Here is a 69,232-nt window from a genome sequence, read left to right on the forward strand (position 1 = left end):
GCTTGCTCGCTCGGGTGAGCAGCTCGACACCATCAAAGCCGAAGACCAGGACGAAACTCAGTTTCCTGCAAACGCTACCTAAAACGTGTGGTGTCGGCAGAGGGAGTCTGGGAGCTGGTTCGGCATTCGTCCCTGCAGAGCATACATACTTGTTTTCCAAAGTTTTATATGCAGGTTTTTGTTGTACCTTGTCTCCAGATCTTCCTTTTCACTGTTCTAACAATCCAAGGCTTTCATAGAAGCACTTGATCTTGTACAGAGTAACTTATTGGGGATAAACACTCGACTTTTGGCAGAAAATACTTTGGACTCTTCCCAAGGTCATTTGTATTCTGAGTTGATCATTGGTCCAGCGCGCAGACGAGCCTCCTCTGTCAGAAGCCAGCGCACAAGTGCCTTGGGGCAGTTCATTCCGGCCGGCCCTGGCCCCGGGCAGGGCGGGAGGCGCGTGGAGGCTTCTCCTGCATCTTCAGGGGTTCAGCAGGGGCAGCGTACGGAGCCAAGCCTGTACCTTATATCAGAGGTGTCCTGATCCACACAGCTCAGATAGGGCTCCTGGCCTGCTGGCCAGCCAACATTGGACAGTGACCCGACAGGTCCTGGCTTCCTGTCCCCTGCAGAAGTGAGCAGACATGGCCGCGAGTCCAAGGAGCTGTTGCAGTCTCTCTCCCTTCCTCAGAGAGCAACCGGCTTCTTTTTTTTTTAAAGTCCTTTCTATCTGTTGGATACAATAGTGCGCTTTGGGTGCACATTTTTTAGCAATAGTTGTGAGCTACTGAGATGGGCCAGCCCTCCTGACGCCCACACGGGCCTGTGGGCTCTGCTGGGACCTTGCCCTGTGCTGAGCCGGGGACCCTGCTCCCTCCCTCCAGAGACCTGCCCCAGCATGGTTGTACCTTTTATTCCCCTCCAGAACCAGTAATACAGTTTCCAGAAAATTTGACAGTCTGCAATGCCAAAAGGGTCAAAATCTGTATTTCACAGTTGTATAGAATAAAGGCTTTAGTTAAAATATTTCTGAGTGTAGTACACATTTATTTTTTTTTTTCATTTGTCATTTTCCTTCATAGCAGGTTACAGAGAAAAACTTCTCGTTTCAGGTTCACCCTGGAAATAATTCACATCAGTACCCATACTGTCTCCCATGGTTTATGGAGGACGGAGGACAAGAAGAGCCGCAGGCTGCAGTGAGGGCAGCTGTGCGTCAGCTGCAGGCCAGGCCGAGCCAAGGGACGTGGCCTCCCGTTCCACCCTGCGCTCCCGGGCAGTCCACAACACAGGGCTCAATATTGGCAGACATCTCAGCTGCTCGGATAGGCTGGACGAGGGCTGGCCACAGTGCCTGCAGCTTAGTGCTTGCTCATCTGGGCCCTCCAGCTCCGTGCAGTGTGGAACAGAATCCCCTATACCATGTACAGATGTGAGATGGTGCCAGGACGGTGACACGTTCAGTAGAGGCTAGACGACGGGACAGAGGCAGCTGTGGTGGGAATTAGCCTGGAACTGACCCACATGGGGAGGGGAGGGGAGGTGGGGCGAGCACAGCAGCGGGCTTTAGTGGGGTGGCACCACCCTTGTACAGCAACTGAGCAGAGCGGAACGGCCCCCTCAGCTGCCGAAGGCACTGGGGGCAGGAGCACCCCACACGGAAGGGCCCGTCCTCACTCTGGCTTTTGGTTCACTGTTGGGGTGGGGGCTCCAGAAAGGCCTACAGTCAGGTGACTGAGTTTCCTTGGGGTGAGCTTTAGTTTGCAACCCTGGCGTACCACTGGGCTTTGCTGCATGCCGTGTGTTCAGACACTGGGAACACTACAGGACACCAGATCTGTGGTGCGGCCCTGGGGAGGCACGGGGTTGTGTGGAGGGCCCAAGTCTCGAGCCCCCCAGGATAGGCGGGCATGGACAGTGCCGCTGCCCTGGTGGCCGGCACACCGCCAGCCTGAGCCAGCTGTGGCACTGTGGGTGTAAGGGAGAACACAGGTGGTCAGTGGTGGAGCTGCATGGCCAAGGTCCCGGCCCCACAGAGCCTTCTGGCTAACTTGACCCCAGCCCCTCCTGAGCTCTTGCCCTGTCTTCAAACTGGATCACGTCCAAACCCTGTGTCCCCCTGAGCAGCTGTGACCTGAGAGGACATCGCCAAAAGACACCCTCCCCCAGGGTCTACTCTGCCTCTCACCACCCACCAGAGCAGCCAAGAAGCCTTCATCCCGCAAAAACAGCTGGGGTGCCCTCGAACCCTCTGCTACCCTAAGACTGGCTTGAGAGCTCTCAAGGCCAGAACCACCGGGGTACCGGACGTGGGCCAGGTAGAGAGCCCCTGCCCGCAGAAGTCCCTGCAGCCCAGTCCCCTCGCACACGGCTGAGCCTCATCAGGGGCCTTGTGGTTCTGGCGCAGGGAGCGGGAGCTCGGCTGGCTCCTCCTCCGCCTGCGCTTCCAGCAGCTCAGCAGACAGCCCGTCTTCCGGGGAGGCTGCCGCGGTGAGGCTGTCGGGGAGAGTCAGCTGGGGCAGGTGATCCGGCTGGGCCTGGGCACCTGGGCTGTCCAGGAAGGAGACTTCAAACTCTGACCCGGACCACGTGGCCTCACCTGAAACACAAGGGCAGGGCTGAGGAGACCTGCAGGGCCCAGGGCCCGGTGCCCCCATCCCCACTGCCTCTCCGGGCTTTGATGGGGGTGAGGGGTGGGGTCAAGGATATGAATTCTTGGACAGGGCTGTGCTCTACCCAGCGGCCACATGGGCCACGGCTGAGGGATTCAGGGCAGCCTCCCGACCCACTGGGGCCTTGCCCAGAGGGCTTCAGGAGGCACCAGCCACTCACCGCCCCGCTCGTGAGAACTGCTGCTGGAGCCGACGTCCTCAGGCCCCGAGGTGGAGGTCAGCGCTGTGGGGGAGGGCATGCTGGGCCACGCGCTGCCATTGCTGCTGTCCAGGAGGGAGATGCCCGACACATCCAGGAAGCCTGGGGAGGGACATGACTCTCTGCCGACACAAAGCACCCAGGGCACCTCTGCCAGCCTGTGAGACTGTCATCCTCAGGCCCTGGCAACACTGCCTGTTGCTGGGGCAAGGGGCCTAGGGCTGGCATCAGGGTGGCACAGGGCAGTGAGCCCAGACCCTGCTGTCAGTGCCATGCCCCAAGCAGGCCGCCTCTTCTCTCGACTACACTCTCCGTCGGACAGCGGGCTGCATAATCTGCACTGTCTTGGTGCACTTGAGGGAATGTGCGGGCACTGCCGTGAGGCCCCTCCAGCAGCCCTCGGCCTCTTGTCCAGGGCCTGCCCAGTACCTGGGTCCATGACTCGCTGCACCGGAGGTGGGGGCTGAAGAGGAATCTCCACGGAGCATGGAAGGCCCCCGAAGTCTGCAGCACTGTGGCCCGGACTCCCTGGCCCAGGTAGCTGCCCCTCCAGGAAGGAGCCAGGCACCTGTAGCAGAGCCTAGGGGCCCCAGGAAGGAGGAGAGTGAGCGGCCGTCAGGACACACTGGCCCACCCCCTGGTCGGCACCCTCTGCCTGCAGGCAGTTAAGTCTCAGGAATCTGCCTTCCCTCCAGCAGCAATGTAGTCAGGACAGAGAAGCCTGGCCCGGCCTCCCCGGCGGCATCCACAGGTCAGAAGCATTCTCCCCATGCCCCAGGACCCAAACGGCCCCAGCACACTCCCCAAGCCAGCAGGGCCCGGCTCTGTGACCCACAGAAGGGAAGAACATCGCAGCATGCCCCGGGCTCAGACCTTAGCACCCAAGGGTACTGTCGGGGTCCACTCAGCAGCCAAGAAGATCTGGCCTGACCCCGTGGGGTGTAACTGGAGGAGATCCCCCGTGCTTGACCTGTGCCCAGGTGACCAGGGGCCAAGCCTCCACCCTCCCCTCTAGACCCCAGGGGCAGGAGGCCAAGGTGGCTTCGCTGCCACAGGAGGGCCACCTGCTCCCACTGTGTCCTGGAGGCAGGTGGCCGCCCAAGGTGCAAGGTCCACACAGACCGTCCTGGTGACAGGCCCCACCTACCTCGGTATAGTCACTCTGCCTGGAGTGCATCTCCAGCCCGGGAGAAGCAGGAGCGCCCTGGGGCACGGGTGGTGGGGCTCCGGGCGAAGAGGTGTCAGATGGCAGCGCATCCGGGAGCCGGGCGTCAGGTGGCAGCAGGGCATCAGGTGGCAGGGCACCGGGGGCCTTCTTGTGGCTCGGGGATTGGGTGGGGATCCGATGCAGATACCCATAGCCGATACCACACCCCAGACTGCCAAAGGCAGGAGACGGTCAACCTGGGGAAGCCCACAGCCACGGCCCCCACCATCACCACCCCCACCCACGGCCAGCAGTGAGGGGCAGGAGAGGGCGCTCCTGGCCCTGCAGCCTGAGCCCAGGCGCACCTGCCCTCTCCACCCCAGGCGGCGTTGGGGGTGACCGTCACCTCCCGGCAGGAGTCGGACTCGCAGTTGTAGACCATCAGCTTCAGGGGCTTCCCCTCATGGGACTCGACGAGGGAGAAGAAGTCTTCTGACTGTGGGGACATGGCGCCATGAGGCTCTCCGGCAGACACAGCCACCTCTCCGTGCCGCGAGGCGGGAGGGGCAGGGCTCACCTCCTGGAGGATCTGGTCCGATCCCACCACGTAGTCTGTGTAGGGGCACAGGCCCGCGAGTGCGGCTGGCGAGGATGGCTCCACGTCCTGGGGGCAATGGCAGTGAGGCGCGAGGAGGGCGGGCCCGGGCCTCTGTCCCCACAGCCTGCCAGCGGAGGCCAGCTCTGGCAGGGCACGGCGCGGCTTGGCACCGGGCCCTGTGATCTGACCCCGGGCTCAGCTCCAGGCTCCAGGTCCTGGCTGTAGCCACAAATCATTGGGCCTACCTCAGCCTCAGTTTCCCCACAACTAAAAGTAAGTTTCAAGGCATTGCTGAGAGGATCAAAGAAACACATGTAAAGAAAGAAAGCCACGCCTGGGCCGCAGGAAGTCCCCGCTGCGTCACAGGTACGGCTGGGGCTGCGGACCCAGGAGAAGGCTGGTGGGCTGGGCAGAGCACAGCCGCACACAGGACCACTTCACCCTGGCCCAGCTCCCAGTGTCCACCAGCAGCCCAGCTCTCCCGGGGAACCTCAGCTGGGCTCCCCAGAAGTCAGAGTGACGGAGGCGGCGAGAGCACACGTGAGCCTCTTCCAGCGCAGGGAACCCCCCTTCTGCCAAGCCGGGGAGCCTGGCCCCGCCGGTGAGCACGCATCAGGTGTTGGGGGGCTGAGAACAGACACCCCTGCGACAGCTCAGTCACCGGAGCTAACGAGCTACCAATATTGTCATAGAGCGATATACCAGAAAAACCACTGTGCATATGTTATGAGAGGGGCATTCTGACAGTGCCACCGCCCTTACAGACGATGCACCCCTCCCCCGCCCAGAGAAGCCAAGGTCAGAAAGAAGCAGGTGCACCCCCAGGTGGTGGTGAGCCGCCCTTGCAGGACACTGGGCGAGGCCAGGTCCCCGGCTGCGGCTGGCCTTGCCTCTGCTGCCCGCTGGCCCACCCGCCCGAGGTCGGCCCTCCCATGCGCCGGGCACTCACCAGCACATGCCACACGTGCTCGCTGGCCCTGCGGAAGCTGCAGAAGCGCACGCTGGCGCCCAGCAGGCCCTGGCCGCCCCACATGTTGCTGGGCACCACCTCCACCTCGCGCACCTTCATGGTCTTCATGTTAAACACCTCCAGCTTCACCGGCTTCTCCACGTTGGCCTTCAGCAGCGCCTTCAGCGTGTCGTTCTCCTTGTTCTGCAGGGGTAGCGATGACGCCAAGGCCAGGCCAGGGCCTGAGAAGGGGCCCCAGCAGCCCCTGCAGTGGGCGCGAGCTGGGGCAAAGGCTGGGCCGCTGCGTCCCCAGCCTGGCACCCCAAACCTTCCTTCTACAGCCTGCAGGGAACACGGCAAAGCGAGCCAGAGCCCAGAGCCTGCACACCCTCACGCCCCAACCAGCAGGCTCCTGAGGCCGTGGCCACCTCTTGGGATCCCACTGCCCCAGCCCGGCCCAGAAGAGAAGCATGGCAGGGCAGGCAGAAGGACACACACACGCAGGTGGGAGCTCACCAGCCGCGAGTGCCCGATGGTGATGATGAAGTCGAAGTAGGGCTCCAGGCCCGCCTGCTGGGCGGGGGAGTTCTCCTGCACCTGCAGCAAGGGTGGGGTCAGCCCTGCCAGCCGGCTCCTGGGCAGCCCCACCCTCGGTGCCAGGACCACGGCACTCCAGGGCCTCCAGGACAGCGCCTGGAGGGACCGCTTGGGCGGGCCCTGTCACCACACACGCCTTCCTCTGGCCCCCTTGCCCGGCACAAGCTTTCTTCCTGGAAGAATGGCTCTGGGCCTGGTCATGACCTGCAGGTGCTTCTGGAAGTGCCTTACAGCCCAGGGCCCACCTCTGGGGGGCTTTCGGTAGGCAGCATGGAGAGGCCGCCCAGGCCTGGGGGAGGCACTCCAGGGGGTGGGGTGGGGGGAGGGGGCAGCTGGAAAGCTGCTGGGGTTTACAAGAACGCTCAGATGCAGACAAGGGCACACCAGTCGTGCAGGGGAGGCAGGTAGGAAAGATGCCCAGAAAGAGAGTGGGGGGAGACGGCGTGGTCAGGTGCTGAGGCCCAGGCTCAGTCCAGCTGGCCATGAGCCCGCTGAGGTACGCTGGGAGGGAGAGCAGACCCCGGGGGCAAGCGGGGCCTGCAGAATGTCCCCAGCAGCCACGCAGGAGGCCTTTCTGAACCCTCCCCGAGCTCTCTGCTCAATGCTAGCCCCCAAAGCCAGGCCCTGTGGGCTGCAGCAGAAACCTATCCCAAGGCCCCTTTACAGAGCCCTGCTCGCACAATGTGTCCTTTGTCCCCAGGCCCTGGACCCAGGCCTTCAGCTCCGGACACCCGATAACCTCTAGTCAGGCACCAGGACTTCTGTGGCCTCCTGCCACCCACCAGCCCCTCCAGTGCTGGATTCCCCAAGCTGAAAGCGAGCTCTCGGAAAGCCCAGGGCCTGGCTCGCAGCCAGCTTGACACCTCCGGAAGCCACCGTGGTTTCCAGTGGACATGGGCCCAACACCAACGCCCCGCTAGCCTGGCAGGCGAGTGCAGGAGAACTCTGAGCCCTGCCTTCTATCCTTCTGGGGGTTTTTCAGACAGAGCACTTGCAAACCACCCCACCTGCCTCAGGCAAGCCCACAGCGCCCCCAGCAGCCTGAGCCCAGCATGCTGGACCTCCACCTCCACTCTCCTCCCGGGCGGCCCTGCCCTCGCCCGCTCTCCTCCCTGGGCCTTGGCATCGCTCACCAGGCTCCAGAGCTGAAATCGTCTATCCACTGCCCACTGTACCCCTTCCCTCCAGAACCCACCCACCGCCCCTCACCCAGCTGTCCCCAGGGCTCCCAATCACACCTCACCCCACAGTCCCACGACATCTGCTGCTTTTCACAAAACTCTACCTTATCCCTCCCCCACCCGGAGCCAAGCGGAATGAAGAGTGGCAGTGGCTGACAGGAAGCGCTGGCTGGCTGGGCACCCTGGGCGGCCACCCCGACTTAAAGGAGAAAGGCGACTCTGGCCCACAAAGCCAGCCAGTCTTCCCTAACCATCGCCCCATAGCATCTGCCTTCTGTTAGGCCCTCACTGTGTGCTGGGCTTGAGGGGGAGACTGGGGCTTGAACCATTCAACTGGGGTCTTCTATCTCAAAATTACACCACCGGCCCCTCTTTAAAATATATATAGTCCCGCCGGGCGTGGTGGCGCACGCTTGTAATCCCCGCGCTTGGGAGGCGGAGACAGGAGGATGGCGCAGGTTCCAAGCCAGCCGTGCTGGCGTAAGAGACCCTGTTTCAAAAATATAAAATAGGTCTGGGAGTGTAGCCCGGAGGTAGAAGGGCTTCCAGGAACCCCAGTACCACAAAAAAATAAAAATAAATAAATAAATAAATAAAATAAAATATATATAGTCTCAGCCAGGCGTGGTGGAGCAGGCTTGTAATACCAGTACTTGGGAGGCTGAGACAGGAGAATCACAAGTTCCAAGGTTCATGGACAGCTTCAGCTACTTGATGAGGCCCTCTGTAACTTAGACCCTGTTTCAAAATAACGAATAAAAAGTAGGGCTGGGGGTGTAGCTGAGAGGTAGCATTCCCCTGGGTTCCATCCCAAGTACCGCAAAAAGAAAAGAAAACAGCAGTTTCTCGCTAAATTTCTGAGCACCTCGCTCCATTAGTAAGGCTGGCCGCGAACCTGTGACCCCCCTGTCTCATCCTCCCAAGTACTGGGATCCCGGGCGTGTAGCACGCGCCTTGGCAGTCCTTCATTCACTTCTGTACGCCTGCTCAGGGCAGAGACACCTCCGTTGTGGCGCCCGGTGGAAACGCCAACGTTTAGAGAACGGGGCCTGTCTTTCCATTCTTAAAAACATATCTCATGTCACTCCTCCACAGCTCAGAACAACATTCCAGATCTTCAGGGCAGCAGAGGGTCTACCCAGAGGGCCGCCTCCAGCAGCCTCTCCAACCTGCTGGTGTTTCTGCAAACGCACAGGCTCCTCCCGCCTCCCGCGGCCTCTGTCCAGCCTCAGCCTGGAGACCTCTCCCTCCAGCATCTGCTCTGTCCGCGCCCAGGAGTTACTGGACCACGGGCCTTTCCTGGCAGCTTTCCACAATGGCTCCACCTCACCGCTCTTCGCCTCCTTTACCTGCTCCGCTTCCCTCCCTAGCAATTATGACCGCCTACTGTATATTTTCTCTCCAAACTGGAACAGGGACGCTGTCTACGCGGTTCACTCATCTACTTCCGGGGCCTGGAACCCTGCCAGCTACAGACCCTGTGCTCAAAAACATGTTTCTGTGACGGACGATCTCCCACGCTCTGGCCTCCTCGCCCCGGCCCTGTCCGTCGGGCCCCTCCTGGATCCACTCCCCAACACCCTAAATTCCCTTGCCTTCCACCAAGCCTGCCCCAAGACTCTCCTAGCTGGCTGTCCGCCTGATGTCCACCACGAGGAAGGCCATGCCCGGGCACAGCCCTGTCCACGCTGGGCACTCCCTGTCAGGAAAGCCTGTGCGATGGCTGCTAACCCCACTTCCCTCGACGCAGAGCGGCCCTGCCCGACGCCTGTCTGCACCGGCCTCCACGTCCACCTGCTCATCACACGCGGAAGGGGTGGCGGGCTCTTCCCCGCTGCCCTCCAGGGCCAGGGCCTGGGCCCCGTCGGCACCATTCCACCCCGACCCCCGCTCCGCGGCCGGGCCGAGGACCCCACTCGCCTCCCCGGTCCCGCAGCCGGCTCCCAGCCCCGGCCACCCGCGCGGCCACCGCGCCCGCCCAGCTGGCACCCGGGCGAGCAGGGCCCGATCGGGCCGCGGGCCCGGGCCCGGGGCGCGCCGCCAAGGTCGCCGGCGCCGCGGGCACTCACCCCGTGCAGGTGGAAGCCCTCGGCGCCGCCCGCGGGCTGCTCGGCGCTGGCGCCCAGGCCCATGGCGGCGGCTCGGCCCGCGCCGCGTCCACTGCCACGCGCGCCGCGCGGGAGCCGCGGACCCCGCGCTCGCTCGCGCTCTCGGCGCTCGGCTGCCCGGGCCTGGTCACGTGGGCCCGGCCACGCCCACTGCCGGCGCCGGCGGCTCCTAGCAACCGGCCGGCCGCCCGTATCCAGGGACGCGCGCGCCCGAAACTTCCGGCCACGAGAGAGAGGCGTGCCCGGGACCCTGAGCCGCGCCGCAGCGCCCGACCCCGACTCGGCGCCGCCAGCGCCGACATGAGCGGCGATGACTCCTCCCTCATGGTGCGTGGCCCGGCTGCCCTGCGACCCGGCTGCTGCTCCCCGCCGGCCTTCTCAGTCCCTAGCCGCCTCCCCAGGGTCCCGACCTGCCTTTCCGCGCGCTCCCTGGCGGGGGCACGGCCTCTGCGACCCTGTGCAGAGGGCCCCAGGGTAGCACCCTTTCACACCTGGCCGGTCCCCTTAGCGCCCCAAACCAGATGTTCTCGTCCCCATCGGTATCCTTTCCGCCTGACTGCCTATGCCTGTTCTGTGTCCCTCGCCTCGGTTGGCACACCACCATTTGATCTCCAGACCTAACTCCTCCCCTTGCCCTATTCATTTCCCTCTCCCGTCTGTCAGCTCAGCAGTGGCTCCAGGGTCCACCCACTTCTTGTTATCTCTTAGCCCAGGGGCACCACCATCTCTCTCCCCTAGACACCTGCAGATCTCCTTCCCGTCTGGTTTCTCTGCTTCAGCTGTCTTCAGTATCTGCTACCAGCACAAGCTGCAGGGGAGAGCAGGTTTTACAAAAACAAACATCTGTATACATTTCTCCCCTGCTTAAAATCATTCCAACTGCTTCGTGTATATTACCCTTAGGGCAGTGCCTGGATGCTTCCACGTGGTCCACAAGGCCTTTCCAATCCATCCACATCTGCACTCAGCCCCAACACCCACCAGCCTCCAGGGAAGTGAGACTTAGCTTTGAAATCCTGGCCCCTGATACCGCATGACCTTTGGCAAGCCATAGCCTCTATGGCTTCAGCCGTCTCAACTGTGAAACATAGACGGAGAGGCTTGTGCATTCGATAATGGACGACCTAAAGCCCTTGAGTACAGTTCCCAACAGGTGGTAAGCCCACAATAAATTTATATCAGTGTAAATTTCCTTATTATTGGTCCTCATTCTTTCTCTTATTCCCTTCCTGAGGCAAAATCAAATGGATTCTCCCAGGGCTGCAAAAACCCTGGACAAATCTCTTGGGAGAACTGGACAGAGGACAGGGAAGGGGGCTGGGACAGAGACGGAGCTGGGTCTATTGCTGCTGTGTCTTTCTCCACACAGGCTGGGATTATTTACTACAGCCAGGAAAAGTACTTCCGCCATGTGCAGCAGGCCGCAGCTGCAGGCCTGGAGAAATTCAACAATGACCCCGTATTGCAGTTCTTTAAGGCCTACGGAATCCTCCGGGAAGGTAAGGATTCAACAGTGCTGGCAGTCTGACCTGCGCACTCCCATCTAGAATGCTCTGGATGCCTCTCCGTAGCCTAGTTATATTCCCATGGAGACAGTCTCACACGGGCTGTAAGATTGGGATTCCCAGGTTAATCCACAGCAGCCTCTGTAAACCTGGTGTCCTGCCTCACGCTTGTAACCCCAGTACTTGGGAGGCTGAGACAGGAGGATTGCAGGTTCAAAGCCAGCCTCGGCAACGTGGCAAGGCTTTCAACAACCTAGTGAGACCTTGTTTCCAAATAAGAAATGAAAAATTGGGCTTGGAGGTAGAATGCTTCTAGGTTCAATCCTCACTACCAGAAAAGAAGAAGAAGAAGAAGAAGAAGAAGAAGAAGAAGAAGAAGAAGAAGAAGAAGAAGAAGAAGAAGGTGATGATGCCTATAGAACAAACCATAACCAGTTGGCCCTTGAAACTTTAGGGAGCTCACCATCCCTACTCTGTATTCCAGTTCCCTATCTATCTGCAAAACAGAGATAAATGTAATTGGTGGCTCTTTTTTTGTTGATGTTGTTGTGTGGTACAGGGGGAGGAACCCAGGAGCTTTTCTACCTCTGGGCTACACTCCCAGACCTATTTTATACTCTATTTGGAAACAGTCTCACTAAGTTGCTGAGAGCCTCACTAAGTAGCTGAGGCTGGCTTCGAACCTGTGCGGTCCTCCTGTCTCAGACTCCCAAGCGCGGGGATTACAAGCGTGCGCCACCACGCCTGGCTAATTGGTGGTTCTTGAGCAACTAGTCCAAGATCCTTCTTTAGAACTGACCCCCAGCCAGTAGGCCCACCTCTCACTTCCAGGACCTCTAGCCCCTGGTAGCCTGGACCACGGCGCCAGCAGCCTTTTGGGGAGGTTCAGTCTCCAGGGAACTGAAGCCAGTGAAGACCTCTCAGTTAGTCCTCAGATTCTGGTGAAGGCCCGTGGTGCCTCGCCATGGATCTGCCTGGATAGGGCTCCCGCGTGTCTGCCAGAGTTTCCTGCCCTTTGTGCCTGGAGCCTGATGGTGTAACCTTGTGGACTCTCTGCAGAGCGCATCCATGATGCCATCAGTGACCTGGAGAGCATCCGCAATCACCCAGACACGTCCCTGTGCTCCATCATGGCCCTCCTGTATGCTCACAAATGCTGTGAGACCCTCGGTGAGTGCACCCCGCTCAGCCCAGCAGGGAGAAAGCCCATGCCAGGAGGGCTGCTGTTGGGGACCTTGCAGCTGCTGCTGGCCAGTGCAGGCAGTGGGTGCCCTCCCCTGGGGGCCTCAGAGAAAACCCTGTGCTGGGGTCTCCCTTCAGTCCCCAAGAGTTGGGGAAGCACTCTTCTTTCCTTTCCCAAGATCGTATCAGAAAAATCAAGCCAATATAATAATCTTACTCCTAATCTCCACCTCCCTTTCCCCACCCAGCATGGGTGTGGGCCTGAGGCTGGGGTTTCAGGATTGGTCTGAATAAATATGTGTCTAACAGGAAGCCAGCCGGGCATGGCGGTGCATGCCTGGAATCCCAGTGCTTTGGGAGGCCGAGATAGGAGGATTGTATATTAGAGACCAGCCTGGACAACTTTGCAAGACCTTGTTTCAGAATTTTAAAAAATAAGCCGGGCGTGGTGGCGCACGCTTGTAATCCCCGCGCTTGGGAGGCAGAGACAGGAGGATCGCGCAGGTTCGAAGCCGGCCGCGCGCGCTGGCTTAGGAGACCCTGTTTCCAAATAAAAAAATGTAAAAATAGGTCTGGGCGTGTAGCCCCGAGGTAGAAGGGCTTCCAGGAACCCCAGTACCACCAAAAATAATAATAATAATAATAATAATAATAATAATAATAATAATAAAATAGGGCTGGGCGTGTAGCTCAGAGGTAGGACCTCCCTGGATTCAACCTCTAGTACACATAAAAATAAAACAGAAAAGATAAATTTTAAACAGCAAACCTGCATCCAGTTCTGGGCAGTTCTTGTGGCATTTCCTTTTTCTTTTTCTCTCTTTTTTTTTCTTTGTAATACTGGGGAGGTTGAACCCAGGAGCATTCTACCTCTCAGCTATACCCCCAGCCGTGTTTTAGGTTTTTGTTTTGTGTTTTGTGTTTTTGCGGTACTGAGGATGGAACCCAGGGGCATTCGACCTCCGAGCTACACCCCCAGCCCTAGTATTTATTCTTTATTTAGAAACAGGGTCTCACTGAGTTGCAGAGGGCCTCACTGAGTAGCTGAGGCTGTCCGTGAACCACCATCCTTCTGTCTCAGCCTCCTGAACGCTGGGATTACAAGCGTGCGCCACCATGCCTGACTCTTTTCTTTTTATTTGGAAACAGTTTCCCTAAATTGCTGAGGGTAGCCACAAACCTGTGACCCTCCCATCTCCACCTCCGAGGTTCCTGAGGTTACAGGCTTGCACCACCGCCATGCACGGCTCCCTGGAGCATTTTCGGGCAGGCATTGCTGGAGCAAAGTCCAGGGTTGTGGAGGGAGACCCAGCACATCAGGAGCTGCTGCGCCCCTGCGGGAGGAGGCAGGCCTCATCACAAAGCTCAGCCATCTGTCTTGGCCTTGCAGACCGAGAGGCGATTCAGGAGCTGGAGAGCAGCCTGAAGGAGACCCGTAGGGCAGCCCACCCCACTGCCCTGTACTACGCCGGCCTCTTCCTCTGGCTCATGGGCTACCACGACAAGGCCAGGGAGTACGTGGACCATCTGCTGAAGGCCTCCAGCAACAACAGAGAGGTACCTCCCACAAGCACTGCAAGGCCTGCAGCAGGGGCCTGGGCTGGGGAGGCCCCGGCAGGCAAGACCCCGTCCCTGGTACTGACACTGAGAAATCGGGAGATTTCCTGGTTCTTTTGAGAATCCTGGTGGGCTGGCCACACTGGGCCATCTGCGCCCCTCCATGAGGGGCTGAACGTGGCTCACACGTGCATCGTACCTCGTGTGCAGGAAGTCTGTGCAAACGGTGAGTGGGGAGCTTCCACTGAGCTGTGGTTTTCAGCAGGGTTGATGCCCATTTTCAAGGGTTCTTGGGAAGGGGATGAAAACCTCTTGCTCATCTTGTATAAAACAAAGACATACGGGACAGTGCACAAAGCGTAGATCGGTGGATCTGTGGGATTCACACTTCTTAGAGGAGCAGAGGATGCTGTCTGAAAGGGCCCCTTAAAAGAGAAAGAGAGGAAGACAGGTGTGGTGGCACATCCTTATAATCCCAGCATGCGGGAGGCTGAGACAGGAGGATCGTGGTTCAAGGACAGCCTCAGCTACTTAGGCCCTTTGCAACTCAATAAAACCCTGTTTCAAAATAAAAAATATAAAATAGGGCTGGGGGTGTTGCTCAGAGGTAGAATTCCCCTGGGTTCTATTTCCAGTACTGCAGAGAGAGAGAGAGGGGGCCCGGTGTGGTGGTGCACACCGAGTGTGGTGAGCCCTGTGGCCCATACTTGGGAGACTGAGACAGGACAATCGCAGTTTCGAGGCCAGCCTCAGCAACTTAGCAAAGCTGTCAGCAACTTAGTGAGACCCTGTTTCTGAATGAAAAATAAAATAGGGCTAAGGGCATAGCTTGGAGATAGAATGCCCCTGGGTTTAGTCCCCAACACCATAGAAGAATACCAGAGAGACAGAGAAAGAGAGGGAGAGGGAGAGAGAGAGGGAGAGAGAGAGAGAGAGAGGGAGGAGGCACTTGGCCAGGCCATGCAGGGATGCTTCAGGACAGGAGTCTTCAAGCCCCTCCATTCCCCTTCCCAGGCCTGAGTCCCAGCTGCCAGGAGAGGCTGGGCAGAGGTGGACTTGGAGCCAGCGAGTCCCACAAGCTCAGAATGGCTCCTGCTCACCCACCAGGGGCATCGCAGGCTTGGCTGCAGGGCCAGGCCCTGGCTAGGCTGAGGAGTGGAGCCAGCAAAGGGACCTGGCAAGAGGCGACAGAGCCATGGGGCCCCTCGGGGCCCGGGAGAGCCGGGAGCGCTAGGCAGTTAACCAGGTGAAGGGCTGGGTCTGTTTGGCAGTGCAGGCAGTGGCAGACCCAGCAGAGCGGGCGTCGGGGTGCAGGATGGCGAAGGGTGGTGGGACACAAGCAGGCAAGGCTGTGACGGCCCAAAGGACACTGTCCTGCCTCTTGTCCTCATCCCAGGGCTACGTGCTCAAAGGCTGGCTGGACCTCACCTCGGACAAGCCCCATGTTGTGAAGAAATCCATCAAATACCTGGAGCAAGGGATTCAGGACACCAGAGATGTGCTGGGGCTGATGGGAAAGGTGGGCAGAGGGCAGGGAAGGGCACCCTGCCTGGGCCCCGGAGCCAGAGACCACCCAGGTGACCCCAGGCCAGACCCTCAGTCTCCCGGGGCCTCGTCCAGTAGCTGGGGAAGGGGCAGAGGCCCAGAGAGGGTCAGTAACTGACCCAGGGTCGCGCAGCAGCTCGGCCACCCAGCTCGCTCCCTGCTCTGCTTTGGTCTCTGCACGCGTGTCCTCGTGGCGTGGCCTTGCAGGGCCTGTGCGCGTGGCCGCCCGCTGGCGCACTCCCTCACCTCTGCCCCCCGTCTCGCTGCCCCCTTCCTCCACATCCTCCTTCACTCACCCCATGTCACCTCTGTCTTCCCACCTGGGGAAGTCACTTGGTGGCCTGAGAGAAGAGGGGTACATATTGTATGTTTGTCTCTTTCTGACTTCAAACTTCTGTGTGTATGCTCAGTGCTGGGGATTGAACCCCGGGGGCATTCTACCTCCAAGCTATACCCCCAGCCTTATTTTATTTTTTATTTTGAAACAGGGCTTTGCTAGGTTGACGAGAGTCTTGCTACTTGCTGAGGCTGTCCTCGAACCTGCGATCCTCCTATCTCAGCCTCCTCCCAAGTACTGGGCTCACAGGCGTGGGCCACCGCGCCCAGCTAGTAAGATGTTTCTTTTACGGGAGTGTTGCGGTAGGTCTAAATTAAGCCAGCCTCTTGGAGTCCAACTCTACCTCTTTCAGAATCCTTGTCCTCGGGCCTCGGGACACCTCAGGAGAATCTAATCTGGTGGCTTCAGAGGCCATGATCCCAGCCCAGGCCTCCAGAGAAAAAAGTTCTCCCAGCCTTCCACGGAGGCAGGTGCCCGCACACTCAGAATCGTGGCCCGGCCTCTGTGAATAGATGCCATGGTGAAATCCAGGACACAGATTGAGGGATGAACTGTGGGCCTGGAAGGTGCCCCCATGCCTGCCAAGCTTCCCGAGCTCGGGCCCGCTGTCTCCGGGAGCCCCTGGCTTGCCCATCCATCCGGGATCCCAGGCACCCTGAAAACCCGTTGTCTCCCTGTGATGACTGCCTTCCCCGCCGCTCTGGGGGTGCTCCCGTGGCCCAGGGCCTGGGATGGAGTCAGGCTCCATCCTGTCTCACCGACTGGCGCTTCTCTCTGCCTCCCGACAGGCCACATACTACCTGACGCAGCAGAACTACTCGGGGGCCCTGGAGGTGGTAAGCCAGCTCACCGTGACCGCCGGGAGCTTCCTGCCGGCCTTGGCCCTGAAGATGAAGCTGTTCTTGGCCCAGCAGGACTGGGAGCAGGCCATAGAGACGGGGCACAGGTGAGGGCGGAGCTCGATCCGCAGGTTCCCGCCTCTCTAGGCCAAGGATACGGAGGTGGGAAAGTACATGGAGGCATGTAAGGCCCAGAGAGGAATCCAGAGCAGCAGCAGCCATGCTGGGAGGCAGGACAGGGGGGACTGGCATCAGCAAAGCGACATGCGGCCATCAAGACGCAGGCCAGGCTCTGTGCACAGTGAATAAGTCAGGTGTTCCAGACAGCGTTCTTACTGCTGTAAAGACTTGATCACGTTACAGAGGAAACATTTATTTTTTATGGTTTTGGGTTCAGTTTTTTTTTGTTTTTGGTGGTACTGGGGATGGAACCCATGGGCATTCTACCTCCAAGCTACACCCCCAGCCCTATTTTTTATTCTTTTCTTTCTTTTTTTTTGGTGGTATTGGGGTTCCTAGAAACCCTTCTACCTCAAGGCTACACTCCCAGACCTATTTTATACGTTTTATTTGGAAACAGGGTCTCTTAAGCCAGCACGGCTGGCTTCGAAACTGCACGATCCTCCTGTCTCTGCCTCCCAAGCGCGGGGATTACAAGCGTGCGCCACCATGCCCGGCTTCTAGTTTTTCTTCTTTATTTTTGAAAGAGGGTCTCACTGAATTCCAAAGGGCCTCACTAAGTAGTAGCTGAGGCTGTCCTCAAACCGAGATCCTCCCATCTCAGCCTCTGAAACGCTGGGATTTACAAGTGTGCGCCACCACGCCCGGCTCTCTTGGGTTCAGTTTAAGTGAGGCTGGGGACGGCAGGCCTCGAGGCATGGTGATGGGAGGCAGAGAAGGGGACAGCACCTGGGCTGTGCACCTCACATCATGGAGGCCAAGGCAAGAAGAGATCAAGGGAGAGGGAGAAGCCACAGATAATCCCCAGGGCCACACTCAGGGGCCACCTCGAGCCACACCCTCACAGTTTACCAGGGACCACCCAGGTGAATCCGTTTATCTACTGCTGGGATTACAACTGTCAAGATGGATTATATCACCTCCAACCTCTAGCTTCTAAGGTCTTCAGGCCATTCTGTGTTTAACCTTAACATCAGTAACAAGGGTGCAGGCGTGTCTTAGAAGAGATGTGGGGGAACCAGGGCAGCAAGAGCTTCAGGCGGAGCCGCTGCTCTGGGGCGCAGCAGGAAACCGGGACTCCGGACTGCCACCTTACTTAATTTTTAAAACTATGGGCACAACATGCTTCAATAAAATTTCATGGGAAGCAGGGCGTGGTGGTGCCGCTTGTAATCCCAGTACTTGGGAGGCCGAGACAGGAGGTTCGCAGCCAGCCTCCGCTACCTAGTGAGGCTCTCAGCAATTTAGTGAGATCCTGTTTCAAAATAAAGAATAAAAAATAGGACTGGGGAGCTGGGCGTGGTGGCGCACACTTGTAATCCCAGCGCTTGGGAGGCTGAGACAGGAGGATCGCACAGGTTCGAAGCCAGCCTCAGCTACTTAGTGAGGCTCTCAGCAACTTAGTGAGACCCTGTTTCCAAGTAAAGTATAAAATAGGTCTGGGAGTAAAGCCCGGAGGTAGAAAGCCCCTGGGTTCCATCCCCGGTACCACCAAAAAAAAAAAAAAAAAATAGGACTGGGGGTGTAGGTGTAGCTCAGAGGTAGAATACTCCTGGGTTCAATCCTCAGCAACACACACACACACACACACACACACACACACACACACACACACACTTCACGGGAAAAGGTCACTGGTGACTTAGAATTTTTTTATGGTATTAGAGATCGAACCCAGGGGCCACACCTAGCCCTTAAGTTGCTGAGGGCCTCACCGAGTAGCTGAGGCTGGCTATGAATGTGCACTTCTCCTGTCTCAGCCTCCTAAGTACTGGGATTACAAGCGTGTACCTTTTTTTTTTTTGGTGGGACTGGGGGTGCAACCAGGGGCTGTCTACCTCCTGGCTATACTCTCAGACCTATTTTACATTTTATTTGGAAACAGGGTCTCACTAAGTTAGGCTAAGAGCTCACTAAGTAGCTGAGGCTGGCTTCGAACCTGTGCCATCCTCCTGTCTCCGCCTCCCAAGCGCAGGGATTACAAGCGTGCGCCACCACGCCCGGCACCATTTCTTTTTATTTTGAAACAGGCTCTGGCTAGGTTGATGACAGTGTCTCTACTTCCTGAGACTGTCCTCAAATCAGCAAGCTACCACACCAAGCTGGGAAAAGATTTTTAATAGCAGGTGGGGTAGAACAGAAGCTTTAGAGCAGAGAGTTCAGGCATTCTGGAGACAGGGGGAAGCCAGACTTCCCGTGGAGGGTGACCTTGAAGCCTTGCAAATAGAAATGGAGATGGAAGAGAGATGAAAGGGGAGGGATGTGTCCTGGAGGGCCTCTGAGGACCAGCTTTCCCAGATAACTGAAGAGTGTCTCTTTAAGCTCCAGCACTTTATTTTTATCCCAGTAGTTCTGAAATGTAGGATCCTAATTTTCTTCCTAAAAAGAATTCCTGGACCATGGGTCATTGCTGTGAATCGCAGTTGGATTATGTATGTGGTAACCTCCAGCACAGTTCTGGGGGGTAAAAAAAATCCAGGAGAATCTCCCCTGCCCTGGGGTGGGTCTCCTCTGATGGTAACTGGGGAGGTGCTGCCAGTTAATCCCAGCGATGGCTCCCTGCCCTGCACGGGGGGTGCCACCGCAGGATGCCCGTGTGGGTCCTCGGCTCTCCCAGCGTAGACCTGGCAGGTGTCTTAGCTTTGCTTCAGAGCTTTGGAGCTTGATTTGGAAGCGTGATCAGGTGGGCCAACAGCCTACCTGATCGGGCTGAAGGCCAGACTGGGGGAGGGCCATGCATCTCCCTCCTCCAGGGAGACCAAGTTTGGTGTCAAAAGGTTGAGTCCTGTGCCCTGGCACCTGTGCCCTGCATGGTTCCCCAGTTAAGGGTGCTCACAGAACTCTCTTTGTCTTAAAATTCTTCTGCATCGGCCAGACATGGTGGCACATGCCTCTCATCACAGTGCTGGAAGGCTGAGACAGGAGGGTCACAGATTTGAGGACAGCCTCAGCAAACAGTGAGACTCTCATCAACCTAGTGAGACCCAGTTTAAAAATAAAAATAAAAATAGGGCTGGGGTGTAGCGAGAGGTAGAATGCCCCTGGTGCAAATTCCCAGTACCTAACATTCTTTCTTTTTCTTTCTTATTTTTCTTATCAATCTTAAAATAGTGTGTCTCTCATTAATCTTGTTAAAGAATCAAGTTTGAGATTTGTAGATCCTCTGTCGTATATCTTTGCTTTCCAATTTATTCTTTTCTGTTCCTAAGCTTATTATTTCTTGCCAACAACCTCCTTCAGTTACTCTGTTGTTACTAACTCCTGAGTTGGCTGCCTGGCTCGTCCTTCCCAATCTAACTTTAGAATACACAAGCATTGGGTCTGTGGCTGTCCCATTTTAGAAGTGTCTGTGCATTGGAGTGTTAGTATTTTCAGTATCGTTTTCTTCTAAGAAGTATTTTTTTTTCTCTTTTGTCTGTCTTTCTGTTTTTGTGATACTGGAAATTGGACCTAGAGGCATTCTTCCTCCAAGTTACACGTCCAGCTCTATTTTATTTTTGTTCAGAAACAGGATCTCACTAAGTTGATGGGAATCACTGCTTGCTGACGCTGTCCTCGAACCTATGATCCTCTTTGTCTCAGCCTCCCAAACACGGGGAGTATAGGTGTGTGCCACCACTCCTGGCTTCTGAGGGTTTTCCAATGTTTATTCTGAGTCTTCTTTGGCCCGCAAGTTATCTAAGAGTGTGTTGTTGTTGTTGTTGTTGTTGTTGTTTTAATTTCCAAATGTATGAGGTTTAGAATCATCAATGGCAGCCGGGCGTGGTGGCGCACGCTTATAATCCCCGCCCTTGGGAGGCTGAGACAGGAGGATCGCACAGGTTCAAAGCCAGCCTCAGCTACTTAGTGAGGCTCTCAGCAACTTAGTGAGACCCTGTTTCCAAATAAAATATAAAAAAGGTCTGGGAATATAGCCCAGAGGTAGAAAGCCCCTGGGTTCCACCCCCAGTACCACCAAAAAAAAAAAAAAAAAAAAAAAAAAAAGAATCATCAATGGCTAGAACTCATTGAGTGTGGGTTATGCCTAATTGTGTTGAAATTTTGTATAATTTGAATCACTCTTGATTAAGCAGAAGTTCATTCTCTGACCAAATTGGAAAATAGTTTTTTTTTTTTTTTTTTTTTTTTGGTACTGAGGATGGAACCCAGGGACCTTCTACCTCTGAGGCTACACTCCCAGACCTGTTTTATATCTTAGTCCTACTATATGTTGCTGAGAGCCTCACTAAGTAGCTGAGGCTGGCTTCAAACCTGTGCAGTCCTCCTGTCCCAGCCTCCCAAGCACTGGGATTACAAGTGTGGGAAAAGCTACATCTCCACAGTGACACATTACTGAAACCTTCCCACCTTAATCACAGGCTATGCCCCACCTCTAAACATGATACCACGGTCAACGCTGGTTAGTTGGGGATGACTAGGTTTCTGTAATATAGACACCCCAAAACACATATTTTAAATAGCACAAAAGGTGATTTCTCTTGGGTCAAAGTTTGGTTATGGTCCAGGGCCGGATAAAGTAACTCTTGGGGCCCAGGCCCCTTCCCTGTGGTTGCTCTGTACCCCAGGGTCCACTCTCCACCCAGCAGGCGGAGAAAGAGCAGAGAGGGGAGGGAGGGAGGGAGAGAGGCGGGTCGTGCTCATTCTCTGTCTCTGTCTCTGTCTCTGTCTCTGTCTCTCTCTCTCTCTCTCTCTCTCTCTCACACACACACACACACACACACACACACACACACACACCCCTAGGATTTTCACTGACATCCTGCGGTCTGGAACTTAGTCCAGGGCCACACCAAAGGGAAGAGCAGTCTTTGTTCTGGGTAGCCATGCTCCCGGCTGGTTTGGGGTCCTATTAGCAGAAGAAGGAACACTGGATATTACAAGTCGCCAGTACGCCATCCTAGACTTGTCTGTTAATACTGCCGGCTCCTGTGGCTTTCCTTCCTCCTTCAGAATCCTTGAAAAAGACGAAAGCAACATCGATGCCTGCCAGATTCTAGCTGTGCACGAGCTGGCAAGAGAAGGAAACGGGGCCACGGTACGTCGTTCCAAGACTCAGGCGGAGGAGCCTGGCGTGACCCCAGCCCCCACCCCAGCAGACAGGGACTCGGAGGCTGCCTCCCGGGATCGGCAGCCTTACCCCCATCCCCTGCTCCCAGGCTCCCTTGCCAAGGGCCCTGTCCTGGTTTGGTTCTTTGGGCAACACCACTCAAGAGACAGGCAGCCTCTGGGGGTGAGATTGACGCTGGCTCTCCCACCTGCTACCTGCGGGAGCCCGGACAGGTGTCCCCAACCTGGACAAGCCCCACCCACCTCGTTGGTAAAATGGACACGATTCTGCAGAGCTGTGGGGCTCTCAGAGAGACAGAGTGGGGTGAGAAGTGGTAAAGTGTGGATGGAACAGGGCCTGTTCTGTGCCAGTCCTTCTGTTGATGTTAACTGCTAGTAGAGGTCATGGTAAGTAAGTGTTTCAGAGTTTAGGAAGTGCTACTTTGGCAGGAATGGTTGGAATTGCTCAGGCAATGGAATGCTGCAAACTACACCAGGTAGCACCTGGCCCCAGGCTTGCTCCTAGACCTTGTATTTTTCCAAAGAAACCTAAAATAGTTCTCAGATGCAGTCAGGAATACCTGGGATTAGCCAGGCGTGGTGGTACATACCTGTACTCCCAGTACTAGGGAGGCTGAGACAGGAGGATAGCAGGTTTGAAACCAGCCTCAGCAATGTAGGGAGGCTGTTATCAAGTTAGGGAGGCCCTGTTTCCTAATAAAAAATAAAACAGAGCTAGGGGTGTATCTCAGAGGTAGAATGCTCCTGTGATCCATCCCCCAGTACCACACACACAAAAAACAAAACAAAACAAAACAAAAAAAACCCCTGGGATTATAACTGGAAACTCAATGCCCAGATGTGTCCTTGTTCTCAAAGAGTTTGTGCTTTAGCCCAAACATTGCCTTTTGACTAAACAACATGTTGCCTCGTGGAGAGTGTGGTAACGCAGGAGACTCTCAGGGGCCATGGAGGAAGAGGAAGCTTCTGCTTCCTGCTGCACAACTCTGAGAGTGGGTTTTGTGGGTGAATTACGATGGAGGGCCATCCGTACTTGGGAGGAGCACTTGGAAAGGGCTCCAGCACCGTCATCAGGAGGAACAAGAGATCCTGGGGCCTGGTCTCGGGCTCAGTCTCAGGGCAGAGTTAGCATCCAGAATCTCCTTCCCGCACTCAATCCCGGAGGTCTGCCCCTCCTCCCAGCCTGCTGTCCATTTCTAGTCTTTTCCATCCTTATTGGGCTCCATGAACACCTCAAATCCATCCCAAGGGCCCCTCCCTTTGTTTTTTTTCTCTTTTTTTTTTGGTACTAGGGATTGAACCCAGAGGCATTCTACCTCCAAACTACACTCCCACCCTGATTTTTTATTTCTTATTTGGAAACAGGGTCTCACTAGGTTCCTGAGGCTGTTGGTTAACCTGCAACCCTCGTCTCAGCCTCCCAAGTACTGGAATTACAGTGTGCTCCACCATGCCCAGCACCCACCCAAGGGGCTCTTTTGTGTGTGTGTGTGGTACTGGGGATGGAACCCGTGGGCTTTCTACCTCCAGGCTATACTCCCAGACCTATTTTATACTTTATTTGGAAACAAGGTCTCACTAAGTTGCCGAGAGCCTCACTAAGTAGCTGAGGCTGGCTTCGAACCTGTGCGATCCTCCTGTCTCAGCCTCACAAACGCAGGGATTACAAGCCTGCTCCACCACGGAATCTAGGGGCAGCCTACCTCCAAGCTACACTGCCAGCCTTATTTTTTCTTCTTTATTTAGAAACAGGGCCTCACTAAGTAGCTGAGGCTGTCCGCGAACCGCAGTCTCCCTGTCTCAGCCTCCCAAATGCTGGGATTACAAACGTGCGCCACCGCGCCCACGCGAGACTCTCTTTTGACACAGCTTTGCAACTGAGAACTAAGGACTCCCCGCTCCTGGACGGGGAGGGCCAGAGGGGTCAGTGATAGGACCCCATGATGTGGCTTTGGTGCCCCGGCTGCCGCCCAGGCGCCGTGCCCACCTTCCCGAGCCTTCTTCTCCTGTACGAGGGGTTTGGGTGGCGACATTGACTGACGAGCCGTTGTGAAGGGCCGCTGGAATGACTCGTGTCAGGGTGCAGCGCGGCTATAAGCTGGCCCTGCCTCTGCCTCCGTGGGCCCAGCAGGACAGAGGGCAGAGTCAGCTTCCGGGGAGGAGTGCTCCCTAGGGCTCCACCTGTAGGCCAGTTCTGATGCCTGGGCCAGCCCAGTCCAGCACATCTGGACCTCTTGGGGATGATGCCAGTGCATGGGAATTATCAAACTCCCCCAACCGACGTGAAGGTGCAGGCACGATGCAGAACCCCTGCCCATTCCGCTCTTACCATCGCCCTCCACACGCTTTGTGTTGTCACTGCAGGCTGCAGATCATGTGAGAAATCTGATCAAGGCGCTAGAGATGAGAGAGCCCCAGAATCCAGGCCTCCATCTTAAAAAAATCCTTGTGGTCAGCAGACTGGTAAGAAGGTCTTCTCCTGGACTGATTTGTTTATTCATTTATTCGATCCACTTATTTATTTGATTGGTTGATTTGTTTACTCATTTATTTGTGTATGTGTATGCAGTGCTAGGGATGGGACCCAAAGGCCTTCTACTTCTGGGCAACACCCCCAAACCTATTTCACTTTTTATTTGGAAGCAGGGCCTCACTAAGTTGCTGAGGGCCTCGCTAAATTGTCGAGGCTGGCCGCCAACCTGCGATCCTCCTGTCTCATCCTCCCCGGTACCAGGATTACAAGTTTGCGCCACCACCTCTGACTATCTCCCGGTTTTATAAAATAGTACCAAGCCAGGCATGGTGGCGCACGCTTGTAATCCCAGCATTTGGGAGGCTGAGAGAGGAGGTTGTGGTTTGCGGACAATGTCAGCTACTTAGTGAGACCCTCTGCAACTCAGTGAGACCCTGTTTCCAAATAATGAATAAAAAATGAGGCTGGGGATGTAGCTCAGAGGTAGAATGCCCCTGGGTTCCATCTCCAGTACCACAAAAAAAAAAAAAAAAAAAAGAGTTACTAGAAGGAATTGTAGGAAGGAGGACAGCTCTCGGGTCTCAGGGACCAGAACCCCCTTGTTAAATACTGCCCTTTCTCCCTCGAGTGTGCACTTCTCCCAGCCCAGCTGTCCATGTGTGGCAGGTTTGGGGGTGTAGCTTGGAGGTAGAATGGCCCTGAGTTCAATACCGAGTACCACAAATAATAAACTTTTTTTTTTTTTTTTTTTTTTAGTGGTACTGGGGGTGGAACCCAGGGGCTTTCTACCTCTGGGCTATACTCCCAGACCTATTTTATATTTTATTTGGAAACAGGGTCTCACTAAGTTTCTAACAGCCTCACTAAGTAGCTGAGGCTGGCTTCGAACCTGTGCGATCCTCCTGTCTCAGCCTCCCAAGCGTGGGGATTACAAGCGTGCGCCACCATGCCCGGCATAATAAACTTTTAATAAAAAATAAAATCGGGCTGGGGGTGTAGCTCAGAGAGAGAGCGCCCGTGAGTTCCATCCCTGCCACCATTTGTTGGTGATTCCTAGGACTCCTTTTCATGGCAGGACTGGGAACGGGTCCCCTGGAGGGCCAAGGGCTGGAGGCAGGTCCTGTAGAAGTAGGGGGGGGGGGGCAGACAGTTCCACTACCCCAGCTGCCTGAACACAGCGCACCTCGTGGGTCTACCCAGAGTGCCCCACTCTGACAGGGCCGAGGCCAGACTGCCCCGGCTGCCCATCCTCACATGCCGCGCCTTGCAGTGCGGGAGGAACCCAGCGATTCTCCGGCTGGTGAGCAGCTTCCTGGAGCGCGTCTTCATGGCCACGCCCTCCGGCGCCCATGTGGCCACAGAGCTGGGCTACCTCTTCATCCTGCAGAGCCATGTCAAGGACGCGTTTCTGTGGTACTCGGAGGCCATGAAAATGGACGAGAACAGCGTGGCTGCCTTGACAGGTCTCTGCCATCACAGGGCCCGGGTGGGGGGGCGGCGCTGGGAGCCAGGGAGGTGAGTCTAGAAGACAGTCAGGAGGGTCACGGTTCGCGGACAGCCTCAGCTACTTAGTGAGGCCCTCTGCAACTCAGTGAGACCCTGTTTCAAAATAAAGAATAACTGGGCATGGTGGCGCACGCTTGTAATCCCAGCATTCAGGAGGCTGAGACCAGAGGATTGTGGTTCACAGACAGCCTCAGCTACTTAGTGAGGCCCACTGCAACTCATTGAGACCCGGTTTCAAAATAAAGAATAAAAAATAGGGCAGAGGGTATAGCTCAGAGGTCAAATGCCCCTGGGTTCCATCCCCAGATCTGCAAAAATAAAATAAAATAAAGAATAAAAACTAGGGCTGGGGGTGGAGCTTGGAGGTTGAATGCCCCTGGGTTCCATCTCCAGTACCACACACACACAAAAAAAAACCCTTAGCATGCTCTATAGGTGTACACGCATATCCTGGGATTTGTGGTGCTGGGGACACAGGTCTCACACATGCTAGGCTAGTACCCTACTACCAAGCCCCTGGATACATGTTTGAGTTATGCATATAGATCAATAACATACATATTAAGAAACATGTGAAAGAACATCCCCTAGGTTGCTGGTTTGGGTTTTCACTAAAGAGATTGTTGGAGGCTGAGCACGAGATAGGGGTCTGTCCTTCCCCTTCCCTACGAGCACACACCACACACCGCTCTGGGGTCTGCGAAGGAATTGCCCTGTGCCCGCCCTCCCTCCCTCCCACTTTCTCCTCCACGCAGGGACCCCGCTTCCTTCCAGGCGGGCTGCTTATCCTCCTGTCCCACCAACAGGGATCATCTGGTGTCAGATCTTAAAAGGGCAGCTGGAGGAGGCCGAGCACCAGCTGGAGTTCCTGAAGGAGGTGCAGCAGTCTCTCGGGAAGTCCGAGGTCAGCGCTCCCAGGGCGCACGGATGCCCCAGGGTGGCGTCTCCCACTCTCCTCCCATCCCCGGGCGGCTTAGACCTCCACCTCACCCAGACACTCAGCCTCTCTCTCGTCTGCAGGAGCTGGTTTTCCTCCAGGCTCTTCTGGCATCCAAGAAGCCCAAGGGGGAGCAGGAGGCCACGGCGCTCCTGAAGGAGGCAGCAGAGCTGCACTTCTCGGGCATGCAGGGCCTGCCCCTGGGCCCCGAGTACTTTGAGCAGCTAGACCCTCTCTTCCTGGTCTGCATCGCCAAGGAGTACTTGCATTTCTGCCCCAAGCAGGTTAGGGGAGGGCCCATCTTCTGGGCAGGGTCTGGAGTACAGGTGTGGATGGAAGAGAGACCCTGCCTGTGGAGTTGCCCGGCCATTGTTTTTCCAACTTGAACGCACAGCGGGCAGATAACCTGGGAGCTTGTTCCAGGGCAGATACAGAGCAGGCAAGGCCCAAAGCCCCCATCCCTAGCAAGCTCCCCGCAATGCTGAGGCTGGGGACCACTGGAGGGGTAGGGCGCTGGCCACGCCCCAGCTGCATCCTAGATAGAGCTCAGCTTCCCCTTCTTAGAAGCCTTCTAAGAGCCCGGCGTGGCGCGCGCTTGTAATCCCAGCATTTGGAAGGCTGAGACCGGAGGATCGCGGTTCTCGGACAGCCTCAGCTACTTAGTGAGGCCCTCTGTGAGACCTGGTTTCAAAATAAAGAATAAAAAATAGGGCAGGGGCTGTAGCTCAGAAGTAGAATGCCCCTGGGTTCCAGACCCAGACCTGCAAAAAAAAAAAAAAAAAAAGCCTTCTAAGGACTACGCGAGTATACTGTTTATCCTGCCTTCCTAGCCAGACAGGATCCTTGTGGGCAAGGTTCATATTTTTACAAGTGTTAATGTGAGTCAGCCAACAAACACTGAATGCATTACCATGGGGCCAAACACCGTCCTAGGTCCTGGGGACACACGGTGAACAGACCCAAGGCCCGTCCTCTTAACACTCGGTGGCCGGGGGAATCGTAAGCAAGTGTGGAAGAAAGGACAGTTCCTTTGCCAAGAAGGAGTCTGAGAGCCCCAGGCCCCTCTGGGAAGGCGTGAGCCTGCAGCCAGCCCCTCCTGTCCCTGCAGCCCCGGTCACCTGGCCAGATTGTGTCTCCGCTTCTTAAACAAGTCGCTGTGATCTTGAATCCGGTAGTGAAGGCGGCACCGGCCATGATGGAGCCGCTGTATGTGATGACTCAGGTCAAGTATCTCTCAGGTGGGTCCCGGAGCCCGGCGGGTGTCTCCTCACATCGGCTCGTCGGCTCCCATACCTGGTGGAGCTCGTGCCCGGAGGTTGTGTCCACGGGCTCCCTGCCTGAGATGCTGCACACACGTACACGCACACACGCACGCACGCACGCACGCATGCCCTTCCGGCCTGCCCCCTCCTTCCAGCCTCCAGCCCCCCAGTAGCTTTCCTGACCACCCCACCATCAGGGCTCTCTCCCACCCAGGCGGTCTGTGGACTCCTTGCTTACTGCACACAGGCTGTAGTCACTGAGCTTCTGGGATACAGGAGTACTCAGATAGGCGTGCATTCTAGCAAGGGGAACTAGACCACAGCTAGGGCGGGCACTGTCCCTTAGCACGCGGGATGCTGTGGAGGCAAGTGAAGCGGGTGGGATACGGGTGGGACTTTGGAGAGGAGGCCCTGGGCCAGGCCAGGAGGCTTTCAGAGCCTGGGGCAGGAGAGCCATGCCCTGCTGGCTCCTCCTCGCAAGGCCCAGTTCCTGGGGAGAGAGGAGGCTTCATGGGTGCCCCGCTGCCCTCTCTGACATCCCCCGGTGCCCTTCCTCTGTACCTTCTCACCCCATCCGGTCCTATGACACCACCTGATGTGGGGTTCGCTGTGCTGAGTTCCCATCTCCTGCCTCGATCCTACCTATATTTATCAGGGTGCCAGCTTTACCCACAGCCCACAGTCCCCTGGGTTCAAGTCCAGGGCAGGAGACTCCCCTGGGGAGTGCCAGCAGCTGTCAGCAGGAGCCTCCAGGAGCTTAGGTTGCCATGGTGACAGTAGGGGGCTTGGGACCCAGAAGCAGGGTGTCCTTCCCACTCAGGGTCTCCAGGCAGGCCACAGAGAGGGAAGCCCCTACCAACCCTCAGCACCTCAGCCCTAGCCCCCACCAAGCCATGCACACCAGCCTGGCTGCCCCTTGGCCCCTAGTATCCTAACCCTGACCCTCCCTGTCCCGGCTCTGTGGGCCAGAGCTCAGCTCTGGAGCTGATGGGCTTGGACTTAAATACTTGGGTTTCACTTTGTCCCTGGAGCCCTAGGTCCTTCCTCTAAAAGACAAAGCTCAGAGCTTGTCTGGGGGTGTAGCTCATGGTAGAACGCCACGTTTGAGGGCTCCATCCCGGCACCACCAGAAATAACACCAAAAGGCAGTGATCACCACGCCAGCCTCTGCCCCTGCAGATACCAAAGCAGACTTTCTAGAGCGCATCGCACGTGTGCAGCGCAGAGCAGGTGCTTCCCAAGCCGCTGCTCTCAGGGCTGTTATTACTAGGTTTCACTCTGCTGCTATGTGTGGGAATTGAGATCCAGGCATCCTGAGCTCCCAGGTGGCGCTGTGAAGCCCCGTGGCCATCTTCCTGAGGGCCTTAGGGACAGGGAAGGTGTCGTGCCCAGGTTCGAGTACCCCAGCTTTTGTCTGGATCATAGCAAAACGGAGTGGTTTTCATTTCAGGAGGGGTCCTTGGTGAAGAGGTCCTGGTTATTTCCAGGAACTTGCAAGCGCAAAGGGCATCCTGCCTCCACCTCCGGGTCTCGGGCGTCCCTGAGGGTCCCTGCACATAGAGGTCTGTTTTTTGTGCCTAGGAGAGCTGGACAATGCCCAGAGCACCCTGCAGCGCTGCCTGGAGCTGGACCCCACCTGTACGGACGCGCACCTCCTCATGGCCCAGATCCACCTGGCTCAGGGCAACTTTGCCATGTGCTTCCACACCTTAGAGCTGGGTGTCAGCCACAACTTCCAGGTGGGCGGCCTTGGTGCCCTGTGCCCACTCAGCATCCCAGAACCACTAGCCACTGCCTCACCTGCCTCGAGCGGGAAGCCATAGTGGGGGCCGCCTGTGCCCCTCAGACCCCCACCCCGCAGCCAGGCGGGCATTGCAGTTCTCTGGCGCCCGCAGTGAGCTGGAACCCTGCGCTCTCCCCCCAGGTCCGAGACCACCCCCTCTACCACTTCATCAAGGCCAGGGCTCTCAACAAGTCTGGAGACTATCCAGAGGCTATAATGACCCTGAAAATGATCATGAAATTGCCAACTCTAAAAGCAGACGAAGGCAAGAAGCTCCGTGGGCCCTCCCTGCAGCCCAGTGAGCGGGTGTCCATCTTACTGGAGCTGGTGGATGCCCTCCGACTCAACGGGGAGCTGGTAAGAACCACCCTGCTGTCTTCTTCAAGACCAGGAGAGTTGGAGGTCCCGGGTGAGGCCAGGACCCAGGCTCTTTGGTCCTGCCTGATGTTTGCATGCTTGTGCTATTACCTGGGCCTTATTCAAATGGGAGTCTGGCCTTCCCCTGCCCCAAAGGCTTCATTGCCCCCCACCCGTGGTCCTCAAGATAAGTCCAGAGCCTTCTGGCTCCCACGTGATCTAGCCCCTGCCTACCTCGCTGTCCCCTCTGAGAATCTCAGGAAGGCAAGGGACACAGGACAAACCCACCTCCCACTGCTGTGCAGCTCCCACAGGCGCTGGTCACACCACAGTCTCCATGAGCTTGGAGTTTTGCAGTGATGCAGCCCCAGGGCCTTGGAGGGCCTGGCTGGGCAGAGGCAGCGAGCCCCTGGGTGCCCTCAGCTGGGTGTGGGAGCAACGGGAACACAGCCAGAAGCGCGGCCCAGGCGAGGGTGGACTCTGTACCCTCCGACCCCACTGGTCTCACCAGCTCTCGGGAGGTGGTCTGTCCAGCACCGTCCCCATTACCCACCAGTACTGGGTCCTCTGGCCTTCTGTGGTGACCCTGCTATGGAGGCATCTAGCCCAAGAGGCCTCTTCTCCCCACAGGCAAAAGTTGCTGGGTTGGGGGCATGGCTCAGTGGTAGACAGCTTGCCCAACATGTTGAGGCCCTGAGTTCAATCTCAGCACTGCAACAAATAAAATAAAAGCCTTCTAGGTATATATGAGAATGTAAAAGCATGTCTACATGCTTCTAGGCCAAAGGGCCCGAGAGAATTAAAAGTGCAGGTCTCTCCTCTCTGTCTCTCTCTCTGTCTCTCTCTCTGTACCAAAACCAGGGGACAGCCTCATCCTGGCCTTGCTCTGATGTATCAGCAAGCAATACATCAGATGCTGTGTCAGGAGCCGGGGTTAGAGAGCAGGCCAAGGCGGCTCCAGTCCTCGCAGAGCTGGGAGCAGAGGGAGGGAGCAGAGGGTGGGGTGAGCCGAGGCCTGAGGCTCCTCCCTTTTTAAAAATCTGATGCACTGAGTTGTGCCAAGGCCAGGGGAACCTAGGAGAATAAATGGAACAGAAAAACCATCAAAGACATAATAGAAGACAAGTTCCTTTATATGAACCAGCATAGTAGGCACTTCTCTTTTTCGTTTTTGTACTAGAGATTGAACCCAGGGGCATTCTACCTCCAAGATACATCCCCAGCTCTATTTTATTTTTATTTTGAAACCTGTAATCTCAGCTACTCAGCAGGCTGAGACAGGAGGAACACAAGTTTGAGGCCAGCCTGAACAACTTAGCAAGACTGTCTCATAAAAATAAAAAGGCCTGGGGATGTATAGCGGTGGTAAAGTACACCTGGGTTCAATCTCCAGTACCTCAAAAAAACAGATAAACAGTGGCTATGGACTAGCCACTGTTCAAAGGCATTTCTCCAGCCAGGCATGGTAGCGCATGCATGTAATAATACGGGAGGCCGTATTACATGGGGGTACTTGGGAGGCTGAGACAGGAAAATCGCAGCTTTGAAGCCAGCTCCAGCTGCTTAGGGAGGCCTTCTGCAACTTTAGTGAGACTCTGTTTCAAAATAAAGAATAAAAATTAGGGCTAAGGGTATAGCTTGGAGGTAGAATACCCTGGGTTCAATCCTCAGCACCACCACCAACAACGACAGGAAAAGACATTGGAATATTGGACACACATAGACGTCCCCAGTACCAAAAATAAAAGGCCTTTCTCCTCCCGAAGAGGCCAGTGCGAGCATGTCTTCCTCAGCTCGTGGTAGCGGGGCTGGTCCTGGCCGAGCCCGGCTCTGCCCCCATGTTCCACCCCTCTCTCCAGAGCCAGAGGCAGGAGGGGGGTGGTTTTTGTGTTGCCACGCTAGCTGTATCGGTGACACCAATTGGAGCGGGTGTGCGGTCCCCATGTTTCAGCACGAGGCCACCAAGGTCATGCAGGACGCCATCAACGAGTTCAGCGGCACCCCGGAGGAAATCCGTATCACCATCGCCAACGTGGACCTGGCGCTCAGCAAGGGCAACGTGGACATGGCGCTGACCATGCTGAGGGGCATCACGCCCAAGCAGCCCTGCTACATGGAAGCCAAGGAGAAGATGGCTAGTATCTACCTGCACAACCGCAAAGACACCCGCCTCTACGTGGGTTGCTACCGGTGAGCGGTGGCGGCGGCGGCGCCTTCTCCCAGGGAGCACAGGGGTGTTTCCTTTCAGTTGTATTTCTTCAGCCTGGGTTCTCTAGAAAGTGTCCTCAGAGGGCTTTCCACGGGGCAGTAAGCCCTGAGCGAGGATGGGTTCTAAGGACCCAGAACTGAATGGGCCCTTAGCTTTGCCCGCCTTCCCCGCACTGACCCCCTTGCATGGCTCACGTCCCAGTGGGAACCTGCGGGCCCCGCTCCCAGAGCGGACGCTAAAGGAGCCATGGGCACACACTCCCAGCCTGGCCCCTGGTCCTGCCCGCCTTGAGGAATCACATCCAGAATCTGGGGTATGCCAGTATGGGGTGGTTACCCATGGAGAGGTCTAGGCTAGCTGTCTCTGTGTGACTTAGTATTGGGACTTCAAAGGGACCTTCCCAGCCAGATGTGGTGGCGCACGCTTGTAACCCTAGATTTTGGGAGGCTGAGACAGGAGGATCACAGTTCGCAGCCAGCCTCAGCTACTTAGGCCCTTTGCAACTCAGTGGGACCCTGTTTCAAAATAAAGAAGAAAAAATAGGGCTGGGGGTGTCGCTTGGAGGTAGAGTGCCTCTGGGTTCCATCCCCAGTACGGCAAATAAGTAAATAAATAAATAAAAACAGGGCTGGGGTGTAGCTCAGAGGTAGAATGCCCCTGGGTTCCAAACCCAGTGCTGAAAAACAAAACCAAAACAATGGGACCTTCCCAGCGCCTTCTTCCTCTTTCTAGGCAATTTGTTACAGGTGGTAGAGGTTCTGGGAAGTGCCAGGAGATGGGGGCACCGAGCTGTGGGAAACCATAGAGGCTAGGGTGGCACGGTCAGACTGGAGTGTTAGAGAGATGCAGCCAGGTGTGGTGGCGCATGCCTGGAATCTTAGTACTCGGGAGGCTCAGACAGGAGGCTTGTGGGTTCACCACCAGCCTCAGGTACTTAGCGAGACCCGGTTTCCAAATAAAAAATAAGAAGGGCTGCGGGTGTGGCTCAGAGGTAGACCGCCCCTAGGTTCAATCTCCAGTACAAAAAAAAAAAAAAAGGAAGAAAGAAAGAAAGAAAAGAAAGCCTGGTGTGGGGCTGGGGTGCAGCTCAGCGGTGGAATGCTTGCCGAGCATGCACTAGTCTCTAGGTTCATGCCTAGAGCCAAAAAAAAAAAAAAAAGAAAAGAAAAAGCGGGTGAGGAGAGGTGTCTGAGGCGTGCACAGTGCAGTCTCGGTACCAGCTGGGTGCTGAGCGAGTGGACATCAGTGGAGGCCAGGGAAAGACAAGGGTGCATCCGGGCGCGCGACGGCTGCGCAGGCCTGAGAGGTAACTGTTGCAGGGGATTGGTTGGGGGGGGGGGTTGTGTGGTGTGAAATAATCCCCCACCACCACCAGACACACAGAGACAAACAGAAAAACCGTGGATTCTTGTCCTAAGCTAAGAATAAGTATTCATCGCTTGGACAGCTGCTGCAGATTTAAAGAAGTTTATTAAAAAGATAGAAATATAGAGATAGTTACAGCCCTGTGCCGGAGCGGGGCACAGGGGGGCAATTTGAATGAAAATGCCAACGAACTCCGGTTTACTGAGTTTTTATCCTGTCTAAGTCCAGCAGGTCCCTCTGATTTTTGGAGATCATGTTACCCCTTATCTCCAACCCCGGCTCTGCTTCTGGTATCTCTCCAGGCGAATTTATGGCCTAAAGGGGGAGACATCTCTGTCTCCAAACACAGGCTCAGATTTATGGCCTGAGGGGGAGGCACCTCTGTCTCCAGACACAGGCTTTTACCTTTCGTCTTCTCCCCCAAAATGTGTTAAATTGTTCTTAGGAATGCAAGGACATGTTAGCTAACCCTGGCTTTCTTAGTAAAGAAGATATATTTCAAGATTGGACATCTTTCCCAGGATTGATACATTAATACTTTTTAAACTCCCTTCCCAATACCAGTACAGTAACTTTCGCTTGTCCCTACAGAGAGCTCTGTGAACATCTGCCGGGCCCCCACACCAGCCTGCTGCTGGGCGATGCCTTCATGAACATTCAAGAGGTGAGTGAGGGCCCCAGGGAGCCTCCCCCAGTGTTGCCTCTCCAGTGGGAATAGAGTCAGACCCTTGGGCACTTTCCCCACCAGCCCGAAAAGGCCCTGGAGGTCTACGATGAGGCCTACAAAAGGAACCCGCAGGACGCCTCACTGATCAGCAGGATCGGGCAGGCCTACGTCAAGACCCACCAGTACGCCAAGGTGAGGCCAGCGGCAGAGGGAGGGCCGTGGAGGGCCGGGCCTGCAGGGTGGAGCAAGGTGCATGAGCCAGGCTGAGAGGAGGAGGCACGTGGCTGGGCCTCTACCCCCGTGCCCTGCTGAGCTGGGTGCAAGGGTAGAACTCATAACGGCGCACCATGGCTGCTGGAGTGCTGTGCTGGCTGGGAGGACCCTGTCACCCAAGGCTTCTGTATTCTGGAGGAGCACACTGGTGTGGTAGCCATGGAGGGGACAGTGGCGTCAGGCAGAACGAGGCCTGAGACCTTTATTTCCCTTTGCACCAAGGCGATTAATTATTATGAGGCTGCGCAGAAGATCAGCGGGCAGGACTTTCTGTGCTGCGATCTGGCCGAACTTCTCCTGAAGTTAAAGAAGTTCGGCAAGGCAGAGAAGGTTCTGAGGCAGGCGCTAGAGCATGACTTTGGTGAGGAAGCTTCTAACACTTTTTTATTTTTTTGAGGTACTGGGGATGGAACCCAGGGGCATTCTACCTCCGAGGTATACCCCCAGCACTTACCTCTGAGCTACAGCCCCACCCCTATTGTTTACTCTTTATTTTGAAACAGGGTCTCCCTGAGTTGCAGAGGGCCTCACTAAGCAGCTGAGGCTGTCCGTGAACCTCAATCCTCCTGTCTCAACCTCCTAAATGCTGGGATGACAAGCGTGCGCCACCCGCCCGGCTCTTACACATGGAGCAGGCAGGCCGCCCCTCCGCACCTTCTCGCCTTGGCAGGGCCCTGAACCCAGCCCTCCACACGCCCCTGCTTCCCTGGGGCCAGAGAATACTCATGTGAGGGGTTTTTTTGTGTGTGTGTGTTTTTTTTTTTTTTTGCAGTCAAAGACATTCCGTCCATGATGAATGACGTTAAGTGCTTGCTTTTGCTGGCAAAGGTTTATGAGAACCATAAAAAAGAAGACGTGGTGGAAACTCTGAACAAGGTAATCAGCAAGTGCTCTTGGCTCTCTTCCCTGCCATTTCCTGATGGGGGACTGAGGGAGGAGGAAAGAGAGGAATGCAGGTCTGGAACCCAGACCTCTTCCTCAAGAGCAGACCCAGGCCACGCCTCCAACCTTCACCTTCCATTGATTCCGCCAGGCTCGCTCATTAGTGGTGGCGCTGAAGTGCTCTGAGCTGGCAGGGCTGGCTTGGGAGAGGCAGAGAAAGTAGAGCAGGAGGTTGGCTTGTCCCCAAGGGTGAGGATGATGATGATAATGATAATCAGCCGGGCGTGGTGGCGCACGCTTGTAATCCCAGCGCTAGGGAGTCTGAGACAGGAGGATCTCACAGGTTCGAAGCCAGCCTCAGCTGCTGAGTGAGGCTCTCAGCAACTTAGTGAGACCCTGTTTCCAAATAAAGTATAAAATAGGTCTGGGAGTGCAGCCCAGAGGTAGAAAGCCCCTGGGTTCCACCCCCAGGACCCATAATAATAATGACAGTGCCTACCTCCTGTGTACTGGAAGCTTTATGCTAGTTTCCTTTTGGCTACATGCTGTGATAGTCCTATCTAATAGGTCCCATCAAAGAAGTCCAGATACATGTCAGCAATTTTGTTTTTATGGTACTGGGGAGAGAACCCAGGGGCGTTCTACCTCTGAGCCACACCCCCAGCCCTATTTTTTTTTTTTAATTTTTAATTTTGAAACATGGTCTCACTGAGTTGCAAAGGGCCTCGCTAAGTAGCTGAGGCTGCCCACAAACCATGATCCTCCTGTCTCAGCTCCCAAATTCTGGGATTACAAGCGTGTGCCGGCTTCTGGGCCAGCAATTAAATGGTACTTTACTCTCTTAGGATCCTGGACAGCGTCATGGAGCCACAGCCCCAGGGAGCCTCTGGGTCTCCGGGGTAGATAACTCCTACCCTCCAGGGGACTGCGTTGCTAAGCTAGGATGCTCTCCGTAGGCTAGGTCTATTAAATGCATTTTCAACTTAGGATATTTTGAACTTGTGATGGGTTTATCAGGATGTGATGCCATTGTGAATCGGGAAGCGTCTGTACCAGCAAGTGATGGAGATGAGATCTGGGCCCTGCCCGGCCTACCCCCGCCCGTACCCCTCACAGCCGGCTGCCCTGACTCGAGGGTCCTCAGCCCGTCCCATAAGGCCTTTCTCACATCTCTACCTGGAGCTGTAGACTTGCGCTTGTTTCTGGGGTGCATTCAGTGGCTGCAGAGGGGGAGTCCAGGCTCTGCCTACTCTGACATGATTTGTTCTCTTGTTTACCACTGAATTCCCATCCCTCTGTTTCGCCCTCAGGGAACTGAGGCGAATCTGTGCCCGCTTCCTACAGCTTGACCCGGAATGGTCCTTTCCTCTTGCTGGTCTCGCAGTGGCTCATTCTGTGTCGTGGGTATTTGTGAAGGCCGCCTCGAAGCCCAACAGGGCAGCGTATTCAGAGCAAACGCACCCGTAAAAACAGCCTGAGCTGGGTGCAGTGGCACATGCCTGGAATCCCAGCTGCTCTAGGGGCTGAGGCAGGAGGATCACAAGTCCCAGGCCAGCCTGGGCAACGTAGCAAGACCCACCCTCCCTCCCTACCTCCCTCCCTCCCTTTCTTTCTTTCTTTCTATTCCTTCCTTCCTCTCCTTTTTTTCTCCCTTCTTTTTTTCTTTCTGTCTTTTGTGTGTGTGTGTGCTGCTGAAGATTAAATCTCAAGGCATTCTACTTCCAAGCTATACCTCCAGCCCCATGTAATTTTTTTTTCTTTTTTTTTAATTTGGAAACAGGTTCTTACTAGGTTGTTGAGGCTGGCTTGTAACCTGCGATCTTCCTGTCTCAGTCTCCCTAGCATTGGGATTACAGGCATATGCCAACACACACAGCCTCAAGATTCTCTTTCAAAATAATAAATAAAAAGGGCTGAGAGTGTTGCTCTAAAACAGAAGGCCCCTGGGTTCAGTCCTCAGTACCACACCCCCCAAAAAAGGGAGCGCTCTGGGATGTAGCTCAGTGGTGGGCCACTCCTCTCACGTAGTCCACTTGGGGCACCTACTGTGTGGTGCTGTAGCCGCTAGGGAAACTGAGGCAAGTTCGACCCAGAACCTCAAGGTGCGACGGAGGCAGGTAAACAGGTAAGGACAGGGGAGGGTTTGTTCCTGCCTCCGCTTCTGCTCCAGAGTGACCCAGATTCGCTCAAGGACATTTGAGATGCCTTTTCTGACATCACTGGCTCTGAAACAAGAGCTGAGGACGTTCTGCGAGCAGGCACACCACATTCTGAGTTTCTGGTCCTGGCTTTATTGGTTCCCAAGGCCTTGGACCTCCAGTCTCGGATACTGAAGCGGGTTCCGCTGGAGCAACCGGAAGCGATCCCCTCCCAGAAGCAACTGGCAACCTCCATCTGCATCCAGTTTGGGGAGCACTACTTGGCCGAGAAGGAATATACCAAGGCAATGCGGTCTTATAAGGACGCCCTCTCTTACTCGCCCACCGACAATAAGGTGGGCGCCCCGCACAGCCAGACCTGCTGCCTCTCCCAGGGCACCATGCCTCGCTGAGTTCCCTGAGCAGGTGCCGGGAGCTGCAGGTATGAGGGTTGGGGAGGCAGCCAGCAGTGGGGTGCAGCACCTACCTGCTCCACTCACCCTGGGCCCAAGGAACGAGGCTGGAAGGGCCACTTTGGAGCACCACTCATAGCAGTGAAAGGAGCACCAAAGGTCACGTCAGTCTGATATTTTCAGGTCCCTCTTGGAGGCAGGGAGGCACTGAGGGCTGTGGCTGGCAGGGCTATTTAGGCAGGAGGCCTAGGCTAAGCTTCCAGGTGGGCTTAGAGTGGTAGTTCCAGATGAGGGAACAGTGGCTGGTGTTCACGCCATGAATAAAGAGTCCCATTCATTCATTCTATGTTACCCAATCCTGGTGTGGTGACGTACACCTGTAATCTTAGTTCCTGTGATGCTGACACAGGAGGATCACAGGCTCACGGCCAGCCTCAGTTACTTAGTGAGGCCCTCTGCAACTTAGCGAGACCCTGTTTCAAAAAAAGAAAGAATAAGCCAGGCATAGTGGCGCATACCTGTAATCCCAATACTTGGGAGGCTGAGACATGAGAATCATGCAGGGTCCAAAGCCAGCCTCAGCTACTTAGTGAGGCCCTCTGCAACTTAGTGAGACCCTGTTTCAAAATAAGAATAAAAGCCAGGCATGGTGGCGCACGCTTGTAATCCCCGTGTTTGGGAGGCTGAGACAGGAGGATCGCACGGGTTCGAAGCCAGCCTCAACTACTTAGTGAAGCTTTCAGCAACTTAGTGAGACCCTGTTTCCAAATAAAATATTAAAAATGTCTGGGAGTATAGCCCGGAGGTAGAAAGCCTATGGGTTCCACCTCAGTACCACCAAAAAGAAAAAAAGAAAAAAAGAATAAAAAATAGGGCTGGAGATGTAACTTGGAGATAGGATGCCCCTGGGTCCAATCTCTCGTGCCAAAGGAAGGAAGGAGAGAGAAGAGAATAAAATAGGGCTGGGGAGGCCGGGCGTGGTGGTGTACACTTCTGCCCCTGCCTCCAGAGTGACCCAGATTCACTTAAGGACATTTGAGATGCCTTTTCTGGTATCACTGGCTCTGAAACAAGAGCCATTTCTGGTAAGTGCTGAGACAGGAGGATTGCACGGGTTCAAAGCCAGCCTCAGCTACTGAGTGAGGCTCTCAGCAACTTAGTGAGGCCCTGTTTCCAAATAAAATATAAAATAGGTCTGGTAGTGTAGCCCAGAGGTAGAAGGCCCCTGGGTTCCACCCTCAGTACCACACATACACACACACAACAACAAAATAGGGCTGGAGGTATAACTCAGATGTAGAATGGCCCTAAGTTCCATCCTTAGTACCAATATACATATATACATAGGGACCAAGCACTGATCTAGGCCTTGGAGACGTGGGCCCTGCCCACAGATCACCTCCACGAGGCCAGCGGGGGCAGAGGCCAGCACAGGTGGTTCTGACGCCCGGCAGGACATGCAGCGTGTGGGTGCCGGGGACCATGGGAGCGCAGGGGCAGAGGGCCTTGCAGAGGATTGTGTTCAGGCCTGAAGCTGAGGAAGAGGGCAAGTTAGCCAGGCCCCCTCTCAGAGCAGACTCAGGAGACCAGTGCTGTGGCTGGAGGACTGGCGGGAGGACAGGGCCAAAGACATTCTCCTAGGGGGTCTGCTAGTAACAGGTTGCAGGGGAAAGAGCTTTTTCAAAGGCGATCTTGGTGTTGCCACAGTGTCCGCTGGTTGTTTGTTTATTTGTGTTTGTTTGTTTGTTTGTTTGTTTTGCATTACTGGGAGGATGGAACACAGAGGCATTCTACCTCTGGGCCACACCCCAGCCCTATTTTTTATTGTTGTTGTTTTTTTTTTGGTTATTGTTGTTTTTTGTTTTGTTTTTTGTTTTTTGTTTTTTGTTTTTTTTTGGTGGTACTGGGGTTCCTGGAAGCCCTTCTACCTCCGGGCTACACTCCCAGACCTATTTTATACTTTTTTGTTTTTGGAAACAGGGTCTCTTAAGCCAGTGCAGCTGGCTTCAAACCTGCACGATCCTCCTGTCTCCGCCTCCCAAGCGTGGGGATTACAAGCGTGTGCCACCATGCCCGGCTATTGTTTATTTTTTGAAACAGGGTCTCACTGAGTTGCAGAGGGCCTCACTAAGTAGCTGCGGCTGACCCAACACCACGATCCTCCAGCCTCCGCCTCCTGAGCGCTGGGATCACCAGCGTGCACCACCGCGCAGGCTCACTGGTTAGTTTATTACGTCTGACTTTGTACAGGCTCTCCTGGAGCTGGCCCAGCTCTCCCTGCTCCAGGGGCACCTGGACTTGTGTGAACAGCACTGCACCATTCTCCTGCAGACCGAGCAGATCCATGAGACCGCCTCCATGGTAGGGGGCCCTCAGCATCACCCAACCCAAGGACCTTGGGGCTGATGCCAGCGGCTGCTTCCAGTCCCCAGAGCCTCAGAAGCCATCCCAGCCCACCCTTAGGGGGCTTTCAGAGAAACCGGAGTTCTGCCATCAATGGGAGGGGCTGGCCGGCAGGGGGCAGTAGCCTCCTGGGCTAGTAAGGGGAGGGGGCGAGGTCCCCTGGCTGCAGGGGAAACCACACCCTCTGTAGGTGATGGCTGGGGCCTCCGGAAGTGTGTGGAGTGGCCCTCCCCAGCCCTGCCTTCCTCCTCTGGATCACCGGACCTCCTCCAGGGCCACCCCAGCAACTGAGGCCCTAGAGCGGAGGGCAGAACCTTCTGCAACCCCCACCTTCTGGCTGGGGGTCTGAGGGCCCCACAGGCTCAGCTGCTAGCTGCCCTCCGAATCCTCCCCTACCTTCCCTCCTCACCACCCTGCACACCACCTCCCCCGCCTGCCTTCCCTCTGCCCACGCCAGCTGCTGTCATGAATTCCAGAGCCTCCTGTGTTTTCTGATAGATGATGGCCGACCTGATGTTTAGAAAACAGAATTATGAGGCAGCCATTAATCTGTACCGCGAAGTCCTGGAGAAAGCACCAGGTGATTGAACCCGCAGAGACCCGGTTTCCCACCGGTCGAGGGCGGTTCTCTAGGAGGGCAAGGATGGGCCCTCTCCCCTCCCTCTGGACTGGGCAGAGGAAGCCCCTTCCTCTGCGCTTGTTCCCAGAGAGGCAGGAAACTGATAAAGACCCGGTGGAACGTGCCGGCCCTTCCCGAGTCCGCGGGGCCAGCTCCCTGTCCCAGGCACTTGGCACTGGACCCAGGACAGTCTGTCTGTCCCCAAATTGGGTGTCAGTCAGTACAGTCCCCTTCCGATGTCATAGCCACTTGGCAGGGACCAGAAATTCTCCCTGGATGTGTAGCTCCGGTCCCACTCACTGTGGCGTGGAACTCCCTTCTTGCTGGGGAAGGGGCCAGATGCAAGGCTTACGCCAGAGCCCCCCCGCAGGCCCACGGCAGAACCCACGCAGGGGCCCGGCAGAGCCTGGCTGCCTGAGGCTCAGTCCTGCTCTCCTGCTCACTAGCAAATGACTTAACTTCTCTGTACTGGTGTTCTCATATGTAAAACAGGGACAGCGTGAGCCGACTTCATCCCATAGCTAATATATACATACAGCACCAAGCACTGGGCAGGATGATAGCAGTGGCATGTCCTCGTTAGCTGTGTTTATTACTATTTTAAGCATTATTATTATTATTATTATTATTATTATTATTATTTAATGCAGTACTGGCGATGGAACCCAGGGGCATTGTACCTCCCAGTGACACCCCCATTATTGGGAAACTGAGTTGCGGAGGGCCTCACTAAGTAGCTGAGGCTGGCCGCAAACCGTGATCCTCCTGTCTCAGCCTCCCATATGCTGGGATGACAAGCGTGCGCCACCGTGCCCAGCTTAAGCACTATTATCATTACTGTTCACTTAACACTAGGGACTAATGGAGGCGTTGGGGCAGTTAGGAGGCCCCTCCTCCTCCTGACCCTGTTAGAATATCTCCGGCCCTCCCAGGGCCGGGTCCTTCTCTCCCTCCTTGATGCAGCTGTTGGCCACCCCAGCCTAGCCTGTCCTGCTCTCTTGTTTTAGACAACTTTTCAGCATTGAACAAGTTAATTGATCTGCTGCGACGAAGTGGCAAACTTGAAGAGGCGCCCGCCTTCTTTGAATTGGCCAAGAAGGTGTCCAGCCGCGTGCCTCTGGAGCCAGGGTTCAACTACTGCAGGGGCATCTACTGTTGGTGAGCTGGGTGTGGGCCGTGGAGGGGCCGGACACAAGAGGCCCTCCCTGGTGGAAACAAGATCTTGCTGGGTCTGATCGGAGCACCAGTCCAGCCTCCAGGACAGGGAGCGGGAGGCCAGCGATCTAGCCTCCACTCTGTGCAAACTCAGAGCGCCTCCTGTATACTCCTGCAAGCCTGTGCCCCCGTTTCCTGAGCAGGTTGACGGTGTTTCCTCCACGACAGGCACAAGGGGCAGCCCAACGAAGCCCTGAGGTTCCTAAACAAAGCCCGCAAGGACAGCACCTGGGGGCAGCGCGCCACCTACGACATGGTGCTCATCTGTCTGAACCCAGACAATGAGGTTGTGGGTGGAGAGACGTTCGAGACGCTGATGGCCGAGAGCAAGTAAGAATGCGCAGGGGCCGGGCGGGAGCCTGGGGAAGGGAGGGAGAGCCTGCCCAGCCGGCCAGCTGCGGGCCGCAGGGGCAGGCTGGCAGCCTGCGTGCCACACCCATAGTCCCACCAACAGGAGGGAATCAGAGCAGCTCGGCGTGCGCACGGCGGAGAAGCTGCTGCGGGAGTTCTACCCGCGCTCCGCCTCCGGGCATGCCCAGCTGCGGCTGCTGCAGGGCCACTGCCTGATGGCCACGCGGGAGAAGGCCAACGTGGAGGTGGCGCTGGGCACCTTCATCGAGATGGCCCAGGCCGAGGTGCGCCAGCCCGGGCACGCGTGGGTGGTGTGGCACACGTGCCCGGCCTGCCCGCTGACGCCGCTTCCCACCCCACGTGCAGAAGGACAGCGTGGCCGCCCTGCTGGCCATGGCCCAGGCCTACATGCTGCTGAAGCAGGTCCCCAAGGCACGCACGCAGCTGAAGCGCCTGGCTAAGGTCGTCTGGGCGCTGGCCGAGGCCGAGGACCTGGAGAAGAGCTGGCTCCTGCTGGCTGAGATCTACTGCCAGGGCGGCAAGTTCGACCTGGCCTCGGAGCTGCTGCGGCGCTGCGTGCAGTACAATAAGGCAGGGCAAGGAGCGAGGCAGCGGCAGGCGGGACTGGGTGGGGAGGCGAGGTGGGGGCATGCTGCACGGGCCCCGGGCCAGGACTGGAATGGGGAGGACTGAGGGCGGGAGGCGAGCACCGGGTACACACATTGGCAGAGAAAGAAAGAGCCGAGCCTGGTGGCGCACGCTTGTCATCCCAGCATTTGAGAAGCTGAGCCAGGAGGATCGCGGTTCGCGGGCAGCCTCAGCTACTTAGTGAGGCCCTTTGCAAATCAGTGAGACCCTGTTTCAAAGTCAAGAATATGCTGGGCGTGGTGGCGCACACTAGTAATCCCCGCGCTTGGGAGGCTGAGACGGGAGGATCACACAGGTTGTAAGCCAGCCTTAGCTACTTAGTGAGGCTCTCAGAAACTTAGTGAGACCCTGTTCCCAAATAAAATTTAAAATAGGTCTAGGAATATAGCCCAGAGGTAGAAAAACCTCTGGGTTCCACCCCCAGTACCACCACACTCGAAAGAAAGAAAGAAAGAAAGAAAGAAAGAAAGAAAGAAAGAAAGAAAGAATAGGGTTGAGAGTGTAGCTTAGAGGTAGAATGCCCCTGGGTTCCCTCCCTAGTACTAGAGAGAGAGAAGAGAGAGCCAGTGCAGGGGTCAGGGGCATGCAGGGGTTCCTAAGGATGTTTGCAACATCCAGGCATACCACCAGTCAGTGTGGTGGGACAGGGAGCTTTGTGGAAAGTGGCTAGGCCAGTGTTGGGGTAGCAGAGAGGGGGTGCACAAGTAGCCCCCAGGAAGGGCACGAGTGCCCCTAGGTTCCCCACAGGGTTTGGGTTAATACGGCTCACATTGGCCCCTCTGGTTCTGACACGGCGGTGGCGGCGTCCACCACGGGGGCTCTGACGGGCATTCCCTGCAGTCCTGCTGCAAGGCCTACGAGTACATGGGCTTCATCATGGAGAAGGAGCAGTCCTACAAGGACGCGGCCACCAACTACGAGCTGGCCTGGAAGTACAGCCATCACACCAACCCTGCCATCGGTAAGGCGGCCCGGGGAGGAGCGGAGGCTAGGGCATGGGGTCCCTCTGCCCAACCCCAGAGCCAAAGGCCCGGTGGGGGACCAAAAGGGTTCTCAGGTCATGGGGGCGCCCCCTGTGTTCTCTCTGCCCCTGCACAGGTTTTAAACTGGCTTTCAACTACTTGAAGGACAAGAAGTTCGTGGAAGCCATTGAAGTGTGTCACAGCGTAAGCCGCTGGCCCGGGCAGGGGGGTGTGGTGCCCCGACCCCGCCTGACGCTCTCCACCATTCTCTCTCTGTACCAGGTCCTTGTGGAGTACCCCGCCTACCCCAAGATCAGAGAGGAGATCCTGGGAAAGGCCCAGGGGTCCCTGAGGCCCTAGCTTTGGTCAGAGGGGCCCTGGGCCAGCAGACACCATTAACCTACAGAAGTTTCACAGAGAGCGGGTGGGAAGAGGGTCCTCAGAGAAGAAATTCAGAAAATGGCATAATCTTCCCTGTTTCTATGTTGAATGCGGTTTCTTTGGAATAATGCTTCATCTGGCCTGAGGGGCTTTACATACTGAGGGCTCAGAAGTGACTTTGCCCTGGGGAGAAAGATACCAATCGGTTTAGCTTGCACTGGGCACTTCTAACAGGCCACACTTTTATCCTGGACCCTTGATGGGGCCTGAGGGGAACAGATAGGGGGCTCCTAGTGGGATAGTGGTTAAGAAAACACCCTATAGTTTTTAAATGCTTTGCCTAGAGCCGGGCATGGTGGCACACTCTTGTACTCCCAGCATTCCGGAGGCTGAGACAGGAAGATCATGGTTCGAGGACAGCCTCAGCTACTTAGTGAGGCCCTTTGCAACTCAGTGACACCCTGTTTCAAAATAAAGACTAAATAATAGGGCTGGAGTGTAGCTCAGGGGTAGAAGGCCCTTGGGTTTGCCTCTCCTGTCCGGTCCCTAGCATCCAGGAGCTAAAGAAGCGCCTGCTCCTCTCTGCCGCGCTTGCCCAATCTTCTGGGCAGCGGGTTGGGGTGCTTGGGCGGTGCACCTGGACAGGAGGGCCAGCAACAGGCCCCGGAGCTCAGACCCTGCAGGGTGGCCAGGCCCATCCCTTCCCCCAACGCTGCTGCTGATACCCACTGGGACAAACCTGATTACTCTTGGCTGGAACAGGGAAGTGCATTCCAGGAAAAATTAGCGCCCACTTTAGCTTTTTGTAAAAGACATTAGCCAACTCATTCTCCTCCTGGAGCCCTGTGAGTGCCTCAGGGAGAGGGTGCAGTGGCCCCTATCCAGATGAATAATGTTCATTGTAACTGGCAAGAGGGTGACAGAGGTCACCTTTGCTGTGCTCCCAATACCACTCTTCCTGTTTTTCAGGATGGTAGTAATGGCAGTCCAGCCTCAGGGGAAAGAACTGGGATTCAGGAGGCCCTGGATCTCCCCATGGGACCTTCCCACGTCCTCTGGGTCGGTGTCTCCATCCAGGGCAGGAAATTAGGCTAGATCTGTTTCCCAAATCACGGAACAACTTTCTGCCAGCAAAATACAGCAACTACTTTAAGATTTATTTTAAGTACTTATTTCTGCAGTGCTGGGATCAAACCTAAGGCCTCACAGACAGAGGCAAGTGCTGTATCACCGAACTACATCCCCAGCCCTAATTTAATAACTGGGTGTTTACACCTGTTTATGTAGCAGAATAACTAACACAACAAACATGAGTTCATGGGGTGCTGGTGTGTAGAATGTGTTTATTAAGTATACTGAGATAATTGACTTAAAGAAAAATATTAGCCGGGCGTGGTGGTGCATGCTTGTAATCCCAGTTCTTGGGGGGCTGAGACAGGAGGATCACGCAGGTTCTAAGCCAGCCAAGGGTACTTAGTGAGGCTCTCAGCAACACAGTAAGACCCTGTTTCCAAATAAAATATAAATAGGGCTGGGAGTGTATCCCGGAGGCAGAAGGCCCATGGATTCCATTCCCCAATACCATAAAAAAAAGAAAGATACGAGCCAGGCATGGTGGCACACACTTGTAATCCCAGTACTTGGGAGGCTGAGACAGGAGGATCACAGGTTCATGGCCAGCCTCAGCTACTTAGGCACTCCACAACTTACTGAGACCTTCAAAATAAAGAATAAAAATAGGGCTGGGGGTACAGCTTGGAGGTAGAATGCCTTTGGGTTCAATCCTCACTACCACAAATAAATAAATAAATAAATAAATAAATAAATAAAATAGATCTGGGAGTATAGCTCAAAGGCAGAATGTCCAAGTTGAATCCCCAGTACCAAAAGAAATATATATTTATATATATTTATATATATAAATATATAATATATATAAATTAAAATATATATATATATATATATATATATATACCGAGTATGGGTAGAATGCAGATAAGGTAGTCTTCCAGAGAAGCTGTCTGTTGAGTAAGGCTTGGGAAGAGTGGAGAGGTAAAGGTAAAGGGCCCTTTTAGAAGAGCCCAGCTGTTTATCCTTGGTGGTGCTGGGCGGTCTTTATAGCACACTGCTGACCATGCACATGGCCTCTGACTATGAGTCGCCCATCTGGAATGCCTCCCCAGGTTACTACTATCTTCCCTCTGGGGAAACTGGGTTCCTTTTCCTGTCTCCTGTCTACGACATAGTTGTGGTGTCCAGCAAATCTGCCTGTATTGGAGAATTATGCTATAAAGGGAATGTGCATTAATGCAAAACTCAGGTTACCATCCCTTGTCTCACAAACAACCTCTGCCCAAGTGCCCCTGTGGCCCTGGGAGGAAACAGGCAGCTGAGGCCAGTCAGGGCCTGAGCCATGGAGCAGGATTCCAGCAGGTCCTGGTCCCTGTGAGGCAGTGAGTGTGGACGGGGCTCCGTGGTGCTCCCCGCCCCTGCTGGCACCTGTAAACAGTAGCATCCCTAGAGGGGCTTCTAGCCGGGGCTGCCACCCAGACCCGGCAGTCAGAGCAGACTCTTGGGTCCTCGGAGAGAGTCCCAGACTTGGGGTCCTGCAGGCTAAAGCAGTCTCTGCAGAAAGGCCCTCCAGGCACTGGCAAGGGTGAGGAGGCAGGACTCCGCAGCCCAAGGCCTCACTTTTCCTGGACAAGCTGCTGATAGGACCTGCTGTTCCACCGCAGCCCACACTGCAAGCCATGAGTCCTCTCATGACCACTGACCACGTGGTCTTGTCCACGCATGTCTAGAGGCCAGAGTCTTGTAGACTGGCAAAAAAAAAAAAAAAAAAAAAAAAAAAAATTAAACCCAGAGGCAGAAACAGAGTGAGCACTGCAGACCCGTGCACAGGCTGGCAGTCCATGCACTCGCCGGTGCCCTGCACACTGGAGCAGCAAGCTTACTATGTGAGCAGGGTTATTATTTGCACAGTACTGAGGAAGGTGATTTGCATAAGTCACCTCACTGGGTAGAACCAGGATTCCAGTGGGTCCTGGTCCCTGTGAGGCAGTGAGTGTGGCCGGGGCTCCGTGATGCTCCCCGCCCCTGCTGGCACCTGTAAACAGTAGCATCCCGTAGTGGGAGGTGGCTACACCTCCCTGGGGCCGGGTGTGGCCCACTCCTCTGGCCTGCAGCCCACTTCGGCTGCAGAGGCAGGTCAGACAGGTCTGTCTGGTGCCAATGGACGAGGCCCTGCGGCTTCTGGTGCCACAGCTGCCGAGCTCATCGCCAGCCAAGCCTCCACTGGCCACATCCCACCGCTCTGCCCCAACCTGGAAGGCAGCTTCGCCTTCCCGACCAGGCTCCAGGAAAGGAGGGTGTCCTCACCTGCCCCAGGCAGGGAGCCCCCGATGACCGTGACCAAAGGGCAGTGGGCTAATCCCAAGGGAAAGAGGCCCCATCCGCCCAGCCAGCCCGCAGCTGGCTTCCTGGAAGAAGGCCTAATGTGTTGTGTGGCGCTCCTGCCCCCAAGGCTGCCAGTGTCCCTAGGCCTGACCCCCCAGTTCCTGGGTGCATGCCCGTGCTCCCCACCCCATGAATGCAGACCACACTGTTAAAAATAAAGCCTCTTTATTGGTACCTGTCAGCTCAGGTACAACGCGTTCCCTCAAGCTCTCGGGCTGGCGGGCAGGGCCAGGCCCAGAGCCTAGGGTTCTTGGCACAGACACACAGAGGAATGAATAAATTATAGTTCTGATATTTAGGAACAATATAAAAATTGATGTGAAATTTCAAAATTCAACATCAGCACAGGCAGGACATGAAAGCCCTAAGGAGCCCTCCCTGACATCCAGGAGACAGGGTGGCAGGCAGGGCCCACAGCCCTGAGATGGTGGGCCAGGCCACGCTGGTGCTCCCGGGCAAGCCCGAGCCTCTGGCTTCTAACCCCACCTTACACCTCAGGACGTGACCTTTGGGGAGGGAGGCAGAGGGGCCAGGGGGGCTCGAGGCGGTTTTGGTCACAGCAGGTCAGCCCAGCCCTGCCTGCACAGCCACCCAGGAGCCAGGCAGCTGACCACAGGGTTTGCATCCACACCTGGTCTACACCAAGGTCCAACAAAAGGGACCCTGCCCCCAGCACTGCCCACCGGCCCGAGAGGCGCAGCCAAAGCTGCTCATCTCCAAATAAATTATGGAAATAAATTAGTCTTCACAGTCCAGAGGATCACCCTCCACCCAAGGGTCTAGGGCTCAGAGCGGCTTGGAAGTCATGAGGTGGCTTCAGGCCATCTCTGGGCTAAGGGACATCACACAGACACTGAAGAGGTCTGTGAGGAAGCTCCGAGAGCCCGTCTCCTCCTCTCGGCGCACATCCTGGAGGTGGAGGAGCGCGGCGTGGGGAGCCAGGCGGCCACAAGGGGAAGCCCTCTCCCCGCCCTCTCTCCAGCGCAGAAAAATTCATAAAAAATAAATAAATAAATTCAGAGTGTTGCATGAAAACCGGGAGTGCCCACAGGGCACCAACAGGGAGACTGTTAGATATTAAGACCGGGAGAGCCCCGAAATCACACCAAAAAAGCAGCATCGGGGCTCATGGGGTGGGGAGCAGGCCCCCCGGGGTCCTCACACCGGAACAGGCTCGGCTAGGGATCCTGGGGCACTGTCCTCGAACTGGCCATCGAGGAAGGTGGCCAGGACTTCAGCAGCTGGCTCGGACAAGCCCATGAGGGACTCCAGGAAGCAGGCGCTGGTATCGCCCGGGGGAGAGAGGCCAGGCAAGGGGCAGTGCGGGGCCTCGAGGTTACCCAGGCTGTCGGGCACCTTCTGGGACGTGTAATGAGGCCCCAGGCTGTAATCAGGCAGAGCCTCCAGCAGCTCAAAGGAGTCACAGGAAGACAGGCTGAGGTCCAGCGAGCTCCTCTGGCCGGCGTCCACGCCGGGAGGCCCCGAGGCGCCAGGGAGGCCGTTCTCTCTGGTCACTCTAAGGCCATTGAGGAAGCAGCTGGCATCCAGGTTGGCGTTTTCATCCAGGACGCCCAGCTCGAGGCTGGAGCCAGAGTAGCTGTGGCTCCAGCTGGCCAGGCCACCGGGGTCCCCAGTACCAAAGATGTCCGTTGGGTAGAAGCAGCTGAGGTGGTCCAGGTTCTCTACACCCCTCTCCTTCTCCTCTTCCTCCTCCTCCTCCCCGCCGAGGTCGGAGTCACTGAAACTCAGGATCCGCGCCAGGCTGTCATCGTTCATGCTAGGCTGGAAGCCAGGGCCGGGCAGGCCGGAGCGGGCGGGCAGGTCCGGGGCCTCGCCGGTGCCCGAGGACGAGGACGATGCCGTGGAAGAGTCGGTCATGTCGCTACTGCAGCTGCTGTCTCCCAGATCGCTGCTCACGGGGGGCTTGGCCAGGGGGAAAGAAGGGATCAGGTCCTGCTGGCCAGGGCTGGGTGGGCTGCCCGGGCCGGTGGCCTCCAGCTCCCCAAGGGTCTTAGACCCCTGCTCCAGCTGCAGGCGGGTGAGTGTATGGAGGAAATGGGTTTGCACTCGCGCCTGGTTAAACTCCACACGGCCCTTAGGATTCCCGCAGCCCTCTCTGCAGCAGCCACAGGGGAACGCGGTGTGGTCCATCTACAGAGAGAGCAGAGCCATGGGTGAGTGACCGTCCGCGGGATGCCAAGAAGCCCCCCGGTTCCCGCCCGGCTCAGGACCCCCAGCCCAGCCCAACCTGGCACCCATACCTGGCACTTGATACCCGCCAGGCAGCAGCTGCAGGTCTCGGGGTCACAGACCCCATCACAGCGACAGCCACAGTCTTCCCGGGACTGGCGCAGGGCCTGCAGCTCCCGCTTCTCCTCGCGGTCGATCCTCCGCACCCCTGCAGCCCGCAGCAGAGCCCGGCGTCGCCGAGCTGGGTGGGGCTGGAGGAAGCTCACTTCCTCCAAGCGCCCACCTGCCACGGCCGCCGCCAAGTCCTCTTCCACAGATGAGTCATCGATGGCGTCCACTGTAAGGGGCAGGCCCGCCTCCGCCTCGGGGACTCCGGCCGCGGAAAGCTGCACCCATGGGAGAAGGATATGAGGAGTGTGGACGTTTGACAAACCCTCCCAAGTGCATAGACCACACGGGGCACTGTGGGCAGCCCCAGGCTAGAGGCACAGCCAAGAACACTGGCCTCTGCATCCGTCAAGCGACGTCCCGCTGGCGCCATCCTAGATCAGGGCCCACACATCCCCCCAACGTTACATGCCGCCAATGCGGGTACCACGCCCCGGGTCCTCCTGCAATTGCCTGGGGCCCCTTCCTGCCTCTGCAGATAATCCAGGCTGACTCTGCCCATCGCGGGGCCCACAGGCCTTTTGCCCGAACACAAAACATGCAAAATGGCACCAAAGTTAGGACTCCGGGAGCCGCCAGAGCGCGTGGGCCACGAAGAGGGGTCCCGTACCTTACACCGAAGCACCTCCAGCTTCTCCTCCTTTAAGCGCTGGCGGAGCTTCTCCCGCCGGACCCGCGTCTGTTCTTGCGTAAACTCGGCCAAGGAGAAGTGACGGCAGGCGCTGTGGCGAAAGGCCATGCCCAGAGTACAGCCACCACGGCTGGGCACGCTGGTGAAGCCCTGGCACCGCGGGAAGTAGAAGACGGTGGTGCCGTTGAAGGCCACGCGGGCTGGGTGCTCCCGACGAGCACGCTTCAGGATGGATGGAGCTGTAAGGAAGGCAGAGAACGGGCAGGGGTGAATCCTCTGTGAGACCTGGACCACCTCCATGAAGACCCACAGAGCCGCCCTTCCCCCATCCTCTCCTCCACCCTCCCTGAAAAGAGACAGGTCTGGATTTATGAGCCGGCCAGACTGGGATCAGAACTGGTGAAACCAAAGACACATCCATGCTGACACCGGCTTGTGTCATTTAACCGTCTGTGTGACTGGTACGCACGGGATTAAACATTTCCCAATCACTACCAGCCTTTTTTAGGTCTTTTGTACAGTTTTCTGTTGATCTGTAGAAGCTCTTTTTCTTTAACCTACCTGTGCAAATATTTCAGATTTCTACTATGGTATTTCATAGAGAAGTGTATATTTTGGTGCCAGGGATTGAGTCCAGGTCATATATATAATATACACTACTTTTGATTAGTAGTAGTATACAATTAGTATACACTAGTACTAGTCAAAAAATAGTTTCCCTCATAGCTTTACTCTTTTACAATAGATTTAGAAAGGCCTTTCCTTTTTAAGGTATTGATTTATATTAATTAATAAACTACACAGATACATTCAATACCTATACTGGCGTATTTTTTACAAATTTATTGGTGCATTGCAGTCACACATCTTAATGGAGTACAAGATGGTGGAGACATACGTGCACGCGTCACCCAATTAGCCCTTCCCCAATTCCCGCCCCATTCCTTCCCCCTCCCTCCTCCTATCTATCTGGCTTAGTGATTGACTCTGATGTTTGTTAATGTACATCATGAACATTAGAGGATTTTCCTCTTCCCCTCTCCCATCCCCCCCCTTAGGTTGCCTTATTTGCTCATTTACTGGCATATTAGTTTATAAACTGGTCACATATTGGCCATTCCATATAGTTTGACCTAATCTACCCACCCAGCTACCTGAGGGAATTCCCTTCCAAAAGACTATTTGTATTGTTGGAGCCTATGTGCTAAAAAGCATACTTTGTAAAAGATATATTACATAGATATCACATAGCCCTAGCCCTCTTTATCAGTTTGGAATCAGAATTATACAAGCCTGGAAAACAACCTGGGGGGAAAAAACCTTTTCCAGAGTGTTCAGGCCAAGCAGACCAGTGTTTAAACAAGGAGGACTGGGGCGGCAGGCCCCGCGACAGGGCGGGCAGGCAGGCAGGCAGGGTGGGGTGTGGAACCTCGAGGTTCGGGTTTGTAGGAGGGACTGGGTGCTGGCTAGAAAACGAAACTGGAAGAGAAAGGAGGGGCCGTGTGGAAAGGCCCCAGGTGGCTCCTGGAAGTCAGGACTCCCAAGGTCAAAGGCCAGTCCAGCTGGGTCCAGGCGTCAATGGTCAGGGGAAGGGGACGTTATGGGTGCCCAGGGAAGGAGGTGCGGCCGTGGGGATCTGCCCTCCAGGGGTGGAAACAGCTCTGCCAAGGGCCTCTTAACTTCATCTCTCAGGAAGGAAGAAAGAGTGTGGGGGGTTCCAGGGAAGGCAGGACTCACGGGTGAAACTGCGGGAGCCACATTGGTCCAGGTCCGGCAAGGGTGTGTGACCCCAGGGGCCCTCCTCTGGGTCCCAGGCAGGGGAGACCGAAGAGCAGGAATCAGAGAGGCTGCTGGAGAAGGAGGTGGACAGCGAGGAGTCCTCTTCCTCCAGCTGGTCAAATTTCCTCTTCAGAAGCCCAGTCATGGTAGAGCAGGGGGACAGGCAGCCTGGAAGGAGAAGGAGAAAGTTCTAGGTGGCAGCTCATAGGGCAGGCGCAGGCTCCTGCTTCCTCTCCACGGGGTTCCAGGCCTGGATGTGGGCCCTCCGGCCCCAGCCAGGAGCTTGAGGTGCAGGGCAGCGTCTTCAGACCTGCCCAGGACCCGCACTGCTCTCCCTCCCCTGGGAGATTCCTTCACAGACCCACACTGCGATGTTTTCAGCTATCTTGACCTCTGCCCAAAGCCTTCCCAGAAAAACCGTCCAGCGCCTTCCTGCAGCCACCTACACACACACACACACACACACACACACACACACACACACTTTCTCTCCCCCCGCCCCTCTCTCCAGCAAGGGCAGGAGGCAGGCAGACCAACAGATGGACCGACAGACCTCAGTCTGGCCTCGCTCACTCCCCAGCGGGAATCCTGGGGGCTGACTCACTAGAGGGGTGATTCACAGGGCTCACATCTGTGTGCCTGTGTGTGAGGCCTTCTGTGCACCCTCCGCCTCTTAGAAGATGGCTTTGCTCCCCCCCCCAGCACACCCACAGAGACAAGCCACCCTGCATGCACAGCTGCAGCCAGCTCACCCCAGGGCCTGGCTGACCAGGCCCTATGGGGTAAAGGTGGCTCCCAAGTGGGCCCTGTTCCCAGAGTCCCTCCCCCCTCCTGGTAAGGGAGCTCTGCAGACTCTCCCTCAGAAAGCCCCAGCCTGCAGGCATGACTGTGACCCAAGCTTGTCCCCTGATCTTCAAACTGGCCTCTGTCTTGCCTTCCACCCTAACACCTACAAGAATCTGAATTTAAAAAAATAACACACTCTAAACCAGGTGCGGTGGCGCACGCTTGTTATCCCAGCATTTGGGAGGCTGAGACGGAGGATGGCGGTTCGCGGACAGCCTCAGCTACTTAGTGAGGCCCTCTGCAACTCAGTGAGACCCTGTTTCAAAATAAAGAATAAAAAATAGCTCTGGGGGTGTAGCTTGGTGGTAGAATGCCCTTGGGTTCCATCCCAGTACCTCAAAAACAACAACAACAACAACAACAAAAACCACTCTAGTAGTGAAACTGACCACCCAAGACAATGTCCTCAGTCTTTGCACCTCCGGGACACGCCCCTGTTTAGGATCTCAGCCCCCAGTACAACCAGAGACCCCACAGCCAGGCCTCAGGAGCACAGGGGCTTCTAGCTCCTTCCCTGAAGCTACAAGAAACAGTCCCTCCCAGAGCCTAGGGAGCCCCAGAGGTGGCCCAGGGGAAGGGAGGCTGGAGGCTGTGCAGCTGCAGCTGGGGCGCCCCTCCCCCACTGCCCTCACCGGAAACGAGGGGACAGGAAAGCGACCAGAAGGCTGTCCTGCTCTCCTAGGCTCAGGTGTCCTTTCTAAGCACCCCTTCCACCGCCCCAAGCCTCCTGCCCAGGGGTCTCCCAGTCCTGGGTGACTAACCTGATAAAATGTATCCCAGGGCCAGCCTCCCTCAACAGGCAAAAGAGAAGCAAGAACATAGTCCTCCCTGGTCAATCAGCCCCCCACCCCGGGTTGGAGAGGGGGAGGGAAGAGGATACACAGGTGCTTCCGGGGGGTGGCTCTCAGGCTTGGCACCCCCCCTCCCCAGGGTCAAACCACAAACGAAAACAGTCTAGCTCCCAGCTGACCTGCAGACTCCCAAGAGACGGGCAACTCAGGATCCAGAGCCAGGCTCCCGTGTGTGTGTGTGTGTGTGTGTGTGTGTGTGTGTGTGTGTGTGTGTGTACCAACACCTACACATCCCATGCCCACCACGGCCATGGGGATACCCCACCCTTCCCCCCATCCCAGATCCCATCTATAGGGTGCTCAGAGGCCCCCTAATCACACATCTGAATTATCTGGATTGAGACCCCAGGACCAGGAGCCCCCATCAAGTTTGTCTGGCCTTCTCTTGCAAACACACAATTCCACAGGCCCCAAACTGAACCCCTCGTCTCTGTTCCCCGCCCCCCAAGCCATCTGTTCCTCTTCCTGCCTTCCCTATCTTAGTAACAGCACTGCCACCCACCCAGTTGCTCAAGCCAGAAACCTGCAGCCATCCTCCACTCCCTCCTCCTTCTATCTACATCCAGGTACCCGGGCCTGGGAGTTCACAGCCACCCTTTCATCCACACAAGGCCAGGCCAACTCAGCAGGTACCCCGAAGGCTGCCCAGCACTGTATTAAAAACCTCTGCTCCGGAACCACCCATCACCCGCACTGGCTATTAATCAGCTGGGTGGTCCTGGGCCGGTTCCTTAACATCTCTGTGTCTCAATTTCATGGGGTTGGAGGTCTACAGGAATCAGTACATGGCAGGTTCAGTGAAAGTATGAGCTGCTGGATCTACCCAACACAGGTGAATGAAAGGAGCCAGAGGCCAAGCCCACTTTCGTGGAGTTCAAGAAAAGGCAAGCCAAGCCGGTGACAGCCCCCAAGAGCATCGTGGCTTCAGAGGAGGGAATTTCCCAGGAGAGGGTGCCTCTAGAAATGTTCTAATGTGGGTCTGGATGGTGGTTACCTGGGTGTCTAAAAATTAAAAATTCATCTGGCTGTACATGTGAGAGTCGTATGCTTTATGCCTGCTATGTAGGTCAACATCAGTTCAGAAAGCTTCGACGGCAGGGGGGGATGGCTCGGGAAGAGAACACTTGCAGGGCGTGCACGAGGCTCTGGGTTCCATGCCCAGTACTTAAGTTTACTCTCCTGATCAAACTCTATCTCCACCAATACTGCCCCCTGCCTCCGCTCCTGCCCACTAACTATCCCAGCCATAAACCAAACATCTATCTTCCATCCCCATGCTTAGAACCACTCTGAAGCTCCCCAAGGAGGGGAGACTGCCCTTAGCATCAATTCCAGGCTGGGCCTCTGCTGCCCCATCTCCAAAGGGGCCTCCTGAGTCCCCTCCTACTTCTTCTTGGCTCTGTGGTGCACTATTTGCATCTCTCCAAAAAGCCTATGTTAAAGCCCGATCCCCAAAGCGATGCTGTAGAGGCGAGCCTCTAGCAGACGACAAGACCGTAAACACCAGAGGTGGCCTCTTTCTCCATCCTATGAGGACACAGTAGGGCAGAGCACATCTGCAAGCCAGGAAGGGGACCTTCACCAGATGAGTGTCCTGATCTCAGAGACCCCAACCTCCAGAAACAAGAGAAATCAATGTCTCCCGTTTAAGCCACCCACAGTCTGTGGTATTTTTGTTACAGCAGCACAAGTTGACTAAGACGGCTCCCTGACTCTCTCCAGCATGAGCCCTCATCTGACCACAGTTCAAGGGACCCATGGCTTGTCTCACACCTGGAACACCTCTGCCAGGCTGTAATGTTCTTGTTCCTAGAATGGAGCCTGGTAGAGAGAGGGCACCTGCGCAGGTGTGAGGTGGGCAGGCCAACCCTGCATATCGGGTGTCTTTAGGCACTAGTGGCCTCCACATGACCTTCTGCCACTCGTAGTTAATTTATGGAGGCCAATCTGCAGCACTGGAGGATTCAAGCAAGAATAAGAACAGGGCTCAGAGCCCAGCACGGTGGTGCATGCCTGTAATCCCAGTACTTGGGAGGCAGAGACAGGAAGAACCCAGATTCCAGGACAACCTCAGCAAATAGTGAGACTCTCATCCACCTAGCAAGACCCTGTTTCAAAATAATAATAATAATAATAAAAAATCAGGCTGGGGGTGTAGCTCAGAAATAGAATGCCTCTGGGTTCAACCCCAATACCACCAAAAATTAAAAAAAAAAAGCTCTGCAGACAGAAGGGGGAAGCTCAGGCTGCAGGTATTCTCTGCAGGCATCTCAAGGGGATCCCTGGTCCCCAGAATAGACAGATCTACTAGAGAGATCAAGAAAGCAGCTCAGAGCAGACAGCAGAGCTCTGGCTAGGAATGTCTACAGACCTTAAGGTGGGGGCTGGAGGCCCCAAGGCTGCAGACAAGAAGAGGTCACGGGGGAGCTACAGCCTGGCTGCAGGATGGGCTGGAGACCCTCTCAGCCTCTGCAGACGGGGACCAAAGAAGGAAGTGTCTCCTCCCTGATACTCCTTTGGGGGGGATGGGCAAGGAACCCCTAGCTCTGGAGGCCCTCCCTCCCACCTGAGGATCCAGCAGCGAGACCCACCCGCAGAGGCAGGAGGTGAGACGAAAAGCCGGGTGCCAGAGACAGGAGAGGCAGAGTCAGAGATGGTATGAGAGAGAGTGGAAGAGTCCAAGAAGAGCGTGAGACCGTGAGTCAGAGGTGGGGGAGGGCCGCGACTACCCAGGAATTGTGATCCCGACCGCGGCACGGTTCCCAGGGCAGAGCGGCCCCATCCCAGGGTACTGGAGGAAGGAAAGCCGTTCCCAGGAGCTGGCGCAGACAGAAACACCACACCCCCAGGAGCCCGGCAGCCAGGCCCTGCTTCAAAGAGCACCAGGCTTCTTCCGGGATCTGACTGGGCCTGAGAATCAGGCCCTCTGTCACCACACACAGGCGCTGACAGCCCAGGGGACCATCCCCGGCCTACTGCCCACAACTGTCCACACACCCGGGCTGCACTGCAGGACTCCGGGGAAGGCCATCCCTTCCTGGCACCAAGCTCGGCTTGGGGGAGGGGCAGGCATCTCATCTGGGGGGGCCTCTGTAAAGCCATAGCCACTCTGCCACCCACCTGGCAGGCCCACCAGCTGGAGCTGGTATCAAAGAGGGGGCACCTTCAGGGCCTCTAACCCCTTCCAGGAATCTGAAGAATGTGTCCTTTAACCTCAGAACCCAAGGCCTCGGCCAGTCAGTGGGGGGGGGGGAACCACACCTGGGGTCACGTGACCCCCGGCACTGGTGAAGCACTTCCCGGGACAGGAGAGGAGCGCCTCCAAGCACCTCTGGTCCCCACAGAAACAAACTGCCTGGCAGCGGAGCCGGCAGACAGGAAGCATGGGCACACCCCTCCCCCACCGTCCCTCTGAAAGTCATGGGGGAGGGGACACTTCCTCGGCCTGGCCTCGGGGCCTGGCACTGGGGCAGCGCCAGAGCTTTGCTGGCTAGTTGAGGCAACCGTACCTGGCGGTGGGCGACTACCTGGACCTGAGCCCGTCCCCTTCCTGGGTTTGTCCATTCATTCACTCATCACAACATTTCCTGCGCGCCCCTTTCACACTGAGAAGCACTTACACATCCCAGAAGCGAGCCCTACACAAATCTGCCCCGGAGCCTTCAGACTGGGGGTGCGGGGGCTGTCGGAGAGGAACGGAGAGCAGAGTCAGAGGGATGGGACTGAAGGCAGGTCTCTCCAAGACGGGGACTTGGGAAAGCTCCGGGTAGGGGGGCTTCAGCAGGGACCCAGGGCCAGCGGAGGAGGGAGGCCCAGAGGGGGCCGGCCAGGGCCCGCGAGCAGGCCCTAGCCGGGGGCACTGGGAGCACCTCGGGTGTAAGTAGGGGCGACCAGGTCCGATTCAGCGCGCAGCGGAGGGGGTGTGCCCGGGCGCTGGGGGCGGCGGCGGAGCCGGGGAGGAGCAGGAGGTGGGAGAGGACGGGGCGTCGGGGCTTGGAGGCGGGGCGGGGAGCCACGCTCGGAGCCGGGGTGGCGGCGGCGGGTGGGCAGCTCGGGTGTCAGGAATGTGGGCCGCGCGCGAGACCTCGCCCGGGGCCGGTGACTCGGTGCTCCGCGGTCGCAGGCGCGGGCATCTGCGCGGTGCGTGACCGGGAGGAGCCCCCGGGGCGGGGAAACTGAGGACCGCGCGCGGGGGGACCTACGTGTGCGCGGGCGGCCGCGCCCGTGACTCACGGCGGTGGCCTCCGCGAGTGACGGCGGCTGACAAACAGGTGAGTCGGACGACACAATCCTCCCCTCCCTCCTCCCCGCCCGCCGGCCGTGACTCACCCGCGCGCCTCCTCCCCACCCCGCCGGCCGGGGGCGCCGGCACGCGCCGGCCCTCGGGGGGGCCGGGCACCGGCGACAGCTGTCACCTGCGCGGCCACGCGAGCAACTTGGGAAAGTTCCCGGCAGCCGGGTCCGCAGGGAGCCCCCGGCGGGGCGCGCCCCCCGCCCCGGACCCCCGCCCCGGACCCCCGCCCCGGACCCCCGCCCCGGACCCCCGCCCCGGCCCCGGGCGGCGGACGGCGGCGGGCGGGGGAGGGCGCGCCGCCCACCCACCGGCACCCCGGCGGCCTCCCGGGCTGGGGGCGCCGGACGCCCCCTCCCCCAGGGCGCGCCCCGGCCGCGCGCTCACCTGCGATCCCCGGCGGCCTCGGCCGCGCCGTCGGTCCGGCCGCCCTGGGCTCTGCGCGTCCGGCGGCGGCGGCGGCGGCGGGAGACTGGCTCGGCCCCGCCCGCCGCTCCGCCCTCCTCGTCAGTGGAAAACTCCGGGGCTCGCTGCGCTGACGCACGCCGGGCCTCCCGCCAGCCGCCCCGCCCCGGAGGCGCCTCCTCCCGGCCCGGCCGCCGGCCTCCCCGGACTCTGACCCCGCCGGCGCCGCGGCCCCCGCCCCGACCCCGGCCCCGGCCCGCCCGGCGCCGCGGCCCCCGCCCGCCCGGCGGCCACGGGGATGCTCGCCGCCCCGCGCACAGATGGGTAGACTGAGGCCCGGGGCAGCGCGGGGTCCGGCGAGGCTGCAGCGCAGGGCGAGCGCGGACCCCCAGCACGCCCGGGTCCGCAGCCCTCCCGAGGCCGTTTATAATCTGGGCGGCTCCTTAAAACTCCCGGGCCGCCCCCAGCCCAGCCCGGGTCCAGCCGGAGTAAAGGGGCTGGAGATGGGTTTAGGGTGTGTGAGTAGGGAGGGGAAGTAAGGGCTGGACATCCACCCTTGGGCTGGGCTTCCACCTCTGCCCCCGGGCCAGAGATCCAGCCCCTGCAGGAACCAGAACTGGGGGTTCTGGGGACCACCTCCCCCACCTCGCCTTTAAAAGGGAGAGGGGCTGCTTTCCTGCAGGTCGGACCCTGGCCGCTGCGAGTGGCCCGCTGCCGGCTCGGCTCCCGCCAAGCCTTCCTGGACTCGGGGCCAACTACTCTGTACTACCGCGCTGAGCAAAGTGTGCCTGGCCCCGAGCCGAGTCCCGCCCAGGAGCCCACCCCCAGCCCTCTCCCCAGTCCCCAGGCGGGCTCTCCCCGGCGGCCCGGCGCTGGCACCTCTCGCCGCAGCGGTTCGCGGCCGCCTGGCGCGCCCCCTGCCCTCGCTCGCTTACCTGGACCGCAGCGCCTGGAAGGCCCGGCCAGCACAGCCTCCTCCAGGGAGCCTCCGTGGGAGCCGACCCTCCCCCTCCCGGCCTGCTCCCGCTGCATTCTGGGTTCTTCTGACTGTCCTAGATGAATATTGTCAGCGAGTAGCCCAGCCCTCAGGATTCCATTCTACCCTCCCCCAGGTGGGGTGGGGGTGGGGTGACCTTCCGCCGGAGTGGCAGCTGGGGTGGAGAGACCGTGGGGGGCCATCCCAGGCCTTTCGGGTCTGTGTAGTAGACTGCAGGGCTGGTGGCCCTCCCTTTACCTTTCCGGAGTAGGACGGGAGGAAAGCGGGGTGGGGGGGTGGGGGGATAGCCCCGGTCCTTCCAGATGTATTTTGTTGGGACAGCTGAAACCAAGCTTCCAGAAATTTCTGGAGGGCCGGGCTGGAGGTAGCCGAGGCTGAATGGATACACAGCTGTTGCCCTGAGGCTGCGGAGTGGCCCAGAGTGCCCAGGAGGGAGAGGAGTCTGCAGAGCAGACCCTGAGCCTGGCTCTCCCGGTGGCCCATGGCTGCAGACCTTGCTGGTCTCAAGCGATCCTTTCTGCTGCCTGCCTCCCTGCCGTCCCCCAGTTCCTGCAAAAGTCAGGTTTGTTTCTTTAAAGAACACCTAGAAGTGGCTTTCTGACGCCCTCTTTCCAATCTGTAAAGTGGGGGCATTAGACCAGAGAACCCGCCTACTGCAAGGACGTTCTCTACAGGGGAGGTAAGGCCTGCTGACCAGCAAGATGGAGCGCCATGTTAAGGACATTCTCCTCTCGGGTGCCCAGGTTTACAGTCCTGCTGGGCTTGTACCTGGGGGAAAATGGACCAGACAGAGGTGAGAACTTAGAGCCGGAAGCCCCCTGGGTGAGTTTGGGGAGCAGAGAGATTATGGAAAATATAATCAAAACAAGTAATGTGTTTGCTCCAGAAAAGCATCTCCCTGTCCTGGGATGGGCTCCCCAGATGTTCCCCAGATGTTGCTGGTGTTGGGAAGCATCTCCCTGTGGGACCCCAGCTAACCCCTTCCTGTTCATGAAGCATCGAGGGCCAAAAGGGTGGAATTCCCAGCAGCCTCTCGGGCACATGTATAGACAAGTGCCTCCTACACAGCCTCGGGGACAGCGAGCACTTGGAAAGAATCAACATCCATGGACCACCCATTCTAGGGAAATGAAAATCATGGCAAGTCTTAAATAAATTTTAAGAAATTAAAAACTAACGTACCATTCCCATTTGCATGGCTAAAACTCAAAAGGAGTAATACCAAGTAGGGCAAGATACGTGGACAGACACACTGGCTTGGAAGATAATTCGCCAGTGCTTACTAAGGCTAAGCACGGATAACTCTATGATCTTATAATGACACTCCTTCATATTCCGCATGGCTGAATATTGAGAAGCATCCTGCTTCTATGTCCCTAAAAACATTTACAGGAATATTATAGCAGTTTTATATAATAGCCCCACAAGGGGAACAACCCAAATGTCCACTAGTAGGTGAGTGGAAAGAAACTGATTGATCATACAATATAATATTTACAGCAATGAAGGCCGAGCGTGGTGGCGCACGTTTATAATCCCAGCATCCGGGAGGCGGAGACCGGAGGATTGTGATTCGCAGGACAGCCTCAGCTACTTAGCGAGGCCCTTCGCAACTCGGTGAGACCCTGTTTCAAAAACTAAAAAAAGACTGAAAAATAGGGCTGGGGATGTAGCTCGGAGGTACAGTGCCTCTGGGTTCCATCCCCAGCACCACACACAAAAAACAGTATATATATGCATACTATACAGCAATGAAAGAGAACAAAGTATTGCTACTTAGAGTGACATGGATAACTCTTGTTTGTTTGGGGGGGTACTGGTGATAGAACCCAGGGCCAGCCCCCTCTGTAATTCACCCCCAGCCCTTTTTATTTTTGTTTAAAAACAGGGTCTCACTAAGTTGCTGAGTCTCCCTACATTGCTGAGGCTGTCCTCAATGGGCATCCTCCGGTCTCAGCCTCCCAAGCGCTGGGTTTACCGGTGTGCACCACCATGCCCAGCTCTCATGGATTTACTGAGATTAGGTGCTAAGCCTGAGGCCTCTGAGCCAATGTTGGTTGTGGGAGGGGTGGGGATCTCTTTGGTGAGGGTACGAACAGGGACTAGGGGCCTGTCCCCTGGCGCAAACAACCCCAGCACGATGACTTCCTTGTCCTTCCGGGGATGGATGTTGGGGCTGGGGGTGCTGGTTCTGTTTCAACCAGGTCTTTTTTGTTTTCCTTTCCCTTAAGGAACTTGCCTCTCTAGAAGACCCCAGCCTTCTCCTGGGCCAGGTCGTGGTTCTCAAGTTGTAGCCGCGGGACCATCAGCATCATCTTTATTTTATTTTATTTATTTATTTATTTATTTATTTTTAATTTTATTTTTTATTTTTTGGTGATACTGGGGTTCCTGGAAGCCCTTCTATCTCCAGGCTACACTCCCAGACCTATTTTATATTTTTATTTGGAAACAGGGTCTCCTAAGCCAGCGCACGCGCCTGGCTTCGAACCTGCGCGATCCTCCTGTCTCTGCCTCCCAAGCGCGGGGATTACAAGCGTGCGCCACCACGCCCGGCTTATTTTATTTATTTTATTGGCGGTGCTGGGGATGGAGCCCAGGGGCATTCTACCTCCGAGATACACCCCCAGCCCTATTTTTTATGCTTTATTTTGAAACAGGGTCTCACTGAGTTGCAAAGGGCCTAAGTAGATGAGGATGTCTGCGCACTGTGATCCCCCTGTCTCAGCCTCCCGAGTGCTGGGGTTTCCAAGCCCGGCTTAGCATCATCTTTACCTATGGATTTGTTGAAATGCAGATTCTTGGGGTCTCCTAGAGCTACCGGGTCAGGAATTCTGGGAGCAGATTCCCGCAACTTGTGGTCTAAGGAGCCTTCCAATTGATCTGGTGGCATCAAGTTTTACACCCACCAAGCTAAGGAAGGCGCTAGGAAGAAAAGCCAGAAAAGAAGAGGCTGTCTTCAAGCATCTTTCATAAACCTATTTTGTTGTTGTTTTGCAGTGCTCAGGATTGAACCCTGGGCCCCAGGCAGGCTAGGCAAGGCTCTATGCTGAAGGAGGCGTACAGGTCCGTTTTCCCCTCTCTAGTACTTGGGATGGAACCCAAGGGCATGCTGCCTAGGAGATACCCCCGCAGTCCTTGTATTATTATTCTTTTTTATTATGAAACAGGGTCTTGCTAAGCTGCCAAGTGATGCCCCTGTCTCAGCCTCCAAAGGTCTGGAATTACAGGTGTGTACCACTGCGCTGGGCTTTGGGCCTTTTTAAATTTTATTTTAAGACAGTCTCACTAGCTTGCCTAGGTTGTCCTCAAACTTGCAATCCTCCTGCCCCAGTCTCTGGAGTGACTGGGACGACAGGTGAACATCCCTGTACCCGCTCCATCTGGAGTTTATCTTAATTGAAGGAAGAGAGGAAGGTCTCGCTTTACAGCCCACCCCACCCTAGTGGTTAGCTAATTTTCTCCACCTTTCTCTTTGTGTGTGTGTGATGCTGGGGATGGAACCCAGGAACATTCTACCTCTGAACTACACCCCTGCCCTATTTTTTTTTTAATTTGGAAACGGTCTCACTACATTACTGAGAGCCCCATTAAATTGTTGAGGCTGCTTCAAACCTGTGACCCTCCTATCTCAGCCTCCTGAACTACTGAGATTACAGGCTTGCACCACCACACCCTGCTTTCACATATTTAAAGTGTCACTTTAGGGCTGGGTTAGTGTTGCACGCTTGTAATCCCCGGGCTTGGGAGGTGGAGACAGGAGGATGGCGCAGGTTTGAAGCCAGCCATGCTGGCTAAGAGACCGTTTCCAAAAAAAAAAAAAAAAAAAAAAGGTCTGGGATTGTAGCCCGGAGGTAGAAGGGTTTCCAGAAACCCCAGTACCACCAAAATAAATAAATTAATTAATAAATAAATTAATTAATTTAAATGAAATAAAAAATAAAGACTGGAGGTGTAACTCAGAGATAAAATTCCCCTGGATTCAATCCCCAGTATAAAAAAAAAATGCATTTTAAAATATCTCACCTTAAGGGGTGGGTGTGGTGGCACATGCTTGTAATCCCAGCATTCCGGAGGTAGAGACTGAAGGACAGGTTCCATGGACAGCCTCAGCTACTTAGCAAGGCCCTTAGCAACTCAGTGAGACCCTGTTTTAAAAAATATAAAGGCTAAGAAAGAGGACCGGGGGTGTAGCTCGGAGGTAGAATCTCCCTGGGTTCCATTGCCAGTACTGCGGGAAAAAAATGTCACCTTAGGTATGGGGGTGCATACTTAAAATCCCAGCTACCCAAAAGGCTCAAGCAGGACGATTGTAAATTTTATGTGTGTGTGGTACTGGGGTTCCTGGAAGCCCTCTACCTCCAGGCTACACTCCCAGACCTATTTTTTTTTTTTTATATTTTTATTTGGAAACAGGGTCTCTTAAGCCAGAGAGGCTGGCTCCGAACCAGCGCAATTCTCCTGTCTTCGCCTCCCAAGCGCGGGGATTACAAGCGTGCGCCACCACGCCCAGCTAGGACGATTGTAAATTTGAGGCCAGCCTGATAATTTAGACTTCATCTCAAAATTAAAGAAAAGAGCTGCAGAGGTAGCTCAATGGTAGCCTGCTCCTAGGTTCAGTCCCTAGTAACAAACAAGCCTAAATTCTACCCAGATGTGGCGACACAAGCTTTTAATCCCAGTACTTGGGAGGCTGAGACAGGAGGATCGCAGGTTTGCAGCCAGCCTCAGCAACTTAGTGAGGCTCTCCACAACTTAGTGAGACCCTGTTTCCAAATAAAGAATAAAATAGGAGTGGGAGTGTCACCGGGAGTTAGAATGCCCCTGGTTCAATACCCAGGACAAAAAAAAAAAGCCTGCTTCCAAACATGGCTAACGCTCTTTCTCCTGTTTAACTCTCTTTTGTCTTTGGACATTTCTATCTTTAGTTTAACCTTGGCTGATGATTACTTTGCAGTTTCAATTTAGCATTTTCTGACCTACGTTGGCTTATGTTTTATTTTTAACCTTTGTTAGTTAATTTGGTCAAGCTGCATCTCTAATCCACAATGCACAACAGGATGCTGTCATATGGTCCGCTGTGAGGACCAATTTTCTGTTCTAAGGATGGGTTTAGCCCACCTGTTGACGTATCTGATATGTTAGCCCTGATTCTGTCGTGTTACCTTCTGCCGTTTTCTATTCCAACGCTTCCTGTTTTTTGTTGTGTTACGCTTGCTTTTTTTGTTTTCTTTGATATGCCTGGGCACATATGTTTGTACTTTTGTCTAATGATTTGAATGTTTTTAATTTTTCCAGCGGTTACTTTTATAAAGATTGATTTCTCTGCCAAGAGAAGGGAGCCTTCGAATGTGTTCTCAAAGGCTAAGCTTGGGTACCACCGTTCCCTCTTCAAGATCTCAACATCTTTTCCTTACCATGAAAAGTGGCGAGAGTGTCACCCTGAAGCCCAAGGGGCAAAGCAAATCAGGATTTGGAGTGTGTCCCCGAGACGCTGCGGGGCCGGCCACCCACGGCCGAGCGCCATCAGTACCAGGAAGGGACGCTCGGGCTCAGCTCGGATTCAAAACCTCGTGTGAGTATCTTTTTCCTCAACAGCCAGCACACTCTATTCAACAGTGTCCATTTCTCCACGCACTCTGAAAATAGTCCCAGAGGCCATAAATGGAAAGCATTGACTCTTCTTGCTGCTTGCTTCTCTCTATATATCAAGATCAGGAGCCAGATTGGTGCCTGACAGCTGGGCTTTGTGAATGTAGTGGTGAGTGTGTGTGTGTGTGTGTGTGTGTGTGTGTGTGTGTGTACACGCCCAGATGCAAGTTCTGTTTTGTTTGCAATCTGTGAATTGATGCTGGTTGATCTGTCAGCATACCAAAAGATAAGGGAGTGCTCAAAACTGGATTATTTTAGGAAAGCTTTTTTTTCCATGCGTGTGGACATAAGGGCAACCCCCCCACCCCCACCCCACCCCGGGAAACTGATTAAATTAAGTGATACTGATACCTCCAGCTGGTATGAGGGATGAGGGGAGAGAGCCAGGGGCATCATCGCAGGAAGAGAACTGGCCGGGCGGGTGGCCTTGGGGGAGCAGAGGCCTCCTGCGGAGGGGGCATGCCTCCACTGTGACTCAGCCCTGGCACAGGGGTTGGAAGTGCCCTGACCTTACTCTGGGCTTCTCATGACTGAAGCCAACTGGACACCAGAGTCTTCTTTAACTTCCACAGGAATTCAGTGCTGAAGAGGACAAAGGCCCATTGAGTCCAATTTTCTCCTGTGCTTTGTGTGTGTGTGTGTGTGTGTGTGTGTGTGTGTGTGTGTGTGTGTGTTGCGGTACTGGGGATGGGACCCAGGGGCATTCTACCTCCAAGCTACATCCCCAGCCCTATTTTTTATTTTTTATTTTGAAACAGCGTCTCACTGAGTTGCAAAAGGCCTCGCTAAGTAGCTAAGGCTGGCCGCAAACCATGATCCTCCTGTCTCAGCCTCCCAAATGCTAGGATGACAAGTGTAAGCTACCATGCCTGGCTTTTATTCTTTATTTTGAAACAGGGTCTCACTGAGTTGCGGAGGGCCTAGCTAAGTAGCTGAGGCTGGCCTTGAACCTGCGATCCTCCTGTCTCAGCCTCCCAGGGACTGACTGGGATGACAAGCGTGCGCCTCCGTGGTCTGGTCACTGGGCTTGCTTTGCTTGTTCTCGGGTCCCTCTGCTCCTCGGTGGCCCGTGACTCCATGTCCAAGCCACGGTGTGAATGGCGTTGGTTTTTACTGTGACTCAGAGGCGCTTCTGTGGCTTTTCTTTCTTCTCTCTCGGTTGAGAAAACGCAGAAGTACACACTGGACTTTATTTTACCCCTGTTCTGGAAAAAAAATGGTTTTCTAACCAGCTTATAGGACCTGATGACAAAGATGGCGTGGAAACCTCAATGGGCTTCACGCCACCAGTTGACAGTTTCATAATAGATAATACCCCAAGGACCGGAGGAAACACACAGCTAGCTAATGAGGCCTCCCTCCCCCAGAATACTGGGATGGAGTCCAGTGGCATTCTGTCTCCAAGCTACACCCCAACCCTGTTTATCATTTATTTATTTATTTATTTATTTAGTGGTACTGGGGGTGAAACCCAAGGGCTTTCCTACCTCCAGGCTATACTTCCAGACCTACTTTTTTTTCTATTTTATTTGGAAACAGGGTCTCACTGAGTTGCTGAGAGCCTCACTAAGTAGCTGAGGCTGGCTTTGAACCTGTGCGATCCTCCTGTCTCAGCCGCCCAAGTGATGGGTTTACCATACCTGGCTCTACTTATTTTTTTATTTATGTATATATGTATTTATTTTGTAGTAGTGAGGATTGAACCTAGCGGTATTCTACCTCTGAGCTACACTTCAGCCCTATTATTTATTTATTTTTGTAGTGCTGATGCTGGAACACAGGGATATTCTACCTCCAAGCTACACCCCCAGTCCTATTTTTTAATTCTTTATTTTGAAACAGGGTGTCCCTGAGTAGCAGCCGAGGCTGTCCGTGAACCATGATCCCCCTGTCTCAGCCTCCTGAATGCTGGGATTACAAGCATGTGCCACTACACCCCTCATACATATCTATCTATCTATCTATCTATCTATCTATCTATCTATCTATCTATCTATCTATCTTAGTGGTAATGAACCCAGGAACATTCTACCCCCAAGCTACACCTTCAGCCCTTTTTATTTTTTTTTTTTATTTGAAACAGGGCTTCTCTAGTTTGATGAGAATTTCTTTGCTTGCTGAGGCTGGCTGCAAACCTGCATTACTCTTGTCTCAGCCTCTCATGTACTGAAATAATAGACCTGTACCACCATCCCTGGCTCTTTTTAATTAATTAATTAATTAATTAATTAATTTTTGGTGGTGCTGGAGATTGAACCCAGGGGCATTCTACTTCTGAGCTATATCTCTTATCCCTGTTTTTTATTCTTTATTTTGAAACAGGGTCTCACTTAGTTGAGGAGGGCCTCGCTAACTAGCTGAGGCTTGCTGTGAACCCAGATCCTCCTGCCTCAGCCTCCCAGGAGCTGAGATTGCAAGCGTGTGGCATTATGCCCAGCTTATTTTTTGAAACAGTCTCAGTAGTTGAGGGCCTTGCTAAATTGCTGAGGCTGTCCTCAAACTTGCCGATCTCTCTGTCTCAGCCTCCCAAGTACTGGGATTACAAGTGTGCACCACCAAGGCCGACTAGGCCTGGAGATTTTAGACTTACCTGGAAGCTTCACTGAGAGAGGACAGGAACCTCCTGGCATAAGCTGGGCAGGAGGAGAATCAGGGAGGGGCAGCTGAGGATGGAAGGGGCCTCTGGCCAGTCAAGGGGCCGGGCTTGTGCCCCTCACCCCCCAGCCTTGCTCCAGCTCTTAGGGGGTATTCCCTCTCCACCCATCACTGAAACCAGGGCTTTCTGGGGCATTCCTTCCTGGGTCTTTCCCAGAAAGTCCCCACCCAAACCTCCCGTAAGTATACACACCCTACTTCTCTCTGGAGTTAGGCCCTCGCTCTGTGGATCGCAAAGATAAATGTGCACTCAGGCATGGGGGTGCAGGACTGTAATCCCTGTACTCAGAAGGCTGAGACAGGACAGGACAGTAGGTTCAAAGCCAGCCTCAGCAATTTATTTACTTATTATTAATTTATTTATTTATTTTTGCGGGTCTGGGGTGGAACCCAGGGGCATTCGATCTCTGAGCCACACCCCCTGCCCTAGTTTTTATTCTTTAATTTTGAAATAGGGTCTCCATGAGTTGCAGAGGGCCTCACTAAGTAGCTGAGGCTGTCCGCGAACCACACTTCGCTGGTCTCAGCCTCCTGAACGCTGGGATTCTAAGCGTGTGCCACCACGCCCGGCTTAACCTCAGCGATTTAAAGAGACCCTGTTTCCAAATAATAAAAAAAAAAAGGGTCTGAGGGTGTATCTTGAAGGTAGAATGTCCTTGGATTAAATCTCCAGCAACACACACACGCGCACACGCACACGCACACACACGCACACACACACACGCACGCACACACACACACACGCACGCACACACACATGCGCGCGCGCGCGCACACACACACACACACACACACACACACACACGTGAGATGGCT

The 69,232-nt window shown here is 55.7% G+C and overlaps 3 protein-coding genes across 3 annotated transcripts; 1 reads left to right on the forward strand and 2 right to left on the reverse strand.

Annotated features, from left to right (window-relative positions):
- Window positions 1–2,369: 2,369 nt before the first annotated feature.
- GORASP1 (golgi reassembly stacking protein 1) lies at window positions 2,370–9,463 on the reverse strand (the record flags this gene model as incomplete). The annotated part of the gene is made up of 9 exons (XM_080715870.1): window positions 2,370–2,587; window positions 2,821–2,961; window positions 3,289–3,439; window positions 4,007–4,238; window positions 4,372–4,502; window positions 4,584–4,670; window positions 5,554–5,757; window positions 6,070–6,150; window positions 9,401–9,463. The coding sequence occupies 9 exons, from the start codon at window positions 9,461–9,463 to the stop codon at window positions 2,370–2,372; spliced, it is 1,308 nt and encodes a 435-aa protein (XP_080571996.1).
- A 276-nt stretch (window positions 9,464–9,739) lies between these two features.
- TTC21A (tetratricopeptide repeat domain 21A) lies at window positions 9,740–44,474 on the forward strand (the record flags this gene model as incomplete). The annotated part of the gene is made up of 29 exons (XM_080715881.1): window positions 9,740–9,766; window positions 10,809–10,938; window positions 12,004–12,114; window positions 13,517–13,683; window positions 15,080–15,202; window positions 16,354–16,511; window positions 21,535–21,619; window positions 24,016–24,114; window positions 25,395–25,587; window positions 26,437–26,534; window positions 26,651–26,851; window positions 27,676–27,805; window positions 29,411–29,568; window positions 29,754–29,969; window positions 31,921–32,159; window positions 34,135–34,207; window positions 34,292–34,402; window positions 34,706–34,844; window positions 35,256–35,359; window positions 37,671–37,859; window positions 40,167–40,277; window positions 40,818–40,899; window positions 41,946–42,096; window positions 42,322–42,483; window positions 42,596–42,788; window positions 42,871–43,095; window positions 43,993–44,113; window positions 44,251–44,318; window positions 44,397–44,474. The coding sequence occupies 29 exons, from the start codon at window positions 9,740–9,742 to the stop codon at window positions 44,472–44,474; spliced, it is 3,942 nt and encodes a 1,313-aa protein (XP_080572007.1).
- Window positions 44,475–49,109: 4,635 nt separating this feature from the next.
- On the reverse strand, window positions 49,110–52,870 carry CSRNP1 (cysteine and serine rich nuclear protein 1; the record flags this gene model as incomplete). The annotated part of the gene is made up of 4 exons (XM_080715920.1): window positions 52,678–52,870; window positions 50,920–51,179; window positions 50,213–50,527; window positions 49,110–50,102 (listed from the first exon to the last, which is right to left on the reverse strand). The coding sequence occupies exons 1-4, from the start codon at window positions 52,862–52,864 to the stop codon at window positions 49,110–49,112; spliced, it is 1,755 nt and encodes a 584-aa protein (XP_080572046.1). The 5' UTR covers window positions 52,865–52,870.
- Window positions 52,871–69,232: the final 16,362 nt, after the last annotated feature.

The sequence above is a fragment of the Muscardinus avellanarius genome (genome assembly GCF_963383645.1).
Source record: "Muscardinus avellanarius genome assembly, chromosome: 18".
NCBI lineage: Eukaryota > Metazoa > Chordata > Mammalia > Rodentia > Gliridae > Muscardinus > Muscardinus avellanarius.